The sequence below is a fragment of the Myotis daubentonii genome, chromosome 17 (assembly GCF_963259705.1).
Source record: "Myotis daubentonii chromosome 17, mMyoDau2.1, whole genome shotgun sequence".
NCBI lineage: Eukaryota > Metazoa > Chordata > Mammalia > Chiroptera > Vespertilionidae > Myotis > Myotis daubentonii.
Window position 1 is genome coordinate 31,456,013 of NC_081856.1, and position 72,089 is coordinate 31,528,101.

Consider the following 72,089-nt stretch of genomic DNA (forward strand, 5'->3'; position numbering starts at 1 on the left):
AGATAGCTTTGCAATTTTCTTTACTCCTCTTGATGAGGCACTGTACTTCTCAGAATTCGCTGTCGTTTACAAGGCAGCGTGAACCAATTTATATCTAATTATCTTTCTGTGTGTGTTTTTTTGCCCTCCCAAAGGAAAAAGAACTATAGCTCTTCCATTTCAGTAAATACAGGAAAGTAGACTTAGTCCTCCTCTTGAGACTTATCTAACCAGAAAAGTTTGGAAGTTTGTGTTTACCTGAATGCTTTGATAGGAAATGCTTGGGATAAACATTATTAGCAGACCTGGCAAGATATAATTGAATAGTACTTAGAAGCCCAGAGACTCTAAGAGGAAACAAATGTTTTGTACTGTTTTGCTTTGTGACTATTTTTAAAGTCTGAAATCATTTATTTTTTAAAATACAAAACAAGGATGAAAGAAATGAAGCAGGATTTCACCAGATGGCAAGGGTAAGAGAAAGTAAGTAGTGAGAGAGGGAATTCGAGGTGAAGGTAGAAAGACATGAATCCATGTGTTGTATCCAGGTAACTACAAGCATTTTAAGAGGCTGAAATAGGAGATATCTGAGGCAGAGGGCATAAGGAAGAGCATGGACAAGAATGGCACGAGAGACAAGATAATAGAGGAACTTCTATACCATGCTAAGGTTTCTCATTTGTGTTTTGTAAGGTACCAGAAGTCACTTGATTACACTTGCATTTTATAAAGATCAGTGATGTCAATCTGGAGAATAAATTGGAGAAAGGTGGAACGAAGCAAGAGGAAACCAATTTTTAGAAAAGACTATTTTCAATAGCCCAGTAAAAGATTATGTGGAAATGGGAAATCCTAAAACCACCCAATTTTATTTGATTAAAATTGCAGCTGAACCCACAGAGCACGTCTCACAATGTTATTTTATGAGAAATCTCAAAAGGAAGGAAAGTTGTTGGCATAAGAGCACTTGAGACTACAAAGAGCTAGGCTAAATATCATGGTTTGCCATAAAAATATGGAAGAACATTGAAAATTTGTGCAAACCCATTACCACCAAAGCATAATAAATAAAAAGAATTACTCAGGTGTAGTAAACAAAATTAAAACTAGAGCAGTGGTTCTCAACCTGTGAGTCGCGACCCCTTTGGGGGTCTCAGCATTAGGAAGGTTGAGAACCACTGAACTCGAGTATGCCCTGTATTACTATGGTCTTGAGATTCTGGCCAGTTTTCTAAAAGGGGGACAAGGATCTCCTGTAATACTTGGTTTTCTAACAGCTAAGATTTGTTATGTTCCCCTATGGAATATAATTCTTAATTGTCAGTGTATTAGCAATAGGAATACACTGAAATAGTAATCCTTTACATTTGTAGGTAAAGGATACACTTATGTATGCATAGCATGTGGCAATTTTCTAAGGATACTTACTAAATAAATAATGCCTCATCTGAGGTAGGTAGTTCAAAACCAGTTATTCCCATTTTACAGATGAATATTCTAAGGACCAGGCAGGTTGAAACTTGTCCAGATCCACAAGTCCACTCCAGAACTCAGATTCTCTGACTCCAGCAACAGTGTTTCTCCTACTGCTCCATGTTGGCTCACAAGGAAACCATTGTGTGCAAAAATATGGGACTAAATCCTGGGGCTAAATACTGTGCTTTCCAAGTTGGGTCACCCTGATCACTCAGAAACAGACGCCAAACTGTCCATCGCACTGAAAACCATAACCCCTTAAATGAACACAAACTTACACGTGCTTCATTCTGCAAGTTCTGTGGGTGGTTATTACCTTCCTCCCACAGTTGGCATTTGCCTCCTTCACATTATACTTTTAGAAAATTTCCACCTCCTGTCCCAGGGAACAAAGAGCCTCTCAGTCAGCCACGTGTTTTATTGCCCTCTACTTGTTCTCCTGTGGCAAGAATTCTGTTGTCCTGTGCCATTTACCTTAAATCACAAGTCACCCAGAGAGGACAGAATGAATAGACTGTCAGATCCCAATTATCATCCTCCTGGGCTATCTGTGGAGGGTTGACAGGGAACAAGTGGGCACAAAATCGCAGACCGGCAATGCCATCCTCTGTGCCATTTGGGGTCCATGAGCCAAGTGACTCAGGCCGGAATATTCTCCATCTAAACACATCTCTTATGAGAAACTTGTTAAGTCTCATAAGGAAAAGATTATTTTCCAGAGGGAAAGAGTTTTGAATATTTGAGGTAAAATGGTATTGAAAGGGATGAATAGGATTTCAGAAGAATTTTTTTTTTTAAAGAACCTGGCCTATATTCAGGCAAAAAGCAAGAACTATTTGTGGAATAGAACGAAGTAGTGAAAGAACCAGAGAAGGAAACAAAAGCAATACCACTAACAAAAGGGGCTAGTCTTGGAAGCAGTGCGAATGCACTCAACCGTGCAGAATTGCATCGACTTTAAAAAAGTGCAAAATGAACGTTTTCAAGTGGAGCCACAATGGTGGCTATTGACATGCAGCAAAATGATCCAGAAATCAAAAGAGAGAAAGCAGTCTCAGCAATGGAATAAAGCCCCTTTCACATCACACATAAATGTCGGGCGCCATATATTTTATACCCAAAGATGCCATTAAATTTAATGGGAATTTTGCATGCACAAAGACTCTGCACTTCGGATACGTGAAATGGGGATTTGAATTGCTAACACCAAAAATAGGTCAGAAGGGCCCCTATCTCCTTGGAAGAGTCAGATTTGGGATTTGAGCAAACTTTTTCTTTGGTGAGGGTGGATTGCTATTGGTTTATTAGGATGTTCTCTGTTGAGCTTCCCTTTTTATGTCCCTTTAATGTGGAGACTGACAAAAACAGCTGATATAGATGGGTCCATAAAACATCTAGGAGTGAGTGAGGCGAATTAAATCAAAGGTAGGGGATGAGAAAAAAATAAATACTGTGTAGAGATGAACAGGACATTGTAAGGGAGTGTCAGAGAAAGGACAGGAACATAAAGCATTGAAATTTGTCCTTGTTTAGATACATGCTAGGTATTAAGGAAGAAATACTATTTCTTACAACATAAGAAAAAGAAGTAACTATGAACATATTCTAATAGCAACATTAAGGACAGGCTTTCTTTTATCATGCATCCACAATATCTACTGTTTCCAAATAAGCGTGTTTATTTTTATCATGAGAAATGCCTTAGCTTAAGTATGTCTGATTAGTTTTAAGCAAAATCTTAAAGTTCAAGCATCATCAACTTTTATAATAATGTTATAGCCCACATCTTCGGCCTATACAACACCCACATTGTAAAAAAGAATTGATATGACTTAGAAGATCTAGCTTCCAGTTCTTGTTACTAACTGTGGAATTTGGGGAAACTACTTCATTCCCTAAGCTTCCATTTCCTAATAAATTAGGATGGTCTGGTTTCCCACTCACTGCCCAGAGATATGAAGAACAAATATGTTCAACCTCAGCGGCTTCTACAAAGTGTTAGTATGGTATAAACAATGCCAATATGCACATTAGCTCCATTTTGTCTAAAAGAGTTACTTTTGAGAAATGTTTATCTTGTTTTCTTTTTATAATGTGTTCTTATTTAAAATCTGAAGAAGTATGTGGAAGAAAAGTCCACCATAAATATGACCATCCAGAAAAACACACACCCATTAATATATTTAATACCACATTCTTTTAAAAACTTCTTCTGAAATACTATTCATCCATTCAATACCATTTCACCTCAAATATTCAAAACTCTTTCCGTCTGGAAAATAAATAACCCCTTACAAGTTGTAACCAATTTCTCATAGGAGATATATTTTAGGTTAGAGAATATTCTGAGTTGGTAGAAAAATGAATTCAAATAAAGATGGTTCAAGTAAAGAGACTTAACGAAGAGCCTGCTTTCAGAAGTGCGAGCAGGTTCAGGCTTAAACAGGATGGGGAGGCACACAGAATAGCAAAAGTAGGAAGCTACCCTTCCTCCTTTTTAGCCAAAGGCCACAGGGAGAAAAATATATAGCTTACTGGCAGGAGCTATAGTCACAGAGAGCCATCAAATTGGTACCAAACGGGGAAGAAATCAAACCAGTTCGCTTTCTTCTTCAGCCCTCCAGCCTTATGCTAGTGCTTTCCATTGGTCAAAACCAATTGGAATAGTCTAATTGGAAGCCAGTTGGAAGACCTCTGATGAAGAAGCTCCCCAAATACAGTCTGTTAGAGTCAGTCTCTCAGGGAACTCATCAAGGCAGACAAGAGCAGAGAATCAATCTGACAGGAGGCCAGCAAATAGAGAACAACTAACATGTATATTAAAATGAGAAATACAGTATTCAGTAAGTTTCGCATCTTAAACTTTTTGTTAATGTTACATCAATGACCATCTTTCCGTGTTATTAAAAGCTTTTTTTCCTAGTTAATAATTTTTATGACCTTGTAGCATTTCATCAGCAGAACATATTATAATATATTTGAGGTACATAAATTATTTGTCTCTCTTTCAAATATCCTTGTACATCACTATATTTGTAACAATCTCATAATTGTCTCATAAATTCATAGGGTTAGAATTACTATATTGGAATATTTAAACTGATGAAATTATTGGTACAGAAGAGGCCTGATGCACAAAATTTATGCAAGGGTAGTCCTTCCTTCCCCCAGCTGCCAGCACCGGCTTCCCTCTGACACCCAGGACCTAGGCTTCCCCGCGGCCACCAGCAGGCACCCAGGACCTGGGCTTCCCTTGCAGCCCCAGCTTCATCTGGAAGGTTGTCCAGGAGGTTGTCTGGTCTAATTAGCATATTATACTTTTATTAGTATAGATATGCCAAATTCTCCTCTAGGAAATAGACAAGAGTGCCTATTTCAGAGCAAACTCACCAGTACTGGGCATTTTTATATTTTTAATTTTGCCATTTCAGTCAGTGAAGAAAATCTAATCTATTTTAATCTGCATTTTTTTTTTATTAGTAGTAATGTTAAACATGTTTTCAATGTCACTCTTTACTTCTCTAGATAATTGAGTTCCTCTTTTCCTGGCTCTTTTATTGCAAGGAATCATTTACAAGGAATCTTTTGAGATAAGATGTTCTGATGTAAATTTATTTTCCAATTGTTTTAGGTACATATGTCTTATTGCCACTAATTATTTTCCACCATTATGGCTTTATAGAAAATTTGCAAAACATAAAGTTATCAGTGGCATTCCAATTTTAAAAATCTTAGAAGCTTAGGATTCCTTATTCCTTAAGTCATAATTTTGCTATATAATCTACCATGGACATCTGAAATGAATTAGTTTAAACTTAGGAAGACAGAAATATAGAATAAAGATGGGAAGGTGATTTGCTGAAACCATCTACATAATACTACTCAATAATTTACTCTTCATGTAAACAAAGAAAGAAACTAAGATCCTTTGGCAAGTTGGAGAAACAGGGCCACAGTATTTAGCAACTACTCCCATCTGAAGTTGGAGTGTATTTAAGGAGTGCATCCCTTGAGTATGGGCTAGCCCTGTTCCTGTTTTGATCAGTAATAGAATGTGACAGAAGTGACGCTATGGGGATCCTAGAGCCTGAGGTCCAGGCAAATTCATGGCTTCTGCTTTTGTGCTCTTGAATTGCCGTCCTGACCTCACCATAGAATGAAATTGTCTAGTGTACTGAAGATAAGAGGCCTTGCAGAGGGGACCTGGCTGCCTTGGTCTGCAGCCAGCACCAACAGCCAGGCATGGGAGTCAGGCCATACTGGACCTTCTAGTTGTTGACCCGCCACCCGAACAGCCACATGAACAAGCTCAGGCAAAACCAGACATGGAAGGACACAGCCAAACCACAGAATTGTGAGAAAAACTAAATTGTTGGAATCACTAGATTTTGGAGCAGGCTGTTTATCAACATCATTAACAGAGAGCTCTTGTAAGAGGACATGTCTCTGAACCACTGTTTAATTTCAGTTTAATCCTACAATAGGGATGCAGGAAGTAATAGAGCATGCACGTTTTCTCCCAGAAATAAATGAGGAAGCAGAATGAGAAAGAATCACATGCAAGATCATAAAAATCAACATGTGGTAGTTTTGAAGAGTTTCTAAGACATGATTAATAAAATTAGGTCATACGTGTAACCCGCACCACAACTAAAAGTAAACCCTCTTCCAGGGCATGTGTGGGTTTCTTTGGATCCATCCCCCCAAGGACAGGTTAGGCACTGTCAGTGTGCCAGCCCTGGGCAGCGAGGTGCCTCGGGGCACAGGACACAGACACTGGGGGACCCCATGGGTTTTCCCAGCAACATCATATTCCAGAACAGAAGACTGAAAAGTTCAATAATCCTAAATTCAAATCTAGTCTCCCAAGTTCTGATGAAGATATATTTACCAAGATATGAAGATAAAACATTTTAAGATTAACTTGATTAAAAAATAAAATATTTAGCCTTTTGCTATCCAGGCCTTCATTATACTCTTCTCTGGAACTCCCCAAATGTTAGAAATAGCCCCTGACCCTCTAAATTGGGGTCCATTAGTCCCTGAGAGCCCATCAACATATTCTTTCCCATAACATGTTCACTTTTGATGATAATATTTTTGTCATTTGAGTTTCAACTGAACAAGTATTGACTTAGCACTTGCTAGGATGATTATTGCAATAACTCTTTGGTTGAAAATGAATATTCCCAATATTTTTAATTTTGGAACACCATCTGAGATGGTTTTACAAAAGTTGGTGTAACTTTAAGCAATTTTGTTTTCTTTGTATAGTCTCATTTCTAATTCCTTTTTAATAAGAATATGAAATGTGGATGGGTATCCTTTATAGTTTTCTTTTACTGTGTATATATTTCTTGTGTTTTCTTGTAATTGGTTTGCCTAGCTCTGTAATAAAATAGAAAAGTAAAAAACATTCAAACAGAATACAAAACTATGAAAGTATGCTATGGCTAATTCCCTGAGCCAAGAAAGTAGCTGAATAAGTCGGGGGGGGGGGGGGAGGACTCAAGAGTTATTTAGAAGGAAAGTTAGACAGATCTTGGAGATAAAGTCAAAGGTAAGAGTGAAGAGGAGAGAGAGGAGGAACCAAGAAAGATGACCAGGCTTCTGTTTTAAGCAGTTGCCAGGAGGGTAATGTTGCCCAGTGCGATGGGAAACAACATGAGTAGGAAGGCAATTGAGAAGATAGAGACAATGCTTCAATGCCCAAATGCTGAATGTGGAGAATGAATATAGAGGCAGAAAATGCCATCACATATGACTCTTCTTGCAGTTAATTAAAGCCATGCTCGTCCTTGTTTTAGAGTAATCACCCCCTTTGCTCAGTGTTGGTCGGTCTGTTGTGGATCTGACTCCCATTTCTTGCTTTTATTTTGCCCAATAGTACCTTTTGCTAGTGAAGCCCTTCTCCTCCTCCTACAACTTCACCAACAGGCTCAGAGGAGTTAACTCCTAGAACCCCTAATGGAACCACTACAGGAATTGAAAACTGGGTTTGAGTCTGGCTGGCTGCAGTGCCTCCTGTTAATGGGTATAAATGTAATATTCATCAAAAAGAATTCAGACTTCAGCCATTCTAATGATCATGCAACTCCTTTCATCAATGCATAATAGAACAAAAAGATTGATTTTTATTAGGAATGACTTTCAACATTTTTTTTTTTTACTTCTTAGATAAAAAATGAATCTGTTCAGAGTCTTATAGGTCCAATATATTTCTCATCTGCTTGGAAATAGGTCAGTTTTTGTACAGTTGTCCTATTCTTCACCATGGTAGTCGATTTGAATATTCTGTTATCTGGTGAAGCATAGCACCGGTTGGCTCAATGGTTGAGCATCAGCCTATAAACTGCGAGGTCATGGTTCAATTCCCAGTCGGGGCACATGCCAGGGCTGCAGGCTCAATCCTCAGTGTGGGGCATGCAAGAGGTACCCAATCGATGATTCTCTCTCATAACTGATGTTTCTGTCTTTCCCTTCCTTTCCCTTCCTCTCTGAAATCAATAAAAATATATCTAAAAACCAACAAGAACAAAAAAACATAGCAGCCTAAAATTACCTTCACTTAAGAAGCCCCTCATTTCTCTCAGTAAAATATCATTTTTAAAAAGGACACATAGTAGTCCTAACCAGTTTGGCTCAGTCGATAGAGTGTCGGCCTGCGGTCTCAAGGGCCCCAGGTTTGATTCCGGTCAAGGGCATGTACCTTGGTTGCTGGCACATCCCCAGTGGGGGGTGTGCAGGAGGCAGCTGATCGATGTTTCTCTCTCATCGATGTTTCTAACTCTCTATCCCTCTCCCCTCCTCTCTGTAAAAAATCAATAAAACATATTTAAAAATTTTTTTAAAAAAAAATAAATAAATAAAAATAAAAAGGACGCATAGTATGACTAAAATATTGTGTAGCCTCTTGTCTTCCTGTGATGGTTTATGGGAGAAATGAGGAACAGGATATTGTCATTAGTAAAATTACTACACTGCCCATTACAGTCCTCAAAAGTTAGAAAATGGTTAGTTATCATTTTCTAAGTTTCCACAAAATACTGAATAGCTTAGAATGCGACCTTGTCTATAGGCATTGCATTTTCAGGTGTTGAAGAAATTTGAGTCCTCCAGAGTGCACGGCCACTTCAGATGGTAGAGACACCCCCTGTGCTGTTAAAATGGATTCTGCCTAAACTTGAAAGCCAATCTATTTACAGATCTGAGAGGGTAGAATTATAAGGTCCCATAGCAATCACACCATCTGACTTGGTCAATTAGAGCAGGGGTCCTCAAACTACAGCCCACGGGCCACATGCAAATACAAATATTGTATTTGTTCCCGTTTTGTTTTTTTACTTCAAAATAAGATATATGCAGTGTGCATAGGAATTTGTTCATAGTTTTTTTTTAAACTATAGTCCGGCCCTCCAACGGTCTGAGGGACAGTGAACTGGCCCCCTGTTTAAAAAGTTTGAGGACCCCTGACTTAGAGCATCACAGGCTCCTGTCCCCAGTGGTTGATGCAAGGATGGGCACGTGATCTAAATCAGTGAGACACTGAATCAGTGATACTGAAGCTGGGATTGCTGAGAAGGAATGATACATGCTGACCTCTTCAATCTAGATAGAGAATGAGTGATGCTTGTGGATGTGTGCTCAAGTTTTATGTATTGAATGAGTGAATGAATGAATGAATGAATGAATGAAAAAAATTGAGCCCTATGTAATTGAGAGATCACATAGTTTTTCCAAAGTCATAGAGAGTTGGTGAGGTGATAGTGAGGAAGACTCTGTAAAAGAGATAAGACAAAACCCCAGTTCTCCATCTGGCTGGAACATGAAAGTCGTCTATTTACTCATATGACTAAGATCCAGTAGAGGAGGCTTTCAGATCTTACTGAAGGACATATATACATACATTCTCCATACATGCATTCATTATATTAGTAGTAATTGAATTTTTCCCATTGTTTCACCACGTCATGAGGGATGCTCAAATAACCACAAGTTCTGTTGAATTGGGATTATGTGTCTGCAACAAGCAGAAGCCGAAGTAACCGCTTGAGCTAAAGCTGACCTGTTGAATTGGGATTATAATGATGATCACATTAGGGTGCGGATACATCCTATATAATAAAAGCCTAATATGCAAATTGTCCCCTCAGGCAGTCGTTCGACCAGAGTTCGACCAGGAATTGAACCCCTCGCTATGACATGCGCTGGCCACCAGGGGGCAACATGGAACATGGCGGGCATCAGCGATGGATGCTGGCAGCAGGTGGCAGTGAAAGTGCTGCCAGCGCTGTTGGGCCCTGACGACAGTGGGACCATGGCGGGATGGTAGAGCAGGTGAGTGGGTAGCACCAGGCCAAGGCCGGTCTGAGCAGGAGCCAAATCGCCCCACCAATTGCCCAGCAGATAGCAACCAGCTGCGGCAGCAGGGGTTGGGGCCACAGCCCTGTTCCCAGGCGCTGAGGGAGCCAGGCAGGGGGCTTGGCCCCAATGGATCACCTGCCGGTGGGATGGTGGAGCAGGCAAGAGGGCATTGCCAGGCCTCGGTGAGGTGCCAGGAGGCCTGTGGGGCTGCAGGGCTGGATGTAAGCTGGGGCTGTGAGCCTGGGGGCCTGAGCTGAGGCCTGATCCCTGCAGACCACCCAAAGGGACCCCACCCATGCATGAATTTGTGCACCGGACCTCTAGTAGAATATAGAAAAGAAATACTAATTGGAGAAATAGCAGACAAAGAATGTAGGTTAGAAGTGGCATTTGGAATCTAAATCAAATGACATCCTAAAAGGAGCTGGAGAGGGGACCTGCTGGTCCTGTGATGGCTGCTGCTGGTATTAGCAGTCATGCTATCTAGCCCAGACCTGCTGCTGTCTTTGGGGAACCAGTGTACTGTTTGCTTCAGTCGCTGTAACTTAAGAGGACAGGCGTGGAGGTTTAAAGCTGAGCATTCACAAGCGCATAACCAAGGAGATTTCTGTCTCCACTGCAGAACCCTTGGGCTCGCGCCACAGCTTTTCTATTCTCTATCACCTTTTTGCAATTAGAGAGCAGACCAAGTAGAAGTAAATGTGCACCCACCAGCCCTATCTAAAAACTGTCAGCTTTTCACTCCAGTGTTAGCTTTCTGAGCCCTGCTCCCTGAAGAGAGACTGGAAACCAGGCATTTCTCAGCACTGACTGAAGTTCATAGTTGCCAGCGTGGTTCTGAAGTTTGATTTTATCCAGCCCATTTCACAGATGACCAAATTAAGGCCCAGTGAGGCTACATAGCTGGCACAGTCTCATCGTGACGGAATGTCGAGGACCTTGAACTAGAGATCGAAGTCTGCCGTTTTTACACCAGAAGTCAAATATCAAAACACAGGGTGGGGCAAAAGTTGGTTTACCGTTGTGAGTACACGAAGCACAGAGTTCATTCTTATATTGTTATTTATTATTGTATTCTTTTTCCATACGAAAAACTGTAAGCCTACATTTGCCCCACCCTCTATTTTGAGAAAAATCAGAGTTAAGTAAAACATAGGTTCTAGGTCTAAGGGAGGTGAACAAAACACCCTTCAGAACCTGCATGAGATTGGTAGCTCACACTTTTTATCAAACTATTGAAAACAGACTCTTCTGACACTGGCTCGTTCTGGGATAAAACACCATTTTTCTTATCCTCTACAAGCTTTACTATTTTCCTGGAATACTTCATCTCTAAATAATATTTTATATAGCTCTGAAATTTTTAACCCTTCCCTTTCAATATATAATCTCACCGTGATAAACGGGGGACATTTTTTTCTTACCAGTCACAGCTAGAAATGTGTGCTATTCAGTGCAGTAAAGTTAGGGAATTTGGTGTTCTGCCCACCTGCACATTGATTATGACGAACTGAATACTATCAATAACTTCACATCAGCCCTGGCAGGTGTGGCTCAGTTGGTTAGGTATCATCCCATATACAAAAGGTTGCCAGTTCAATTCCCAGTCAGGGCACATGCCTGGGTTTCAGGCTCAATCCTGGTAGGGGACATGTGGGAGGTAGCCAATCAATGCTTTTCTCCCTCTTCCTCTCACTTCCTTTCTCTCTAAAAATCAATTTTTTTAAAGAAAAGAACTTCACATCATTTGCTCTTAACAGTTACCGCACCTACAAAATGAGATCAACCCTGCAAAGTTCTATATAGGTTAAACTTCATGGCATATGTAAATGATTTAGCAACACTGGCATATACTAAGCATCTGTTAAGTGTTAGCTATTATTTTTTATTAAAAAACATCCATAACAAATCTTTACTGCAACATGGTGGGGAAAGCATAAGGTTAGCGTGAATCCAGAGCTTTAGGTTCTCTTTGTGTATCTACCACAGCGTGATGGATAACTCTAAAAAGACCTCCTTCCTCTCTCTCCCATGGGCACCGACACTTGTTCAGTCTTCTCACGTTTATAGAAAGGATCAAATATGATGGTAGTTTTCAAGTAGAATTTAAAATACTAAAAGTCTGTACATGCAAGTGTGGGCGATTATTTCAGTCATTCTCATCATTAAGGCCCTGCAATGTGAGAGCAGTGAGTTCATTGCCTTCCTATCGGGGGTGTGAGTCCTGAGAGAGAGAACAGAGCAAATTTTAACTTCAGACAGAATGGAGCTCAATCCCAGTTTTTTCACTGATTTGCTTTGAGTCCTTGGGAAAGTCATTAACTTCTAAGAGCCTTGGTTCCCACATTCATTCAGTGGGGCTAATAGAGCCTTTTGTAGTAGAGGTTCCCATAACAGCTGAGTTAGGGTTAGAGCTCAGGCATCCCAGAATGTGGATATGGGCAACATGACCTCTGTTTTCTGTCTGCATCCTCCATTTGCATAAGACAGACAGAAAACTGAATGTAGTTTGTAACTGGGGTTTAAATATACTCAGACATGATTCTCTGACTAGATCAGTATGGCTGGGAGCCAGATTATAGGAAATAAATATAGAATCCTAAGAGAGAAGAGTCTTAGTAAGTAAGGAAAACCATTAATAAACACAACTAAGCACTCGGAAAAGGAGGCTTAATACACCTTCAATGATCTGAAATGAAATTCAGAGATAATAGAACAAATTTATTGATTTTTTAAAAAAAATCAATAAAATGGCTTAATTATAATATGACGGAGAAATAAAAAGGGAAATAATTTATAATAAAATCATTTTCTGTTCATAAAGTAATAGCTTGGAGGTGAGAACACTAGAAGGTTAAATGAAATAATCAGAAGAGTGCACCTCTATATTCCAGCTGACTCACAAGTATGCAATACTGGCCTCTCTCACATCATGAGAAGCATTGCCATTGGTGATGCAGTTTTCTGAAGTAAACAAATCCTGATGATGTCTGAAACAGAGGAAGTGTGATGTTCTCTCAACTTATACACTCACTGCATTCTTAGAATAATCATGATATTAAAACTGTACAAAAAATATGGATCATGATGATACAAACATATTTAGTTCCTAGGCTTAGATAATAATAAATAGGCTTTTTTCCCAGCTAATAAATGTCTAGGTAGACATTCAAAAGCTAGATATTTGCGGGACAATTCCTTTTTGGCAGTACCGTCCCACACATCACAGTATTTCTAGTATTCATGCCCCGTTCTCCTAATGACTATAATAACCAAAACAGTCCCATAAACTTCACAGGCACTCACTAGGGATGGTACTGTACCCACTGAGAACTATCATCCCAATGAGTCAATACAACCTTAACAAAACCATCAAACTATAGTAATCTGTCCCTTCTTCTTGTCTCCTGTTTCATCATAGAAATGCTCTCCCTCTCTCTGTCTTTACTTTTGAATCAGATTACTTTTTTAGATTATACTCTGACCACATTGAGATTTATATGTGGCAAGAACACTAGGCCTTTTGTCCACAATATTTTTAGTTCAGTATTTCTGTACTAAACAAGAGTGAAAATGTCAGGGCCTTGCACAAATTGTACTGACTTGACCCTTGGAAGGCAACAGCATGCTCTCTTCCAGACCATTACTTTTTATTACCCTCTCTGCCACGTCTCTGTGGGTATCAGAAGCTGATTCATCAATAATTTTAGTCCCATTTCATAGAGGAGAAGACTGAGCAAATGCATGCAGGGAACTCACCCAAGGTCATGCCACCACCTGTCCGTAGAAATGGACTAGAATCAGTATCCTGCAGTTCTAACCACTGGACCCCTTTTCCTCCCACTTCCCTGAGACCTGTGACTTCATTAGCCTTTTTAAGGAGTGGGTGGGAGGGTAAGGTAAAACCTCAGTCCCTCTATTTTGCTCTTTGCTAACTCCTCTGGTAAGAAATCAGTGGGGAGAAAGAGTTCCCAAAAATGCGTTTCCCTTCATCCAAGCTCTTGCCCTCTCTCATTTGCATGATTAATTGCAACCTGGCCATTAGAGAACTGCTGGCCACCACCACGGCTGCCACTCCATCGAGAACAAAGCTGTCGCTGAACCTGCTCAAGTGTCCGAGCGGATGATGAACACACCCGCCGAGAAGTGATAAAGCAGGGTCAGGCCACAGAGGCGTTCAGCCGGGGGACGAGCTGTGCACACGCTTCCACTCTCCCCCCTTTACAGAGACGTGGCAGAGAGGGTAATAAAAAGTAATGGTCTGGAAGAGAGCATGCTGTTGCCTTCCAAGGGTCAAGTCAGTACAATTTGTGCAAGGCCCTGACATTTTCACTCTTGTTTAGTACAGAAATACTGAACTAAAAATATACAGTACCAAAAAAAAAAAAAAAGACACAGACCAGGGTCCCTTCAAACACGTTAAAACAGATCCCATCCGAAGCTTCCAATATATCATGAAGATTGCTTTTCAGAGCAAGAAAGGCAGCTTGCGGGGACAGCCACACAGTGCGGCCTCTGTGAGTGACAACAGACGGGCTCTTCTTAATCACGGGGCCATCCTCCTGAGCAGCTATATGTCAACTCTCACTTTGGGGAAAGCCATTTTCTAATGGGGCAGGTGGGTTCTTGCTTATTCTGCTAAAGAGACCTATTGTTTTATGTAAGATTTAAAGCATCTATTGTGTGTTTTCAGGGGAGGAGGGAGCAGTGCCCACTTGGGAACACACATCACGCCATCGGGAAAGGAGAGGGCAGTTTGGCAAAAGCATGGTCAAACCTTGAAAGGACTGAAAATGGTAAGTGGAGCTTTGCAGTCTCCAAATTGCCGTGAATGTCACTAGAACCTCCCTGGGTAGAAAAAGAGTCATTTGGAAGGCTTGCCTGCCCATTTTATTCAAGTGTTGTTATCACCTAGGTGGTTACCTAGCACCTGAGAGCCAAGAGAACATTCTATTTGTGACCTTAGGGAAGTTAAAGAATCTCTTCACTTGTTTCCATAACTAGGTACATGGCTACTTCATAAGATTATTGGGAGAGTTTCATAAGTTACAAGTGGCTGACATGTGGGTAGCATTATGTAGTAACCAGCAGGAAAGCTAAGACACCATTAGAGGCTGATGTAGGGTAGACAGAATAGAAATATGGTTTTAGACATTTTCATCTGAGAAATACAAAGAAGCCCGACTCCCCCAAATCTCTCTAGTTGGGGTTGTCATTATCATTGATGTTGTTCATACTTTCCATTTCCTTAGTGACTCTAGTTTACAAAGCCCTCATTTTCATTTTACATATTCTGCCCTAAAATTCCATGACATTATCTACTATGATGCTAATAAGTAAAAATATCCAGTCTTATAAATTAAGGCACATGTTTCTAAAAGCCCCCTTTTAAATTTTTTGATAAGGCCAACATTGGTGATGAAGGCAGTGTGCTATATTCAAGATTTATTTCTCTTTTCTTTATGCTCACACTCAACCTGTAAAAGAAATTAACGAAGATCATCTTTTAATCCAATAGGGAATATTGCAAGGGTAATGATCTTAGAATAACAGTCTTATTTCTAGCAATGAGTATTATGTTTCTAGGCTGAAGATGCATTGCATTCATTCATTCAACAAATGTTAGTTGAACACCCATGCCAAGCACATTGCCAGGCAGTAGGGACATAATGGTCAGCATTTTTGTTCAAATATCTATAATATATTGAGTCATCCTTCTAAACCAGACAGCAAAAGAAAGTTAGGAAAAATAAAATCAGGCTGTTTTTAAGACACTGAATATAATCATAATCAGCAGGATCTAGTGATAGATGAGGCAATTCAACAGAAGGATGGGAAGCATAAAGTGTTACTACAATAGGCACATAAAGATGTATTTTTGAACAATTATGGCAATTAAAGCTCTTGAAATAAAATTTTAGGGATATAGAAGGAGAGCATGAGCAAAGAAAATATCTTGATGCCATTCTAGTCCTCTCTCCTCTCCCCACTACAACCCACAACCCAGCCATTCAACCCTTGTTTCAATTATCATCCATATACTGGCCTCCTGCTATAAATCTGATGAACATATTCAATCAATTCTTTCCAGATTGGTCAATGACACTGGATATATGCAGTATGACCATCCTTGGGAGAGAATGGTATGGTCTACCAAGGTCAAATGAGCCCTAAAGATCTGTGACCGGCAGATCTGCCCTCAAATTCTGATTCTTTTGACTTCTTAGCCATAAAGGTAGTATAGTACCTTCTAAGGTCATCCTACATGTTGGACTTGGAGTTGATGTCAATCACCCTAAAACTGTGCCAAGTCATACTCCTCAGAAGGGCTCTCAGCTTCTGAACCCCCTTCCTGGAGCATGTTGGACCCAAAATCATTTTTATAAATGTAATTTACATCTCATTCCCTCTAGTTTGGGGAGGAATTAGGGATAGAACTTGAGGTAGGGATCAAATCTAGGACCTATCACTTCATAACCTGTGGTCTCAAGCAGGTTACATTACCTCACTGAGGCTTGGCTTCCTCATCCATAGGCAAAGGATACCCTGCTACTCTCAAAAGATCACTGTGAAGATTAAATAGGAGATTGTGAAGATTACATGGGAGAGTACTTTCATCAGAACTTGGCACAAGAAGTTTGCCAGACATGCTTATAGTGCCCACCCTCCCACACCCCCTTCCCCAACCGTTAGTTCCTAATGTCTAATGTGTATATTAGTGATCTGGGATCCCACCTCCACTCATTCACATGGTCTGGCCCCAAAGCAAACAATGCATACATAGTCAGCAACCGTAATCAATTGGCCGGGCTCAAAAACAAACAAAATAAGCAAGTTGGGCTGATAAAATTCTTCTCTCTGAAATTTAGATTTTTTTTAAAAAAAAGGGGGAGGCTGCAATTGTTACAATGAAAGAGAAGGTAAAAGGAAGCAACATGGCAGCTTTGGTGGTGTGACAAGCCAAACTCATGGGTAGGCACAATGTATGAGCGAGCAGAAAGCACAGAGGGGAGACTGTAGAAGGCAGCTGCGGGAAGAGGAGAGCAAAGCAGGCCTGCAGAGAAAAAGAAAGACCTTGAGACAAGGACATAACTTCCTCTCAGTTCCTGAGCTTTCTGTTCTGATTCCATTTCCAATCTATGGGGATCCTTAAAATAGCCCTCTTTTTATTGAGTTAACTTGGGTGGAACAAAAGAAGCTTGACTGGGCACTCGATAAATGCTTGTCTCATTTACCAATCTATTCAATAATCATTTATCTGTGCATCCAGTCATTAATCTATGCATTAAGTTAAATAACTATTGACCACCTACTCTGTACCAGGTACATCTATTTACCATGCTTGTGCTGAGGGGTTAAATTGTATCCTTCCCAGGTAGTACATTTGCATTTGCCTGGGCATCAGAGAGAGAGATGACAAACAGACAGGGGTGACTGTAATGGTGAGGGAGCTATTTAGGGAAGTGGTGGAAGGCTCACCAAATGGCTCATAGAGGGGTCTTCCTTCTCTGATTCTGAGCAGCTCAGCTTGGTTAGGTTCTGCATCAGCTCCAGAGCCCGGAGTATATTATAAGGCTAAGGTCTGAAGTTACTCCTCCTTTTATGCCTCTCCCAACATGCCCAGCCTGGGAGAGGATGCCCAGGAGGACGCTTGACAACAACTCCCTCGGATCCTGCCCTCCCTGACTCAGGAAATGTTCATTCCCCTCCCCCTGCCCTTCCTCATATACCATCATCAGTCACAGGGATGTTGACAGCTCAGTAAACCAGCTTTAACTCTATGGATTCTTTTCCTCTGTCAGCTTTTTAAAAAGGGAAAGGGTTGAGGGAAGAGGGTTGCAGCTCAGGCTCTCCTTGAAGAAGGGTAACGAACCAGAGGCATAAAGAGACAGTATCAGCGATTTTAGGGAATAGGCTGGTCTGAAAAGTTCTCTAAGCTCAGGTTCACATCAATGTCCAAATGTTAAACAAGCTGTGGATATGTGTGTCTGTCACAGCTCTACACTGGCCATGTTTGAAAAGAGCCGCTGCTGAGAGCAGTGTCTGTCATGCTTCTACCCTGAAGATGCCTGGATCCAGCCCATTGAGGTCTCCTGGTTCTTCAAAGATGGGCATGGGAGTGGGTGCCTATTTTCAGTATTTCCAAGGCCTACCAGATACTGCCTATTAATCCACAATAAGGCCGCACAAGCTGCCAAAACACCAAACCTCTTCACTTTGGGCTGGAATGATATTAACCCAGGCTGGCTGTGTTGGTCATTTCCCAGTAACCAGAAACCTGGCATGGCAATCTGAGGCCTGTTTGAGTAACAGTACCAAGTAGGAAATATGTTAATTGTTTGATTATAAAGCTAATTTGTTGAGTAGGTGAAAATCTTTCAAGTATAGGACTGGCCGACAAAAGGTGAGCTTGGCGGGGAGGAAGATGGAAATATTCTCCTGAGACTCTATGGTGAGGGCATTTCAGCTTCCCGGCTCCGGCTATAGAAAGTACCCTCAGGGGCTTCCTCCAGTGCAAACACGAGGACCTTCCCGTAGGGAAAAAGTGAAGTTAATGGTAAAAAAAACAAAACAAAAAAAAAAACTTTCAGCTTCCAGCATGCTTGAAAAGGTCAACTTGTGGCTCAATCAAGGCTGTGCTGGCTCCCAGTCAGACTGAAAAAGTGAAATGCTGCTTCTCCAAAAACAAAAAGGATGGAGAAGGAAATACTGTCAGTGGGGAAGCTAATTCCCAGCAGGCCACAAAGCGTTAAATCCCCTGTTGGATTCTCTGCCTGGTATTTGCTTAGCATCTCCCTGATGGAGCATAAGGGGCACCACAGAGACAGGAGGCGCGCCGGCTGGTCCCCAGGCCCAAGGAGCCTTCCCAACACGAGATGGCAGCACGAGCCCGCGCCTGGAGCAAAGGCTCGCCTTCCCTGCTGCAATATTCCCTCCGCCCAGGAGGTTTTTATTCCTCTTGAATTTTAACCAATTGTGCTACATCTTTTGTCTCCAGAAGACAGAAATAGGTTCCCTCTTTTCCCTCTAATTGACTTTCAGTTTCCCTTTGTCTAAGCTCTGCTAAAAAGAGGAAAGAGCCCTTTTCCAGGGGTCGACCTGCTTGAGATTTCTATTAAATGAGCCCAATAATTCTACCCCAAAGACAAGCAAGCCTCTTCTCTGAGAAGCACACTCAGCCTCCTCGGGAGCGGGAGCGAGGCTGGTGCTGTGTTAACTGCTGGCAGGACGCAGGGGAGCAGTCATCTCCCCGGGGAGGTTTTGGCCTTCACTTCCAAGCCAGATTGCGTGCTTATTGAACAAGAACCCTCTGCTGTTACAGACCTCTCAGGGCTGGTTGGCATACGTGAAAGGTGATCAATTTGCCTGTTGGTTTCAAGGTCCCATGACTGGATTCTCAATTGCCTTTATTTTCCAGATCATAACAGCACCTAATGAGGACAGACAGCCTCAAATGTGTATTCAGTTGTTTGTTCATCAAACAATATAACTGCTTCCACGGCCTTCCTTCCATGAGGACTCCTCATTGCTATGACAGCAGCCCCCAACAAGGGTGACCCCTCGGCCATGAGGCTCTCTGGCTTGCAGACCACTGTGCCTGCAGTCACACTCGGCTTAAAGCACTCTTGCCCCACCTCTTCACTTGGCTCATGTTACCATGTTCTCCAGTTCTCAGTTTGGTATCACTTCCTTTGGTCAGTTAGTCAGTTGTTAAAGCCAAGTCCATATGAGATGCACTTTACGTGGCTCCCATGATACCCTAAGTTTTCATCATTACAGTCCTTCTAACATCATATAATAACGACCAGTTGATGAGTCATTTTCTCTCCTCCCCTTTCTCCCCCGCTAAGAATATAAGCTCCTTGGGAACAGTGTGCCCACCTGGTTTAGTCCATCCTACAGCCGATACATGAAGGTGCTCCGTCAATACTAAATAATTGTCAGCATACTGAAAAGTGTGAACCTACTTTTTCTTTTTAATTTTAAGAAATATTTTCTTTTGGCTACCTATGTGCAGCCCCTATACCTGTTCTCTTACTTCCTAATGCTTTTTTACTCTTTTGTTTGTGATGCACACCCTAACGTTGCCTACAACTACAAGCTTTAGGGGGACCCGCTATAACCTTTCTTCTGCGGTGAACTCAGATCAGTTTGTTTCTGGTGTGGGTTTTAATAGATCCAATCTGCTTTTCCCTAGACATCTGCGTAGCCATGACATCCTCTAACTTTGCCAGTTTAAACCACGGGCAGAGTTGTCAGATCACTTAAAAAAACAATAAACTTTGAAAATTAATCATAATGTGGCCAACTCCTAATTCTGAGAGTTAAAACATCTCAGTGTATGTGCTTTTTGCTCTGTTTTGCCAGCCTCGAGGGATCCATTGTTCACCTGCCTGAAGTGATTGCCCTTAAGAAGAATCACAAGGCTTACTTGTATCTAGCGGAAGCCTGGGCACTGGGAGGTGTGGTGGATTACTTTGGCCTGGATCCTGAGGACGCTGACACCCACATCCAATCTGGAGGTGCTTCTGGAGGGAACATTGGAGGCAAGAAGGTAAACGAGCCATGAGAATGGAGCCATTAAGGATAAAGGTACTGGCTACGAGATTTGGAAATTCACGTTCATCATATTGAGTCCCAAACAGGGACGGGACGGGACAGGAAGGTTCTGAATGTGTTTGTGGCTCCGGCTTATAGTGCTCACTTCTCCTGTCCACTGTGTGGTGAGTGACTCCGATGAACTGAAGGCTGGTTCATTGCTTGTTGTTTTCCTATTGAGCTTCGTTCTAAACTACATGCTGGTCTGCGACAGAATACTCTCTTGTAGAAAAGAATGCACTGTGATGCTGTCTGTACAGTAATGAACAGGCCGCATCACTGCGTGTTCCTTTCGTTTTGAGTTGTTGAGCTGAGTTGTGTTGAGTTGTTTGAGTTGTGTGTTTGTTTTGAGTTGTGCTCACAATTTCAAAAAGTAGTGGAGTTGTCATGGGAGCCATGAGAACAGAGCCATGATGGTTTCCTTTACTGTGAGGAGCTTTTTAGTTTACTGTAGTCTTAGTTGTTTATTTTTGCTTTCGTTACTTTTGCTTTAATGTCAGGTTCAAAAAAATCATCACCACGACCTATAGCAACAAGCTATGTTTTCTTCTAGTACTTTTATGTTTTGGGGTCTTACATTCAATTCTTTAACCCATTTTGAGTTCATTTTTGTGCAAAGTGTAAGATAGTGGTCCAGTTCCATTCTTTTGCATGTAGCTGTCCAGTTTTCCCAACACCATTTATTGAAGAGGTTGTCATTTCCTCATTGTATATTCTTGGCTCCTTTGTTATAAATTAATTGACCGTATATGTGTGGGTTTTATTTCTGGATGCTCTATTTTGTTCCGTTGATCAATGTGTCTGCTTTTATGCCAATACCGTTCTGTTTTGATTACTACAACTTTGTACTATAGTTTAAAATCAGGGAGCATTATGCCTACCACTATGTTCTTTTTACTCGACTGCTTTGGCTATTTAGGGTCTTTTGTGGTTCTTTACAAATTTCAGAATTGTTTGTTCTATTTCTATGAGAAATACCATTGGAGTTTTGATAAAGATTGCATTAAATCTGTAGATTACTTTAGGTGGTATGGACATTTTAACAATCTTAATTCTTTCAATCTATGAGCATGGATATCTTTCCATTTATCTGTGTATTCTTGAGTTTGTTTTCTTAATGTCTTATAGTTTTCAGTGTATATGTCTTTCACCTCCTTGGTTAAATTTATGCCTAGGTATTTTTTCTATTTGATGCAATTGTAAATAGATTGATTTCTTAATTTCTCAATCTGATAGCTAATTTTTAGTGTGTAAAAATACAACAGATTTTTGTATGTTGATTTTGTATTCTGTAACTTTACTGAATTTGTTTATTCATTCTAATAGTTTTTTTGGTAGAGCCTTTAGGATTTTCTATATATAACACCATGTCTTCTGCAAACAGTGACAGTTTTACTTCTCCCTTTCCAATTTAGATGCCTTTTATTTCTTTCTTAACTAATTGTTCTGGCTATGACTTCTGATACTATCTATAGTAATAAAAGCATAAAATGCTAATTTGACCAGACAGCTGAACAACCTTCCGGACGAAGCTGGGGCTGCGAGGGCCGAGGTAAGCCACCAAGGCTGTGAGGGCTGATCCCCTTGCATGAATTTCGTGCATCGGGCCTCTAGCGTTGAATAAAAGTGGTAAGAGTGGGCATCCTGGTCTTGTTCCTGATCTTAGATAAAAAGCTTTTAGCTTTTCATCAACAGATATGAGGTTAGTTCTAAGCTTATCATATTTGGCCTTTATTATATTAAGGTATGTTTACTCTATACCCACTTTGATGAGAGCTTTTTCATAAATGGGTATCGAAGAACTTACTTTTATCTAATTGTGGATCCAATCTATTATTTTTAAGATTTCTCACTCAGTTAAATTTCAATATATTGTTTTCAACCAGGGTAGGAAAAGAGAGTTATAATTAGAAAATATGGAGAACTGTGCAAATCTCTAGACAGCCCCGGGAATGTGTCGCAATATAATCTGTGTTACGTTTTTCTATCGGGGGAAAATGTCTGGGTACCATAGCTTACAGGATCAAGTTTAAATACTCCTGCTTGGCAGTCAAGTTACTCTAAAACCTAGTCCAGTGTTTACCGACCACCCTTATTACCCATCGGTACTCTTCTCCGTCAAAAGGCACGTCGCTCACTTTTCCAGGTATATGCCAGTGCCCTCTCACTTTTGTGACTTACTCTGACCACCTGATTCAGGATGGCTCCTGGTATCTCTCTATTCGTGCAATGCCAACTCAGCCTCACAAAGGCACTTAAGTCCTTCTCTGCCAAGAAGCTTCTCCCCACCATTGAAGCTCACACTGATTCCTCATCTCAGAAAGCCTCGCCCTGAAGGTCTGAATTCAGTGGTCATGACTTGTGAAATCAAAATCAGACCTAGATTAAAATGGGTTTTGCCACACCCTGCCGACATGGCTCAGGCTCAGACCCCAATGTAGGGTGTGCAGAAGGCAGCCAATCAATGATTCTCTCTCTCCCTCTACCATCCTCTCTGAAATCAATAAAAGTATATTAAATAAATAAATAAATAAATAAATAAATAAATAAATAAATAAATAAAATGAGTTGTGCCAGGATTCCAGAAAATAGGCTCTGTGCTAACTGGCAGTATCAAGTATACATTCTTCGTATTCTCCACTGATTTCCTGTCTGTAGGCATAGTCTCCCCAACCAAAAACTCAGCTCCTCCAAGAAAGCTTTGTATTATGTGTCTTTGATACCCTGCAAGGTTCCTGATATGGTCTCAGACATAAAATAAACCCTCCATAAGTTGATTTGTACACAGTCGGCCACTCTATAAATTGACTGATTAATAATACAAAATTAACAGCCCAAAGAATCTATTATTTAGCCATGTCTCAGCAGCCTTGTCACAAGAACATAGTAGGACCTAAAAATCCAAGAGGTCCCAGGCCTCTGTCTCTTCCTGATATCAGGAGAACTTTGGGCCAGCACTTTAACAGGGATTCTGTGTTTCCCTGTGGGTCACACGCAAAGCAGACCTTTAAAAGCAAGGGATGAAACAGCACTGCATTCTGTGGCTCCAGAAATATATCTTATTGGAAATGGAGAACACATTTCCCCGTCAACTATCCCACCTCATATGTACGTATGTGTGAGTTTGCAAAATCCTGTCTGATTTGGGTGTTGGCCAAATAACCCTGCCTGTTAGCAGGAGAGTCACTTAATTCTGCTCCATTTCCTGAGCAGTCAGCCAAAGAAAGATGTAAAGTGCTATGGCCGTGTTTCTAGATCGCTCACAAATTAAAAACCGTAAGGTTTCCTGGAGTTTCCAAAGCAAAACCAGAAAAGCTGAAAGATGACTGATACAATTAATACATTTCTTGGCATTGGGACATTGTTATTTTATTGCTGGTATCAGAGTGACATCGTTTTTCATAAAGACACCATAATTGTCTTTGAATGTCATAAAAGGTGAAATTCATTCTCATGGAAATAGCGAACATTGCAAAGCTTCAATCAGAAGGGAACTAAATAATACAGATGATAAAATGTGCTGCCTTTAAATTTCTGTCCATAAACCAGGAGTGTAACTATAGAGAATTAGGCTTGAAATGAATATTGTAATAACCTGGAATTAGTTTAAGCATCCCTTTAATCTCATTTTTTCATAGTGCAGAACTATTCATTGGGAAATCTGTTTTCCTTCATTGGCCAATATTTCAGCTGCCTAGTGCCCAAATGGAAATACTGAAAGAGGGCGGGGATGAAGATGCTAACGGATATATATCTCATTGGAGATGGCAGAAGCAACTCACTTCTCACTAAAGCACACAAGACAGAAAATATAAAGCAATCAATGTGGACAAGTCTTTTGCTCAAAATATTTAGGCTCTCACCTGCTAAAATGTCAGAAATCCTTAAGGAAAAGTCTTAAAATCCATCCCGAACAATTCCCTTTTTCAACCAGCTGAGTCAATGAAGTCTGGACAAGTGTTTAGAAATGCTTTGCTATCATGATATATGTCAAAGTTCCTTCCTTCTCCACCCCCATCTCAAAATGAGTCCCACTAGAAATTCTTACTGCTGCCAAGAGCCATAGAGCCTTTAAATTATTTTTTTAAATATGTTTTTATTGATTTCAGAGAGGAAGGGAGAGGGAGAGAGAGAGAGAAACATCAATGATGAGAGAGAATCATTGATCGGCTTCCTCCTGCACGGCCCACACTGGGATCGAGCCCGCAACCCAGGCATGTGCCATTGACCAGAATCGAACCTGGGACCCTTCAGTCCACAGGCTCTATCCACTGAGCCAAACCAGCTAGGGCGAGCCTTTACATTATTAATTTTTCCATGGAATCGTTGTGTTTTGGATGCCTCACAAAAAGCCGATTGCAGTGAGGACAATAAAACAGTCAGGGCAAATGGCAAATCTTTCAGCCTGGCACTGTGGAATGTAGGATGCATCTGCATGTTCCTCTCTGTGTAGCTGGAAATTTCTCAGCTCTGGTCCTCAGTTGATGTTACTCCGGTAAGTGGCCCTTTAGTTACTCTGTAGGAGAAAGCCCTTACGGATAAAAGCAACAGTGTGAGGGCTAGTGATTCCCAGTCTTCATGTGCCTGCATAGCACCTTGCTAGATGCATATTCCAATCCAGTAGGTCTGTGTGCAGGGCCGAAGACTCTGCATTTCTAGTGAACTCCCAGATGATGCTGATGATGCCGGTCCATGAACCACACTTCTGTATCAGAGTTAAGTCAGCGCTTGCCCTTGACTTTATTAAAACAAATTTGAAATGAGTCCTATTCACAGTTTTTGTGAAAAGGCCAGTGTCATTTCCATTTGGGGCCAGTGTTGACAAGGAAGTGAACTAGGTATTAATTAACCCAGGGGATGAGGTGGTTGGGCAGGAAAGAATTCTTTGATCTTTTACTTAAGCATTTTTCATTCTCACTTTCCAACTGTATACTTTGCTTCCTTGTTCAAAGTAGCTAATGCCAATTCTCTCTTGCGGTTTGATTAAAAGGCTCATCTTTGCTAAGGACCAGTCAGTCCCAGAAATGTCACTGTCGCCCGCGTGCATCAGGCACAAGGATTAGACAGAGCCGAGCTTTGCGTGGCCTGTTTTATTTTGCTCACCCAAAAGGAATCCCATGTTCAGTTCCAACCCCGATGTCATCTGGGGTGATATTTTATAGAAATTCCAGTAATTAAACTCACTAAACTATGACCAGCTGCTGTTAACCCTCGTGTATGTCACAAATTGCTTCCTTCTCTTGTGGGAGCAGATATCCAAGAGCTCCTCTGTGTTCTGCATTAGTTACAAGCTCTCAGGAAAATGACCTCGGAAGGCATGAGCTCAGGAAGCAGCAGCGCCCAGAAAGGGATGTGGGCGTCTGTGTGAATACTGTCCGTGGCGTGAGCACATGCGCAGGCTACGCAATGCAGGGAGGAAAAAGCAGTCAAACCTGAATGTCAGATATTAGCGCAGAAATATTAACATCATTACCTAAAGGAAGCATCTTCGCCAGGGAGGATTAGAAAGTAGATTACCAAAAGGCCTAGGAAGGTCCAGAAAAGGTCAAAAGAAATCCAAAATCCATTTTTAAAAAATGGCATTAGAGACTCTCTCCTGCATTCTAGACAGCACTTAAGAAGTTTGTGTTTACTAAGCACCTGCCATATGCATACTAGTCATGCACATGCCAAGAGCATCGCAAAGTCAGTGTCTTCATTCACCCAATGGGTACTGGTGCCTCACTAAGAACACAGCCATTGCCATAGAGCAGTGACGGTGAACCTTTTGAGCTCGGCAGGTCAGCATTTTGAAAAACCCAAACTTAACTCTGGTGCCGTGTCACATATAGAAATTTTTTGATATTTGCAACCATAGTAAAACAAAGATTTATATTTTTGATATTTATTTTACATATTTAAATGCCATTTAACAAAGAAAAGTCAACCAAAAAAATGAGTTCACGTGTCACCTCTGACACGCGTGTCATAGGTCCGCCATCACTGCCATAGAGGGACCTCTTGGGTGGAGACTGTTACTGAAACCTGCACGTGTCTTCTTCTGTCCTCGTAGATTAAAGGCCTGGGAGGCCCGCATTCAGGGCAGGTGCGTTTTGTATCTGTAGACACACGGGGAAGACTTCAATGTGGCTATAGGTGTCAAAAGGGATTCTTGAGTGAATTGGAACTTGAATTTCATAGAATGTGTGGACATAAGGAAGTATTGGAGCTGATAAGAAATATTTGCCCATTGGGATTTTTTATCTAATAAGAAAGACAAAAGGTAAAAGTAAAATGCACTCTCACTCTTTCCCTTTATCTGTCTATAATAATAAATAATAATATGCTAATTAGGCCAGACAGCCGGACGACCTTCTGGACGAAGCCGGGCTGCGAGGGCCGAGCCCCTTGCACGATTGTCATGCATTGGGCCTTTAGTAAAGAAATATATATTTATTAGGGGATACTTAGCAGCAAAACAAGAACCTTAAATTATCACGTAGGCCTTTCTGTACTGTTTCACCAGGTATTCACATTGGTTTTTAAGGTAAATTTTATAAAGTTACTCTTTGGAAAAGTAGAGTGATCCACAACACTCCGATCACTACTTCCCAGCATTCGGCCTCATGATGGCAGTCTAGTTCTTCCGTTTTTTCATCACTCCAGTGAAAATTTAATTTGGATTTCCTCCAATGTTCTCTGACTTCACCTGCAACATCTGAGTCCACAGTGAATTCAATTATTGAGGAGCTACTTCCCCAGAAGGAAGACTTTGATTTTTTTCTACTTAATCCACCTGATCATTTTCTTTTCTAACTTTCTGTTTTAAGCCCTCACAACACAACCCTGCCTCTCCCCTCCACAGAATGCACATGTTAAAGGCATGTTTTACCCCTACCAGCTTGATGGGTGGTCAATTTCCAGAATCTTCCCATGGCTAAGGAATATCATTTAGATATCTTCCTTAGGTGTACACACCTTGTTTTCTCATTATTCTAAGTGGGTAAATTTTTTAATTCCCCTTTTAACCTCACTCCTCCAGTTCTACATATGTATTCTATACCTACTGTGTATTTTTTTTCTCAATAGAATATTTTCTCACAACAGAATTTTGTGGAAATATCCATAGGGTCAATGTTGGCTTCTGTGGGTTAAGTGGGGGTGATGGTGGGGGGAGCTGACCCACCTGCATGCCTTTTTTTCCTACTGCCCACTAAGCTCTTACTCTCCACTCGCCCCACCCCCACCGCCATGGACAGTTTTGAAGTACCACCAAAGGATGCCTTAATTTCCACAGTAGAGTTTGAAAACCTCTGTTGTGTCATCTAGAGTAAGGAAAGCCAACAGTAAGCAGAATTCAAGCTCAAGACAATATTTTCAGAAAGAGGCAAAGTTCCTAAGGTGAGATAGGGGAAAATATAGCTTCAGGATTCAGGTCTTTTAGTCTGAGCTACCGAGAATGCCTGAAAACACCATGGGCACCAGCCTCCCAGGAAACCACAGCATGTTAGTCAAAGGGAGCTCAACAAATTTCTGCCAAAAACCTACTTTTAAGTGAGAATAAAGGGGATTTTAATATTTTTTATTTTAATTTTTAATACTCCAAGACAATGTATTATCAGAAGATTTATGATATCTCCAAAATCTGTTTTCCTGATATTTTTTCTAAAATAAGAAAAAATTGGTGTGCTAAAAAGCTCTGTTCCTCTCAACCAGCTCTCCTCTAGTCCCAGGGAGTTCTAGTCCTTCCGTGGACAGCTCCCTTCTGCGGCAGAAAGATTTAACAGAAAGCACCAGAGCCTTGAGCCCAGCTAGAGTCAAATCCCAGGTTGGCCATGAACTTGAGAGTACTGTTAGCCACAGGGAGCCCAGTTCCTCCTGTATAAAATGAGGCTACCGTTTGTAAGCAGTGTCATGTCTTGATCAAGGGCATAGAATCCAAAGCCAGACTGTCCCAACTCCCAGCTCCAGCACCTGCTAAGTGTGTTGTTTGTCAAGTCTTAATCAGTCCATGCCTCAGTTTCCTCATCTATAAGGAGGGCAAATTCTAGTACCTACCTCCTAGGACTGCTATAAAGATTCAATGAGTTATTTTTGTAAAGCACTTAATAAATAGTATATAAGTATTTGTTCAATATCAATGCATAGTAGTACCAAAACATGATGCGGGCATTGGCAAAAGTAGGTTTACAGTTGTGAGTATGGGAAATAGTTTATTGTTGTATTACTATTTATTAATGTATTATTTATTTGTATTTCAGCTGTAAACCTACTTTTGCCCACCCCTGTATTTACGTTGTACCAGGAGCAGAGGAGGAAATGGTAAGGGCAGTAGATCAGGACTCAGTCTGATGGGTATTAGAAACAGAGAGTTTTCATCAAAAGCCTTTCTTCTCCCCTCTATGAGGTGCTTTTCTTTATTTATCATTTATGTACATGCATTGCTTTGATATTTTTAAATACTTAAAAAAGTAAACCCCACAGTATGAGTGAGCTATGAGATATTGGTCAAGCTATTTAATCCTCCTGAGCCCATTCCTTCTCTCTTAAAATTAGGACAATAACCTCACTCATTGTCCCCTTCCTAGCTGCTTGCTTCTGGAAGGAAACTATTTCTGCAGTTTACAGGACCACTAGCTGTGTGACCTTGGAGGTCACATCCTCGTTCTTGCCTGACTCTCATCAGGATTGCACTACAGTGGTCGGCAAACTGCGGGTCAGCAAACCACGGCTCACGAGCCGCATGCGGCTCTTTGGCCTCTTGAGTGTGGCTCTTCCACAAAATACTGACTTCTGCATATGGGCCACGAAGTTTCAATTGCACTGTATGTGCACGCCCCCACATGGTATTTTGTGGAAGAGCCATACTCAAGGGGCCAAAGAGCCGCATGTGGCTTGTGAGCCACATTTTGGGACCACGGCACTATGAGGTCTCTGATGATCTGGCAGCAGGAGCCAGGGTGTGACATTTTGTTGCCTTTTTCAGCTCAGAAAAATACAAGTATATTATCTTACAGTTCCGTCCAACACAGGTTTCCTGGGCTCAAATCAAGGTGATGGCGGAGTGTGTTCCCTCCTGGAGGCTCCTGGGGCGAATTCATTTTCTCTTTACCAGCTTCTAGAAGTTGCCCTCATTCCTTGCTTCTGACCTTCCTCCATCTTCAAAGCCAGCATTAGCTGGCCAGCCCTTCTCACATCATATCACTCTCACCTCCCTTTCTACTTTTTTTTCTTACACCCCTCCACCTTATGTATTGTAATTGGAGTGAAATTTATGTAATGTAAAATTAACCATTATAAAGTGAACAATTCCATGGCATTCACTGTATTCACAATGATGTGTGATCACCACCTCTTGTCTAATTCCAAAATATTCCATCACCCAAAAGGAAATCCGTGCCTGTGAAGCAGTTGCTCCCCACTGCTCCCCATTGCCTTCTCTCCCTGACTCCTGTCTGCCATCGGTCTGGTTTCTGCCTCTATCGATTTGCCTATTCTAGATACTTAATATAAATGGAATCATGTAGCACAAGCATGTCAAACTCACGGCCCACAGGCCACATGCCTCGTTTATTTGGCCCGTGTTAGCCTTTGAGTTTGACATGCTTGACCTTTTGTGTCTGGCTTCTTTTAGTTCATGTTTTTGAGGTTCACCCATGTTTTGGCATGTACCAGTACTTAATTCTTTTTTGTGGTTGAATAATATTCCATTATATGGATATACCACCATTTGTTTACCCACTCACCCACTGATGGACATTTGGGCTGTTTCCACCATTTGGCTATGGAGAACAGTGCTGTTATCACCATGCATGTGCATGTATACCTGTTTCCAATGCTTTTAGACAGAGACTAGATGTAGAATTGCTGGGCTACGTAGTAATACTTCGTTTGTTTAAGGAACCACCTAACTGTTTTCCACGGAAGCTGAACCAAGTTACCCCCAATTTGAATACATCTCCCGAGAGCTACAGTCTCTCCCTTTCGTGCGGCCTCTCCTGCCAATATCCCCCAGGGTGGCAGGGGCTCCTCTGCCATTTGCAAGCAGGAACCCGCCTGCAGGGTGTCCTCCACGAGCAAGACACTCAGAAATCCATAGGAGATTGCTCAGGCTTTGTACTGAGCGTTAGGCCTTTGGAAACTTGCCTGAAGCTGCTCTATGACAGACAGATGCTCAAAATATGTGTCGGGTGTTTTGTAAAAGTGAGAAACAGTGCAAGGTCAGACGAGCCAGCTGGCTTTTTGAAGTTGAAAACAACTACAAGTTCACAGGCTTCATAAAGTATTTCTTTATATCCAACCTTTTATTCGTCGGGCAAATATATTATTGTCTGCTATGTACCGAGCATTCTGCCCTGATTAAAAAAATATAATCCATGTTGTCGGAGAACACAGGATCTAGCTAAGGCCTTGGTCGGCAAACTGCGGTTCACAAGCCACATGTGGCTCTTTGGCCCCTTGAGTGTGGCTCTTCCTAAGCCTTAGGAGTACCCTAATTAAATTAATAACAATGTACCTACCTATATAGTTTAAGTTTAAAAATTTTGGCTCTCAAAAGAAATTTCAATCGTTGTACTGTTGATACTTGGCTCTGTTGACTAATGAGTTTGCCGACCACTGACTAGGGAAAGAGACGGTGAGCCAATGATCATGTTAGGATGTGACAAGTGCTGAGAATAGGGTATGGACAACGGGCTAAGGGGGTGCCCTAGTTGGAGGAGTTTATTATGCCTAAGAAGCTGGAGGAGAGGCTTGACTGGAAATGAGGTTCTCAGCTAGATTGCAGAGCATGAGTAGGAATGTGGTCATCAGAGATGGGCTGAGGGCGAGGGTGCTATGATCAAGGGCTTGAGTGTACAGACTAGTAGGACATATTTAGGGAATCCTTAAAGAATCAAGAAATAATAGGTGTTTAAAGGTGGGTATGGGAGAGTGGAACTGGCGAGTAAATGAAGGGGCCCCTGCAGCAGGCTGCTGTCCCCTTGGAAAGCAGCCCAGGCCTGACAGTGGGTGCCCTCTGGGATCACAGGGCCTCACCCGGCCTGAGCATTGGCATCAGGCACATGCAGAAATGTGTGACTTACTTCCGGGGGCAGCATTTAGAAGATTTCAACACATCAGACTGGTGTTTCTCTGAATTCCTAAATGCATTTTGTCAAAATCCTACAGAGCTCTATAGTATCTAAGTTTTAGAATAGTTGACTGCTTTTTCTCTCTAAGCATCAGGTTTTTTTACCTATAAAATGGGCCTCATGAAGAAAATATCTGTTCTGTACGGTTTTGAGAGGATTCAATGACCAAAAATATGCATACAGTTCTTAATATAGTACTAAGCACATAGTAAGCGTTCATAAATGTGGCCTAATGTTAATCTTTTCTTTTTTTTTATAAATATATTTTATTGATTTTTTACAGAGAGGAAGGGAGAGAGATAGAGAGTTAGAAACATCGATGAGAGAGAAACATCGATCAGCTGCCTCCTGCACATCTCCCACTGGGGATGTGCCCGCAACCCAGGTACATGCCCTTGACCGGAATCGAACCTGGGACCTTTCAGTCCGCAAGCCGACGCTCTGTCCACTGAGCCAAACCGGTTTTGGCCCTAATGTTAATCTTAATAAGAGGCTTTAGGGATTCAAACTGTTTGATACCTGGGGGAAAACTATCTGTATATTTCAACCTGCTCTTATGAAACATTTGAGTGAGTCAATTATAGGCTCAAAATCTTTATCACCAAAATCCTGAGAGCTGGATTTTTTGTTGGTAGTTTGGGGAAGAAAAAAAAAGTCTATGGTTTCTGGTTCTTTGTAGAGCCCCAAGTACACTGTTTCTCTTGAAAGTTTTCCAAGAAGTGTGGTGATGGTATTCCCTATTCTTCTTGAGCATGTTCCTGAGAAAAGGTCCAGAGTGATGAAGGGAGGGAACTTACGGTTTTAATAATAGTCATCTCCGATTGGCTAACACAATTTCAAGTATATTGCATGAGTGTTTTCTATTCAAGTCCTTGCAGCTTTTCAAAGTTTTACATTCCAAACCATCTAAATAACTCAGCAAAAGCTAAACCTACCCTGGCAGAGCTCTGTCCTCAAGTAAATTCACTTTCAGAAAAATGGAGATTATACTGACATGGCTTAAAGACTTCTCTTCGAAATCTGTCACATTTAACAACTGTGTCCAGGCAGAAGTTTGTTTTTTTTCCCCAGTATGACAAAGAGGAGTACAGTCCAAAGAGATCAAGTTCAGACATTGAGCAAGCCTTGGCTTTATTCAAACTGGTAAGAAAATTGGAAATATTATTAAATTTACATAAAGGGGCATATGGGAGGCAATATAAGCAGATCGTGAGAATCATCACTGGGAAGCTAGAAACATGTCTGGCCAATAATCACTAAGTTAAGGAGAACAGAAAACACTGTATATATATTTTTACATACAGAACATCTTTTCCTAATGAAAGTGTTGTCTTTTGTTTGTTTTCTGTTTGAGGGGTATTTTTTGCTAAAGCAAGAATGCCCACCATAGGGCAATGTATGGCTGATTTGCCTAAAATCTGACAACTGATTAGCCATTTATTGATGCTTACCTACCTTTCCTCTGATAAACCAAACAGTGATTCAGAATCACTCCCTCTTTTGCTCTACTGCTGCTTCTAGGCTATTCTTAGGACTGTAACCTGCAGGGAATTTCCTGTGCTCTGAAAATGTCCCAGATCTGCTCTCATTAAATGCAGCATTTTCCTCACATTTAAAAATGAGGCGTGCGTTCTTCAGTTTAAAAATCAAACAAACATTGCAGCCTTTTGGAGCCTCTATACTTTAAATCTTTCATTGTATTTGGAAAATCATCCCCTTCATCTTATTTAATCATTGGTTTCCAAGTGACTGCTCAAAGAGTGATGGTCTTTTCTTCAAATGTCAAATACTCTGATATTGGACTGGGTCATTTTGAATCTGTTCACAGTGTTAGATGACTCCAAACAAACAAGAAAACTTTGTACAGAAGAAAAACTGTGTCCTCACATCGGTTTTCCGTTCAATTTCAATAATTTACTTGTTTGTAATTATCTTTCCATCTCATCGGCTGTTTGTCTTTATGGAAGAGACTGAGCTTCATTAGTCATCACAGTGAGCAAAGGAAATGAAGAACTATTGATCCATGAGCCAAGCACTGGGTGATGGAGGGTGTTATGATTGTGGTGTCGATGAAGTTGAGGCTTTCACTTTAGTTTTCAAAGCAAGTCCAAATTATTTAAACAAAATGGTTTCTGTGATTGTCCTAACCTTGAAAATTAGGGCATAGATAAGCTCTGATGTCCTAACCTTGAAAATTTATCTCTGAAATTCAATTTTTGATTATAGTATAATTTTTAAAAAATAGTCTATGCACTATAAGCACTAAAATCTCACAACTGGGAACAGATCACTAGAATATAGTGTTGAATTTCCTATGACAATCACAAGGACATGATATCAAAAGCAGTATGTCCACCCTTTAACCAACACAAAGGTTCACATCTTATCTTGCCTTATAATTCTTACCTATCTTACAAAGGTTCACAGCTTAGCTGATCATTAAGATAATTAAATCACCAGAATGATACTACCTGTGAATAAATGGAGAAAACAGTGAGCAATCCTGGCAAAACCAATGCAGCTTACCTTAGAAAAAAATGAATAAACTCAATACCATGGGCAATGGACACAAGCCCATTTAGGAAATGTTGCAAATAGCAGTTGTGCCCTTACGTGGCCTTGTATGTGGTATGTCTTTCCTAAATGCATCTCCCCCCATCATCATTGATTTTTTTTCCCCCAGAAGGTTATATAGGATAAAATAAAATAACACTGATATTATTTGCTCACTAGGGCAAATGAAAACTAATTCTGATTATCTTTCTGATTAGCTGAGACTATCTTAACTTGTTTTGAACAATATCCTTTGATATTACCTTAGAATCAGTGGTTCTCAACCTTCTGGCCCTTTAAATACAGTTCCTCATGTCGTGACCCAACCATAAAATTATTTTCGTTGCTACTTCATAACTGTAATGTTGCTACTGTTATGAATTGTAATGTAAATATCTGATATGCAGGATGGTCTCAGGCGACCCCTGTGAAAGGGTCGTTCAACCGCCAAAGGGGTCGCAACCCACAGGTTGAGAACCGCTGCCTTAGATAAAGATATCAATAATTTGATAACCTTTATGGATTAATTATATTTGTTATTTATTATTTATAAACACATAGATCATATACATGTTTCTTTGTACATGACTATGACTATGACTATAGTAGACATGCATATTTATAATATGTGTATCATATGTAATCTTTCCACCATCTGATTTAAGCCAAAAGGAAGGATTCAGAGGCTCAGAGAGTTTAGGTTTTCATAGGTTCAATGTTGGATGAATTATCTTTTCTACTTCAACAAAAAGAATATCCCTCCCCCCCCCTTATAATAGTCTTTCTAATTTAGTAGCAGTTACAAAAATAAGAAACTGAACGTGTTGAGAAGAGGCAGAGGCCTACATATCTCAGAAAACCCCAGGCAAGCATTAAAGCTGTTCAGTTTTCCCTTTTTTTAGCTTTATTGAGGCATAATCTTTATATATAAAAGCCTAATATTGTGCAAATTGTCCCCTCGGGAGTTTGGCCAGGAGACCAGGAGTTCGATCACTGGCTATCATGTGTGCTGACCACCAGGGGGTGGCAAGGAACAAAGGAAGGCCCTGGCTGGCAGCTGGCAGCTGAGGAAGGAAGGCCCCGGCTGGCAGCCAGAAGGCCCTGATCGGCCCTGATCACCAGCCAGGCCTAGGGACCCTACCCATGCACGAATGTCGTGCACCAGGCCTCTAGTTGACATATAAAATGTACATATTTAATGCAAGCATCTTGATGAATTTGGACATATGCATGCTTCCGTGACAAGGTTGTCAGCAGCTCTTTGGGATCAGAGACTATAACCAAGCTGAGGCAGTGGTGCTGTGTTTGTAGTCCTTAAGCTTTCTTTTTTTTATTTTTATTTTTTTAATCATTTCATGAAATTTTTGTTGCATTTATCTTCAGGGCAATGGTTTAAGTGGTTTCTTACATAAAGGGTTTGAAAATTTCTGTAGTTTTTTGGTATCACTATCTAAAGTTTTCATTTTAATTTTATTTTTTGTGCCTACTAGTAGCCTAGCAAGTATCAATGACTTTGATACCAGATAAGACAAAAATTCTTGCATTCCAGGAAATCGCAATATCACCTAAAATTCTTCTTTTTCCTCTTTTCCTCCAACATCAACAAATCAAATTATAGCCAACTAACAGACAGCATCCTTCAAGACCAAAATTTATTTCCAAAAAAGTTAAATTCCTTGGGAAGAAGAGAAAAATAAAAACACAACTTACCAGACACTGCTATGAATTTTTTGAGAACATCTCATCTCAGTATAAAGATAATCCTTTGAAGTATTTCATACACAATGAAAACTTGGGGTCAGAGAGGTTGAGTCACATACCCACAGTCACACTGTAAATGATGGAATTAGGATTTAACCCCAGTTCTATGTAACTCCAAAGACCCTGCTCTTTCCCATAACTTACACTTTCTCCAAAGGCAGTGGCAGGAAGCAAGCAGGTGAACATTAGAACGAGTGGAAAAAACCTATTCAGAGATGAAGAAATGAGAACTTCATCATCTTGTTCTTCAAATAGAAATAATTAGTAGGAATCAAATTGAGACTAAAGACGATAGGTTAGCATCTGAGTCAGGACCCTACCCAGGTTTTTGTCCTCTGAAGCACTGTCATTAATTTCTTCCTCAACCTTAATTTAATAAATAAATAAATTTATTTATTACCAGTGACTAGTAAGAGCCTAGTGCTGTGTGAGTCACCAATATAGCACAGTGAGCAAGAGTACCTATTCAGAAGAGCCAAACAATTAACAAGCAAACAAAAACTATATATAAGCAATTAATTGGGTGGTCGGGATTTCTCTTAGAAGTTGGCATTTGGTTTGAGACTTAAAGAGTGGGAAGGAAACAGCTGTAGGAAGAATTTCCTACGCAGTGAGAAGAGCAAGTACAAAGTCCCTTTGGCCGGAATGACCTTGGCCAGCAGGAATGACCTGAAAAGCAGATTATGAATACAGCTTTGTGAGCACCAGGGTGGATGCTAGGAGATGGGGGCTGACCAAGCAGGTTTTTTGGTCAAGGTGAGTCTTTCCTCTCCTTATATTCTTTCTTCCTTTTGTCAACAGACAAGTCCAAGCATGTTTATTTGGGGCAATGCCCCTAATCAGGAAATGCACTGTACTTTTGTTCTCAGTACCTCCTGCAGGACCAAGCCCTCAATAACCACTATGGGTGATGTTGAGTGATAATGCCTCACGTTTTTATGGGATTGCATCGTGCTTTGAGGCACCTTTTTCCTCCTCACAACAACCAGAACATTAGCGTAGTCTGGTAACTACATGCCTGGGCTGCAGAGTCACATCTGGACATGAAGACAAATCTCATCCTTCAAGATCCCAGGTTCTTCATTTCAAAAAGTGAACACCTATGTCTTCCTGCATTTATTCTATGAGGGTTGAGCAAGATCAAATATCTAGATTGCACAGTATAGGGCCTGGCATGTAGGAAGTGTACAATACACGTGCATAGTATTGTAACCGACCCCCTGTCCTGCAGTTAGGCAAACAGACACAAAGAGATAAAGTGGCGTGTCTAAGATTTCACATTGAGGGGAGGCTAGAACCAAAACTTTGGATACTTCATCTAAGTGGTTTTCCCCCTCCACCACAGTGAATCACTGCAAAGTGAAAATTGGTTAATAAACCTGTTTCCGCCCTAGGGGAGAAGGTGCCATGTTCAGCGAGAGGAAGGTCAATTTCTGGGAGCATGAGATGAGTTTGAGCATTGATCTGAGAACTCTTACACAGGAATTTCTTAAGGGCATACTTGCTTTCCATTAAGCATTTCCCTTTGCAGTTTCTGCTGAGCAAAAGAAAAGAAAACAAAAAGTCTTGTGCTCTGCTTTCTCAAACGGAGAAAAACAAACGGAAGTTTGATGAAATCGTAGGGGTACTCTCCTCTTTATCCATCACCCTAAACTGTGCCCCATGGAAGAACCATAGTGTTATTACACCCAGGGCTCAGTATTGAGTTCCAAAAAACGCTGACAAGTCACTAATCCCAATAAAACGTATAGGAGTTAATTATAACCGAAACACGCAGAAGTCAGCTGGGCGGTTGCCATCAGCAGGACTCGCAGAATGAACACTTCTCGGTGAAGGAGACGTACAGTTTCCTCTCCTCCGTCCCCCGTGTGCATCTCCCGTCTGCCTTGACCACGGAACTCTTCAAGTGCAAGTCCACACTATGCACAAATGTGCTGTAACCCTCAGAAGGAAAGGAAACAGGCTCAGCTCATGCCCAAGGGGCATGTTGAAAACCCAGAGACTGGAGGTAGCCTGGTGCTATCTCTATAACCTTGAGCTTGAGGCCATTCCCTGCCATTTTCTTCTCCCCGGCAGAGCATCCATCAAGCACTCCGCAGAGCAGCAGCTTCCCCTGAAATGGAATTAGCCGCAAGGCCACAGGAAGTTCAGGCAGGTACCAGTGCTATTAGGAAGGCTGGTCACATTTCAAGAGGGGTGGTTCTTGTGAAAATGCAGCCAGGTTTTCTGCCCTAGAGAGATAGGATCAATCAGCCCTGAATCAAAGGAAGGTGTGGGCCAGAGAGTGTGATGGAACTGGAAATAGGTCTTTGGGCTTTTGCTGCCCATTCCCTCTGGCCATCTGGAGAGAGACTAGTGCTGCCGTTGTCCCTAACTCACTATTGATTTATTCATTCACTCGCCCAAAATATAGTCTGTTACATGCTTCACTGTGCAAGGGATGCAATCTTCTCATCATGTATGTCAAAGAACATTTAGTCATTTAAGAAATTCACTGAGAAATGGATTTGTGTACTTTTGAAAATAAATCTGGAAATATTGAGAACGCTCATCTCCTCCAGAAAACACAATGCATAGAAGTCCTAAGTTCTGCATTCCAACAAATACTAATCTGGTTTATCCCAGCATTCTCAAACTCACAGCCCCACTTCCCCCTCAGCTAAACCTATGAACAAGCCCTGGTGGCTTCCCAGTTTTGGCCCTGGGACCACGGTTTACCTGTGTCATGCCCAGTGGCCACGGAGCCCTGGAAAAGGGATGAGTCCAAATTGAGACGTGCCGTGTCAATGCATGCTGAACTCTAAAGACTTAGTACGCAAAACAAGGAGGTAAAATATTCCAATATGATTATGTGTTGAAATAATAGTTTAGATGTGTTGTTTTAAAATATATTATTAAAATTAACCTCACCTCTTTCTTCTTACTTTTTTAAAAAAAATATGGGTGCAAGAAACATTAAAGTCATATAAGGGACTCACATTATTTTTCTGTTGGACACCACTGACCTAGATAATATCTCTACGGGGCAGGAATCCATCGTCCGCAATGAACTCATCAAAAAAAAAAACAAAAAGCCCTGATCTTTTCTGCACCCTCCTCTTTCCACCAAGCATCTTCTTAGCAAAGTCTGGGGAGCCGATCAAATGTAGACTTCTCTCTGTCATGTCACTTCATGCTGCTTTATTTTCTTCACGGGTGTTTTGGGAATTTTCATAATCATTGGTTTCCTTATTCATTCTCCACTGCCCTGAAGTAGAATGCATTTCCCCCAGACAAGACCCCTTTCCAATCTTCTCCACTGTGGCTCCAGGTCAGGTTGGCCTTCTGGTATTGCCCTTTGCCTTGCTTCCAGGGGGTCTAAAACTATGTCAGAGTAATTGTTTAGTAAACATTTTAATGGAATGAAATGGCTATAAGCCTAGCAAATACAGAAACGGGATGCTATTTTGAGGAGAATGAGATAATGAGTTGGAGAGGGGAGAAAACCTTGCATTCTGGTATCATGTAGCAGCTCCAGAAACTGAAGCAAAGAGTTTGCAAGAGCTGCGTTAGAACACAGACAGGTCTGACCCAAACCACTGCCCCTACAACCATGGTTTTAAATAATTATAGTAGCAGCCACAATAACCTCAGTAATCTATTGTATTTACTTTGTGCCAGGCACAGTTCTAAGTGCTTTTCTTATATTAACAAATGTAATCCCTAAGCAACCCTGTAAGAGAAACACTACCATTACCTTCCTTTTACCGATGACGTAGCTGAAGCAGAGAAAATGAAGTGACTTCCCCGAGGTTATACAGCTAGTAAGTGTCAGAGCCAGGCTTTATCTGTTCAGCCTGAGGTGTATTTGTACACTTTAATCTCTTGCCTTGTCCACTCAGCAGAGCCATTTTTGTGTTGGTTGTAAACTTCCTATGTAAATGTATGTAAAACATGTGCTATCTACAGATATCCCCTATTAAAATGATAAGTATATCTGTTTCCAGTGACAAGACAGGCAATGCAACGTGGAAATTAAACTAGCAGCTGCTGAGGCACATTTCATCTGGATTGATGAGAGACTCAGAGGTTTATTTACCTGACATTTGTCTGAGAGCTGCCTTGCTCCCTGCCCCGTCTCCCCCTACTCGGTCCAGGTAGCCTGATTTTCCTCCTCCTGGAGAGCCCACCCATCGTCTGCTGTCACATCTGATTCCCAGTGGAGAGAATGTACAACACCCCCTAACTCAAAACGCCTTCAGTTGGGTTAAATATCAACTTACCATTAGCACTGATATCTGTTCATTCAATGAATATTTATTGAGCCTGTGTTGTGCACAAGACTAGATCCATTGCCTAGTTTCTTATTCCCCAAGCCATTTTCCTATACGCCTATTCCTTTGTCTTCTTCAATACACCAGCTTGGATTTCTGGTTGGTTCTACCAGGTCAGGGCCGACAGCCATGGGTGACTTCTCCATAAGTTTACCTGATTTAAGATTGTCTGTACTCCAGGACTATCTCCTTTCTCCTGCTAATGTTTGCTCCTGGTCCTTCTTATTTGGGTGCAGTCTACGGCTACTTCCCCTTGCTCTTCTTCCAAATCATTATGCACTCATCACTTGTGCCTAAAGGTGATCTCCTAAATCATAAGAGGAAGGGCATGCAATAAGAGGAGGACCACAGTTGTTTATGATTATTCACCTTACTAACTATAGAGAAGAGGTTGTCCTACAAACCCTGGGAAACTGGAGGATGTGCTGCAAGAAAAAAAAAACAGGGCTGTAAAAAGATGAGACCCCTCGGAGCCCAGTAGGGGGTGTGCTGGAGACAGCCAATCAATGATTTTCTCTCTTCATTGATGTTTCTATCTCTCTCTCCCTCTCCCTTCCTCTCTGAAATCAATAAAAATATATTAAAGAAAGGAAAATACATTTTGAGAACAAACCAAGGACAGGACACGCTTTGATTTGGTTGCTATGCTTGGACCCTGCCCCCCTCTGGGAGTTTGCCTCAGGAGTGCTGACCATTCTCCAGTCTCAGGAACGGGCTGAGCTTGGTTTTAACATCATAGAAAATTAACCACCTTGTTATCAGACTTCAAATTCCTGGAAGGGGACACATGAGCCACAGACCCTGCAGCCCTTATCCTGTTCCTTTCCCCCTTGCATGTAGCCTTTCTTCCTTGTTCATATATAATCAGCCAGCTAGTAGGGGAGGATAGGGCAGAATCTACAGGATGACCTGCTGCTCTCTGCATACTGCCGGCATTATTGGAATAAACACTCATATATGATTCAACCCTGTCTCTGCTTAATTTGGCTCAAGTCATGACTGGCAGCCTGGACTCATTTTGCGCCTAGTTTCATACACAAATACTTCTACACACTGTTTTAAATTTTCAATAAATTACCCTATGGATATCCCACGTGTACCAGTTTCTAGAACACCAGTGAAATCAAACATAATACCAACTAGGACCACTGGAAGAGAAAACTGTGGCTTATAGCCATCTTTTGTATTTAATATTTCTACTTAATGCAAAGTATTCTACGTTAGGCATGTAACCCACAGAGCATTCCCAAGAAATAGCAATCCTAAGAGAGGCACTCTGAGAAAAAAGTGTTCTGTGCAGAAAACCCTGTATTCTACACACCAGCTTAACACAGACCCCCCCCCCCCCAATGTCCCACTGAACCCATCCAAAATTGCGGTTCTCACTGTCTCTCATTCGCTCTCACTCTCGCTCTTATTTCTCCTCTCACAGCTCTTCTTTGAGTTGCCCTCGTTCTCTTGGGCTGTAGCCTAAGGATGGCGTAAAGAGCTGAGTACAGGAGAGTAGAGTCTGGAGAAACTGAGGCACACCCAGGTATAAGAATTCTGTCAGCAATTAGATATGTGATTATAAAGCTCAGAACAGCAGACTCGATAAGTGTCGTAGAGTACAACAAAATAATAATAGCGACATTTATTGAGCATCACTTATCAAGCAGTAGACCTCGTTGAACCTCCAAACTTCTGGGAGGTAGTCGCAGAGTTCAGTGGCTTGCCCAGATTCCCACAACAACTAGAGCATCCAGATTCTATCCCAGGCCAGTACAACTCCTGTACTGGTCACTGGCCACCAGAAAAGTGTTGGCTACTGAGGACTCAAAACTGCTAGCTCCCTGAATTTCCCTTCACAATAGAGCTTTTCCGCAAAGGGAGGTACCTTACCCAAGGTTATGCGCCCCCTGATGAAGGTACCAAGTCCAACCACCTTGCCCTAGTTGGGGAGACTGCAAAGAATTTCCCATGAGCTCTTTGGAGGCCTCTGTTGCAACTGCATCAATTAAACTTGGCTTTCTACCCAATTTTACTTCCCCCACTTCCTCACATGTATTATTCCCAAGCATACCCCTCAGTAAACTCGCATACACAAAACTACACCTCAGATTGTTTCCAGGGAACCAACCTAAAACGGGTGCGATGCCCGCGCTGTTGACCTTTATCATAAACTGCCTCCTCGGAGCCAGTGTGCTGACTTTGCCTGCTGAACTCCAAAGGGATGTTGTGAGATGAATCATGAAGTTTTGAAAATGAGCAAATTTCCAGAGAGAGGACAAAAAGAATATCCCCGTGCCATACTCAGAAACGTAGCATAATTTTATGTGAATTGTGGACCCAGTCAAACAATTTCTCAAGGTGGATATTTTATGTTCTCTATTACAAGCTAAGCAGAAGGCCTTCATCATATTGCTTTACTCTTTCCTGTCTTCTGGGTAAATTAAACTGTTTGATGAACAGCCTGAATTTAGCAGCTTCTCCTTTATCGGGTTGTACAACATCTAGCTCCCTTGCATATCAGGAACCGTTTCGATACAAATTGTTTCCTTGAGGAGTAAACATGGAGTCCTGCACGCTTAGGTCAAGGGGATTTGGTTACTGTTGTGATGTGATAAAGAAGTCTCCAGTCCCCAATTTTAACCTGAGTTGCCACAAAAATCACATAAGAAAATCAGGAAGCAAAAAGCATGTTGTCCATCTAATTCTTGGAAGGCCACTTCAACTTTGTCTTGTCTTTATAGAATTTTCAGAAAACAATGGTTGCTTTTCCTCCCTTCTCTGTCAATATATGTCAGTAGGAAAGAGTGAGCCCCATGTTGTGATTTCTGGAATTCCAGAAAGGTCCCCATGATCCCCCAAATCTCCTGTCATTGGTATTAGGATGTTTGCAATTCCCTTATAAATTTTTACTGTCAGTCAAAGGTGGCCAAGTCAGTAGCCACCCTTTAAGCCTTTGTATTCTATTCTATTGCAGTTCAATATAAGCATGATTGGGTTTACCAGCAACTTTACAGACAGGGGATTTTAATGACTAAGCTGTTGCAGAGGGAGATGGGGTAGGAAACCAACATTGGTAGAGCAGTTATTTGTTCAAGATACTTTACAGACATTTTCTCATTTGAGCCTCAGCTAACTCTGTATTATTCTTCCTTTATTGGCGAAGAAACTCAGTTTTAGGAAAGTGGTAAATTATCCCATGTCACATAGCTAGACATTACCTCTAAGACCATGTGCTATAGCATTGACTTTAGAATTCGAACTCCCTGCCTCAGATCTCAGCTTTACCACTAACTAGCTGTATAATGTTACTTAGCATCTCTGAGCCTCAGGAAACTCACCTTCAAACTAGGGATAGTGATTCCCAACAGCAGCAGCCATGGTGACTGCTGACTCTGTGGCCACTCTTACACACTCTCCAAGCTAGAAGAGCTCTTCACACAACTTAGAGGCTAAAACTGCCAAGCACTCGTTTTCCCAGCTTCTCTTATAATTAGCAGTGGGCATGCAACTCCTCTCTGACCAAGGAATCATCAGAGGAAGTCTGTGAGGGTCTTCTGGAAAAAAGGTTTCCTCCCTAATAAAATGAAAGGAACAGAATGAAAATAAAGAAACACCTTCCCTCCCTCGCTGGCATGGGAATAGGCAGGATGGAGGCATGCTGTTTGGAGTTGGTGCAGCCATCTTGCAACCATGAGGGAGAAGTAGCAAATAGAACCACATTGAAATTGACTCAGAAGCCCTCACAATGTTGAACTCCTGAACCAACTCTGCAACTGTCTTTTCTGGGAATTCATATTATGTAAAAATAATTAAATAATAATAAGTCAAAAGGCATAAGCCTCATTTGGTAACATTTTCTGTTATTTGCAGCACACACATCCTAACTTCTATACCAGGGTCCTCAAACTACGGCCCACGGGCCACATGCAAATACTGTATTTGTTCCCATTTTGTTTTTTTACTTCAAAATAAGATATGTGTAGTGTGCATAGGAATTTGTTCATAGTTTTTTTTTAAACTATAGTCCAGCCCTCCAAAGGTCTGAGAGACAGTGAACTGGCCCCCTGTTTAAAAAGTTTGAGGACCCCTGTCCTATACTATTCTCTTAGTGTTCCTTGGAGAAATTAGTGAGGTAGCATAAATGGAAGCTCAGAGAAGTTTAGTAGTGCCTCTAGGTAACACTGTCCTCTAACCTATTATTTTTCCTGTGAAGCCAATTCCATTCTTCACAATAATTCAGCTGCTGTTTCATCTACCTACTATCTAATTCTTTAATGTGCCTGAGCCTAAGTTTTCTCACCTTTAAGTTGAAGTTAATGCTTAATGGAGTTGTTTCCAGAAATATGCAAATTAGATGCAAGCCTCTATTACAGAGAATAAATCTATGGCAAAGTGAAATGGCAAATCCTGATAAAGGTCCAGAATTTCATGGAGTTGGTGAGATTAGGTTGGAAAACTACTCAGAGTCTTTGTCAAACCATCCATAAGTGAGGATCTGGGAGAATTAGACAAGTTAGCCATGGAAGAAAAAAATGATGATGGTAAATCAGTGCTTCAAAAGAGAATGACTCTGGGTGAAAATGTAAAATGGCGTGGCTGCTTTTGAAAAACAGTTTAGTTCCTCAAAAGATTAAACATAGAGTTACTATGTGACTTAGCAATTCCACTTCCAGATATATAGCCAAAAGAATTGAAATCATGCATTCAAACAAAGATTTGTAAATACATATCATAGCAGCTCTACTCACAATGGTTAAAAGGTAGAAACAACCTACATTTTCATCAATTGATGAGTGGATAAACACTTAGTATAGCCATACAATGGAATATTATACATTAGAATGAAGTACTGACACATGCTAAGTGAAAGAACTCCATCACACATAAACACACACACACACACACACACACACACACAGACACACAGCATATTGTATGATTCTGTTTATTGGAAATGTCCAGAATAAGCAGAACTATAGCCACAGAATATCGATTAGTGGTTGCCTGGGGCTGGGAGTATGAGAGATAGGGAACAGGGAGAGAAAGCTAATGAGTACAGGTTTTATTTTTTTATTTAAAAAAAAGTTCTAAAATTGATTGCAGTAATGTTTGCACTACTCTGAATACACTAAAAACCATTGAATTTGTACACTGTAAATGGGTGAATTATATAATATGCTATTTATTTCTCAGTAAAACTGTTATTTGTTTTTTTAAAAAGGGGGGGGGAATAACCCCAACATCAGAGGATTGGGGGAGGCCCTCAGAAAAATAGATAAGCCTTTGAATATTTTTTTAAAATGTTCCCGTTTATAACCAAGATGCTAAAATCAAATGGTCACTGAAAGATGGTATTTGTTGCTATTATATAATTTACTCAGAAAAAAACCACAGCAAAAAGAAAACTAAAAACAGTCAACACATGGTACATTCTTATTCTAATTAGTGCAGAGATTCATAACCTTCACTGTATTAAATGTAAGAGAAAGCACCCTTATTCACATAATATTTGTTCTCCTTTTAAAGAAAGCAAACCTTTTGATGACTGAATGATTGATCAACGACTTGCTGTGGAATGTTGGTACCTTGAGAAGTGGATTCGCTATGAGCTTTCCTTTCCTGGTACCAATTATCCTTGAATAAGGAGTTTCTGTCCACTGAGAGGGGGACTTGCTTGTGGATGCTGTCACAAGCTCTTTCACTTTGGATGGCTCACGTCAGAGAACTCAAGGATCCTGGGAGGAATGACTTTCTACCAAGCATCATATGCACTCAGCCGAGTATACATTTCCCAGGACTTTCTTCAAAGACCAAACATGATGAAAGGTCTATTTTTGAAGAGGACTGAAAAAGAGCCATTCAAAAATCTACCTCCCAGATCCTTGTCTACTTCAGTTTATTCTGTAGTACCTTTGTGACATGCTAAATAACCCATCCTTTAGCTGTGATAGGGATTTTTATGATGCAGTCTCTTGAAGAACAAAAATGAGAATATGTGCAGATTGGAAAGGCAATTGAAAGGGCCTTTATTGTAACCATTAATATCCCCTTGAACTGGACAGGCTTATACTGTAAGCCAGGAGGTAGTGTAAACAGGGATTTGATAATGAGGTACTGCTGAGTTTGGCTAGAGTTCAGATCCCACAAGTCAGTTTTAATTTTCAATATTACCCACCATATCTCTCACTTAAATTAGATATATAGTCCCTTCAAAAACACTTGTGTAAAGCCAGAGTGGGTAAAGTGGGTCTTTTGGCATGCAACATCCAAAATTTGGGCTTTAATGGAGGCATTCTTCTAAGGATCAAAAATTATGAAGAAAAACAAACTTGCAGAGAATAGTAAGCAAAGGCAGAGATGCCTAAATGTCCCCCACTGGCCCTCTAATCAATGACAGCACTCTTCTAAGGAATGATTGTAAATAAATTAATAGGGAAACCTATTTGTCATCATTGTGTATGCCACTGAGATTCGAAAGAGCCTGGAGGATAAAGTGCTAATTATTTTCACTTACCCAAATCTTACTCATCCTTGAAGACACAGATTAGTTATCATCCCTTCCATGAAGCCCTGAATGTCCATGCCCACGAATGTGTTTCCCTTGTTCCCAAGTCCCATCAAGCCAGTTTTCTCTGTCATACATAAGAGTATCAGCAGAATACAAAGGAATCCTGGCTCTGCCACTCAAAGCTAAATGACCTTCGTCAAGTGATTTTCCCTTTAAATAATGGCAGCAATGATGACATATTGAAACCTTACCGTGTGCAAAGCCTTCGATGCAATACAATATTTTTAGTTCTCACAACAACCTACAAGGTAGTTATTATTATTCTCCACTGTAAAGCAGAGGAAACTGGGTAACTAACTTAGGTAGCACATTTAGTAAGCTAGCCTTCAAACTTCAGCAAATATGCATAACCCAGTTTGTTATCCTACCTTTCTCACTTCACCTACCACTTAGGAGGCACTCAATAAATAGTAGTTACTATTCACCCTTTGTACGCCATAAGCATCTATAGACGCAAGCGGTTGATTTTTTTTTTAATTAAATTCAAAATATCATGGCATGTGGGGATGGTTTCATTTTGAGTATGTGGCAGTTAACTGGTTAAAATAGATGCTGACAATATCAATTTGTTTACTGATTAACCAAGTAGGTCCTAATGGGCAATTTAAAAGACTGTATTAACCACTGTGTTCTCAGAGGACTGGGGTTTTACACTTACCATTGGCAACCTGGACCTTGAATTTTATATGAGCAGCAAAAGAGCTACAACAGGAAGTAGCAGAAGCTATAAAATACAAGATTAGATACCTGCCGTTTGCCTTTTTTTTCTTGATCAAAATAAGACAATTCTTCATGAACACAGAGCACTTTTGACTATCATTTACTGCATGAGATCCAAGTTGACTGATCTGAAAAACTATTTTCAAATATTGCCATTTCACAATTACTGGATTCGAAAAAATAGCATCGATTAATATCAACATTTACTAAAACCTCACTATAAACTGCATACTTTTATTCTAGATTTTTTTAAAAGAAAAATGTGAAGGAAATGTATTTTTATAGTCACTTCAAGGTTGGGCAAGAATTCCAAAACTTTATTTAGAATAACCACTCTTAGGTGTGGAATGCAAGTTTTCAGCTCTTCTTAAGTACTTGGGGCAACATTTGAATGTCAACCTAAGGCATGCAATTTGTAACAGGAAGAATTCCTTTGAGAGCTACAAACTACTTGAGTTTAGCAACCTTAGCAAGCTTATATATCTTTTTTTTTTATTTAATTAAATCTTTATTGTTCAGATTATTACATTTGTTCCTTTTTTTCCCCCCCATAACTCCCCTCCTCCCAGTTCCCGCCCCACCCTCCGCCCTCACTCCCCACCCACTGTCCTCATCCATAGGTGCATGATTTTTGTCCAGTCTCTTCCCACATCTCCCACACCCCTTTACCCCCCAAGAATAGTCAGTCCATTCCCTTTCTATGTCCCTGATTCTATTATAATCAACAGTTCATTCTGTTCATCAGATTATTTATTCACTTGATTCTTAGATTCACTTGTTGATAGATGCATATTTGTTGTTCATAATTTGTATCTTTACCTTTTTCTTCCTCTTCCTCTTCTTAAAGGATACCTTTCAGCATTTCATATAATCCTGGTTTGGTGGTGATGAACTCCTTTAGCTTTTCCTTATCTGTGAAGCTCTTTATCTGACCTTCAATTCTGAATGATAGCTTTGCTGGATAAAGTAATCTTGGTTGTAGGTTCTTGGTATTCATCACTTTGAATATTTCTTGCCACTCCCTTCTGGCCTGCAAAGTTTCTGTTGAGAAATCAGCTGACAGTCGTATGGGTATTCCCTTGTAGGTAACTGAGTTTCTTTCTCTTGCTGTTTTTAAGATTCTCTCTTTATCTTTTGCTCTTGGCATTTTAATTATGATGTGTCTTGGTGTGGTCCTCTTTGGATTCCTTTTGTTTGGGGTTCTCCGAGCTTCTTGGACCTGTAAGTCCATTTCTTTCACCAGGTGGGGGAAGTTTTCTGTCATTATTTCTTCAAATAGGTTTTCAATATCTTGCTCTCTCTCATCTTCTGGCACCCCTATAATTCTGATGTTGGTACGCTTGAAGCGGTCCCAGAGGCTCCTTACACTATCCTCGCATTTTTGGATTCTTTTTTCATTTTGCTTTTCCAGTTGGATGTTTTTTGCTTCCTCGCATTTCAAATCATTGACTTGATTCTTGCGCTCCTCTGGTCTGCTGTCGGGCGTCTGTATAATATTCGTTATTTCAGTCTGTGTGTGCTTAATTTCTAGTTGGTTCCCCAATATAAGATCGAGGGTCTTATTAGTTTTCGTGTAGAGCTCATTAAGTTTATCGGCAGCTTCTAAACAGTTCTTGAGAGACCTTAAAAGTGTGGTTCTGAATTCTATTTCTTCCATTGACAATTTTGTCCTGTTTCTTTGTCTCCGCATTTTGTTATGCTTCCTTGGTGCACCCCCTAGTGGTCTTTGTTCGCAGTCTTATAGATAAATCTTGATTGTTGTAGCTAATTCCAGGGAGGGTTTGACCTCCAGGCCAAGTGGCTATGAGAATCAGCTGTGTCAGCAGTGAGAGAACTTCTGTCCTCTAGGGAGGTGCTAATCTAGCCTTTGCCTGAGGCTATCCGGCAAATGCCTCTGTGCAGGGCTTGGGCGGGGCGGGTCGCACAGGATCAACAGGGTGGGCCGGAGAGAGCAGTTATGGCGGCTCTCAGTCCTGTCCCAAGGAGCTCTGCCTCTCTGAGTCCCAGCACCCGCTGCAAAGCTGGGAGAGAAAGCTGCACTCGCTCCGACCGAAGCCAGACACTCCCGCTTCTCCCGTTCGAGTCTGGGTCCCTAAAGACTCGCCCGGATCTGGTGCCCAGAGTCCGCGACTCCCTCCCGATTGAAAACAACAACCGCGCCCTCCGCCGCCAGCCCGCTCCGCGCACTCCGCACCTCAGAATTTGACTTCAGCACTGCGCCTCCTCTGAGTGTCCGTATGCGTTTCTCTTTCCTCCTAGTTGTAGGACTTCCACTCAGCCAGCGTTCCTGTGGTTCTGGGTGATGTCCCTTCCGTTTTTTGGTTTCACTTTTGAAGTAGTTGTTCAAAGCAGCAAACTCCGGCGTTAACCTATGCCGCCATCTTGGTTCTCCAGCAAGCTTATATATCTTATCTTGCTCTCAACAATGATCTAAGAAGCCTCACTTCTGAAAAAAAAATGGTAACTCGGATTCAATTAGAAATTGACTTTGATGGCACTGAACTTTCTCAATTGACAGCTACTGGCCTTAGATAACAATCCAGTAAATCAGACCAGAGGACAGACTTTCACACTTTCCTATGGCCATACCACCTTGCATGGGAGCAAAGACTTGGAAGAAAAGATGATGGGTCTGCACCCTGGTTTGGTATGTACTTGGGCAGTAATTAACATGCAATAATTATTTAGTGAGAGCTCAGCCTGTGCTGGGTACTGTTTTAGGTATGAGACCCTAAACCCACTCTCTGAGCTTCAGTTTCTTCCTAGTAATAACTGTAAAATAGAAGTAAGGAAAATGTAAGCAGAGCACCTAGCACAGAACCTGGAGTAGCAGTAAGTGGCTGGTCAATAGGAACTGACATGCTATTGTTTTATATGCCATTGAGGTTGTCTAGAAGAATCTGACCTTTACAGTTTGATTTTCTTGCTTCTCCATCTCCCAGTCAGTGTGGCTAAAGCGCAATTTTATTCTGGAAGTATGATCTTAGCCCAGTTTTTAAACAAATGTTCACATGAAGAAGGAAAAATTAGTCATCAGAATATTTTTCCAATAATATTAATATGAAATAGTATTTTTCCAATAATTAACCCTCATTTTAGAATGAGTTGGTTATTTGGCATGTTGCAATAATATTCACATCAAGATGCTTTCCGTTGCAATTAAGAGAAAAATTCCATTCACATAGCATTACCATTAAAGGAAATTTATTAGCTCATGTAATTCAGAAGCAGAGACTAGATACTATGTATTATCATATACAATCATTAAAATGTATCCATTATCATCCCATTTTATGTGGAATAGAGGAAGCCCAGCCAGTGTAAGTAACTTAGGGAAGTTCACACAGCCACTGTGGGGGGTCAGCATTTGAACCCAGGCCATGAGACTCCAAAGCCCATTCTGCTTTTTAAACCATGTAGAACAATTCCTGGCACAGAGCACCCACACAATATCAGCTTTTCATAATAATCACTAGGCTATTTTACTTTCCAAAATATGGCGATTATTGCTCCATATTTTTCATTTTCTACCTTAACATACTAGAGCGTTGTGTCTATATAACCAAAAACTTTGTATTAGCATAGTACATTACAATTAGTTTCGTTTTTTCAAGTCAACAAATGCCTAGATCCAGGCACAAAGCTAAGCACATTGGAGGAGATAAAATATTTGCTCTTCGCTCTACGTGTACAATTTCTATACTTCCAAAGCTCTTCAGAGTTGGCAAAGGAGTAGTGCTCAAATTCACTCATTTTATACTTAAAACAAACCTGGTCAGAATTTCTTATATGTCTGACCCAGCCTGGCAAGGTTCAGGGTCCTGAGCAAGGGTGGACTGGCTAGAAATCCTTACGCAAGATTTGAATATATGCCCTAGTCCCGGGCCAGCCCACTGGGTCAGTAATTGGTACCCACTTCCCCCATCGCCCATCCCCACATCATCAGCCCCACTCCTGACTCTAAGGCCAGTGCTAATTTCAAGAAATTATGACGACTGTCCATGACACAGGAGTCAGAGCTAACCCCGCTTGGGTCTGAGTCAGACCACTTAGAGAGAACAGCAAGCAGCTTGAAATGAAAGAGGAAATATTTGGTCCTCTCCTGCTTCTGTCTTCAGGAAGTGTGTGCATGTCTCTGAAAAGATCAGGTTTCCCATCAACAATCCCCCAAAAAACAGAAAAATGTCTAGGGCCATCTCAGCTCATAGGCAAACATCTTCCCAGGACCTTCTTTCTCATGGACAGAAACCTTTCAGGAAAATAGTTCTACTGTTGTTCTCTCTGCAGCTAACAAAGTTGGATGCAGCTAATAATTTTCACATACCTCTATTATTTTTTTTAATTTCTGCTTGGGTTTGTTTCATAATTTATTTTCCTTTATGTGGATATAAAACCTTAATTTATCTTTGGGGGCATCCTAACATAATGATTTTAGAGCCTGTATCAATATAAACCAACAGAATTTATAGTGTAAAATAATAAATGTGGCAAACCTCATTAATGAAACAAATAAGTGAAGTCTCTGTCAGGCCCTGCTGCAGAATGAACTACATCGGTCGTATATTTATGTTCCAGGAGCTGATTCTTGTTGACTGTTTTTCTGAAAGCGAGTTTTCTGCATGTGTTTGTGAATTCATGTTTGCAGGCTTCTTTGGAGGGAACTCCTTTGACTTGGGTTTGGATGTGGGGTTTATGTCTCTCACATCTGCATTCCTCACCTGCTGTCTGTGCCTCTCTTGCTCTTGCTCTCTGTCCTCACTTGTCTTCGTGACCCTACAGATTCCCTCTATAGCTGCTTCAACAGCCCCCTATACCCTGCGCCCTGTCCAGAAGCAGGTCTTTTATTTTATTTTTATTTTTTTTCAATTACAGTTGATATTCAATATTACATTAGTTTTAAGTGTACGGCATAGTCGTCAGACATTTATATCACCTATGAAGAGATCACCCCCAGAACCAAGCCTTTTGACGAAGGTTTGGAACATAGCTTCGTTTCCTACGGCTGCCGTCATAAATTTCCACAAGCTTGGTGGCATCAAACGACACGAATTGATTCTGTTCCAGGTCTGGAGGCCAAAAGCCCTGAACCAAGGTGTCAGGAAGCCTATGCTCTCTGGGAGGCTCCTTGCCTCTCTCCCTGGCTGCTGGTGGCTCCCCGCATGCCTTCACTGGCAGCTCGCTGCATAACTCCAAGCTCTGTCTCCATCTTCACGTGGCTTTCTCCTCTGACTGTCTTTATGTGTCCTCCTCCTCCTCTTCTTCTTCTTTTTAAATATATTTTTATTGATTTCAGAGAGAGGAAGGAAGGGGGAGAGAGAGATAGAAACATCAATGAGAGAGAATAATTAATCGGCTGCCTCCTGCATGTCACCTATTGGTGATGGAGCCCGCAACCTGGGCGTGTGCCCTGAGCAGGAATCAAACCCTGACCTCCGGTTCATGGGTCGATGCACAACCATTGAGCCACACCAGTGGGCCCTCCTCTTCTTATAAGGACAGCTCAGTCATTGGGTTTAGGGCCCACCCTGAATCCAGGGTGATTCCCTCTCAAGATTCTTCAAAGGCTGTATTTCCAAACAAGGTCCCATTCTGAAGTCCTGGATGGCCGTGACTTTGGGGCAGGGGGACACTATTCAACCCACTGCAGGTCCTAAGTCATAAGGCGATATTGAGAAGAACACAGAAGCAGGCATCAAGCCAGCAGGAAGCTAAACCACTGCCAGTGAGGACACAGTAGATCTTCACTCTGGCCCTACCACCTGTTCATGTTTCTGTTCATTCCTAGTTCTTGAATATACTAGCATTTGCCTGGTTTTCTAACCTGATTATCTCTGCTAAGTTCTCTTTTTTACATTTTATTTCTCCTTGCTTTGTTTGGGTACATCAAAGCGCCAGTTAACTCCATCACCTTGATGGGTTTCCCTTGCAATTTTTTAATACATGCTATGTAAGTCAAGCAAGATAAGCACCTGTCGCTTTGCAACATCTGTCCAGTTGCAGTATTCCCAGCTTTTTTGGTGAGTCTTTCCAGGCACCACAGACAGATCAGCGTCCACTCTGCTCCTTTGCAGCTATGCCCAGTGATAGCATCGTTTCCTTGAGCTTGTCTTTGGATTGATTCCCCAGAGAGCAGAGACCCTATTTCTTCATCTTTATATCCCCAGTATCTACTACAATACATGGTTCCCAGCAGGCTCTTATGCACTCACTGATTGAATGAACAAACAGAGCAACACCAGTAAGTCATGAGACTTGGGTCTCATTTCATCACATTTCTTTTTCCTCATTCCAAAGAAATGCCTCCAATGAGCAGGCCTCATTTTCAAAACATCGCCTGGGGTGTTTTGCTCTGTGTACCCTGACTAAAATGAAATTTCAAAGACATAGTTTTCAGATCAATTTCACTTGGCAATTAGGTTTTCGTAAATACATTTCATTCCCCTGTTTTGATTTTCATTCAATGCCGCACCATCTCAGAAACAGTTTGCCCTTTTTTAACTGCTGTAATTTTCTAATGGCTAAATCATTATAATGGTTCATCAAGCTCCCTGTAAATAATCTAGCAGCTGGGAACATTCTACACATCTAAGCAAGACATATTTTTTAATAGGAGGACAGGGAAAATACCATAAATAATGCGAGCTGCTGTAAAAATTAATGTTTTTGCATTTTATGGTTCATGTGCAATGAATTATAGATTACATTTAAAAACGTGCTCCGGGCTCCCATCTCATAAAAACTATCAGCAGAATAACAGGCGAACTGTTCAATTCGTCATTTTGTAACCCCTGCTCTCTGGATGGTGACTGTTCTGGAGGTGGATGGCGAGAGAGGGTGAGGTGTTGTGAGGCCTGTTTCACACGTGTAGCCTTCTCTTCCTGGAAGTTCAATTGTGCAAACACGTTTTGAGAAACTGTGTCTCAAGTATCATGCTGGTCATCAGCTCTTTTTGAGACACAAACACTACACATATTTTCTTGGCTGTAAATTGGACTTTGAATGGATGCTTAAGGACACCCCCACCTTGCAGCACTCCAGGCTTCTATGTTGAAATCATTTTCTCTTTAGGAAACATCAAAAACGATAGAGATTTGGAATTGGGCCAAGTTTCCTGTTGCTTTTGCACTTTTTTCCTGACGGGAATGTATTGTGTATCTTTCCAAATGTCTAAATACCACCAAATAGGAGCCATGGATGTATGTAAAACGCCAAGCTCTCAAAGTTTCGTGGCTACCAAATAAATGTTCTGTTACCGGTGTGTCTCTCAAGTCTCTACAGCTCACAGAACAGCCTGTGTACAAATGTGTGTGTGGGGGGGGGGGGGGGGGGGGGCGCTGGGTCCCTCACAGGAGAAGGGAGAGATTGTCCTCTCTGATTGGGGAGGGAGAAGAGTCAAAGACAAAGAAAGAGAGTTAGGGGAGGGAAGGGGTCATAGGAAGGTTGTGGGAACTTAGATAAAGATAAATTTGAAACAATATTTTCCAAGTAGCTGGGACTGAATCCTTATCTGGCTCAGACAAGAGGCTTCGGTTTCCTCATATAAAATGAGAACTTGGGGGAAGACAATTTCTAACATTTTATGAATCTAAAAATAAAAATATTTACAATCCATTTTTAATTGACCCTAATGTTTTAATCTTTTTTATCTTTATTGTTGAAAGTATCACAGATGTCCCCTTTTACCTCCATCGGCCCCCTCCACCACGTTCCCCCCTTCTTCCCGGCCTTCACCACACTATTTTATTGTCTGTGACCATGGGTTATGTGTATATGCATACAAGTTCTTTGCTTTCCTCACATAAAATGAGAGCTTTGGGAAAGACAGTTTCTAAGATTCTTTTCAGCACTAATATTTCCTGAGTCTAAAAATAAAAATATTTTCAATCCATTTTACATATTAGAAACTTTTCTATTTTGAGGGGATGCACACTTGGACATAGCGGCTGTTTCAAGGCCACCCCCCGCCCCTCATACCTTGGGTACATCCAGTGCCTGTGCCATCAGCCTCCCTCCAGGCTCCGGTCACAGTGTCTTAGCCAGGGAGGCACAGCACAGTCACCAGAGGAGCTTTCCAAGGCGGCACCATGGCCTGTACCTCCACAAACAAATGGCATAGCCAGGGACGTGGACAGAGCTGTCCTATTCATAAATGCGACTCTGCCATGAGCTGCCAGCGCAATCAGATCTAGTGGGAAACAAGTCTGCGCCTTCGAGGTGGTGCTGCCGTGACTTGACTGACTACATTTAGAAGTTGGCCCTACGAGGCCCATTTGGGCAGCTTGTCTAGCTGAAGAGCCCTCAGGTCTAAAGCCCGCAGCTCTTTCAAATGAATTCTTGGCATTGTAAGAGCTTCCCGTGCCCAAACATCTCCCAGTGCTTTACAAATATGAATTTCTTCATTTTATGGGAAAAAAAATGTCATTATAAACATTGCTGGGTAGGGCAGAATCAGGGCCTGAGATTTCTCCTGGGTTGTACTTACCTCTATGGGCACCCTCCACCAGCTCCCCCCGCCCCTCCAGGCCTTCACCGCACTATTTGTCAGCGGTACTCCGGGATGCTTTGATTTTAACATGTGAACGGGCATTAGTGTGACCTTCCACGCACTTACTAATTACAAATGGGAACACACACACACACACATACACACACACACCAGAAAAAGGAGAAAAAGATAAAAAACCACAACATCTCACATTAGTCATACTACATTTTTGCAATCTTCTTCCATAATCAAGTTCATAGTTCATTTAAAGAGATTCATTCTTATACCAGCTAAGATATACATGTCACTTTTCCATGGCCTCAAGTAGTAGGGATTATGCCTGTTATAATTTTGAGGATCTACTTTGCTTTGGGGAAGCAGAGGGGAAGAGGACTTTGAATGGAAGCAAACTTGTCCTTGGGGGAGGATTTAAAAAATTGATAATAAGCTAACTTAATTCCAAGACAGACAAAGAATATGTACTGCTGATATAAATTATTTGAAATTTGATGAGACTTGTTGTATGCCCCCCGAGTATGATGTTTTTCTATATACCCCATGTATATACTGCAGTTTTAGCTATAGCCTTAGAGGTAGTATTTTATACACATTTTTATTTGCTTTGACCCATCTGTACATTCTAACAGTTAGTGAGAGAAATGTCCTAAGGTCTGCAACTAGTTATAGAGTTGCCTCTCTCTTTCATTTGGTTAATTTTTGACTGTGCATTTTGAAGCCATCATACATTCACACTTACATTGTTTCATCTTCCTGTTGAGTCTACCCTTTATCATTACAAAATATCTTTCATTATCTCTACCACTGCTCTGCCTGAAAGTCTACTTTGAATAATATAAATATAAACATACCAGCTTTCTTTTGGTTAATGTAGTATATGTTTTTCCATGCTTTTAAACTCTATTATGTCTTAATTTTATCAATGGTCCTTGTAAAATTGCATGTAGTTTAGCTTTTTCTAATGTTTCTCAAATGTGACAGTTTTCATTTTTTACATTGGTGTGTTTAGTCCATATACATTTAATATAGTTACTGATAGAGTTGAATTTATGTCTATTGTTTTGCTATATTTTCTCTGTTCCATCTGTTCTTTGTTCCTATAGTTCTTCTTTTTACATTCTGTGTATTAATCAACTCTTTTATTCTATTGTATCCTATCTATTAGCTATTTTATTATACCTTCTGGTATAATCCTTATGGGCTAAGACTAAAATTGCAATATACTTTCTATTCTCTTATCATATACTTTGTTTTTTCACATTTACCACTGCCCAAACAACACAAGAAATGTAAAGAACTTATCTTCATTTTTCTCTTCTCATGTCTCTTGTGCTGTTGTCATACATATTACTTTTATTGATGTTATGAATTGCAAAAGACTTTATTGTTTGAAGTTAATATTCATTGATGCCTACTCACATATTGCCTTTTACAGTAGACTTCATTCCTTTCTTCATCTGGGTCATTTTCCCTCGGCAGGAAGAACTCTCATGGTGTTTCTTGCAGTGTGAGCTGTTGCCGACAAAGTCTTTCATTTTGTCTGAAAATATATTTATTTTGCTTTCATTTTTTTTTCAGAATTATTTTGCTAGGCATGGCATTTTAGGTTGACTTTTACAGATGTCGTTCTATTTTTTTGTAGCTTACATTGTTTCCAGTAGAATTTGGCTGTTAATTGTAATCTACTTTTTTCTCTCTGACTGCTTTAAAGATTTTTCTCTTTGGATTTTGGCAGTTTGTCTATTTGGTTCTTTTTTTATAGATTCTGATTGTTTATGTTGTCATACATTTTCCTCTTTTCTTCTATTTTTAACAATATTTATAGATGTTTGACATGCTTAAATGCTAACTCCAACATCTGGATTATCTCTGGGTCTGGCTCTTTTATCTTGATTATTGATCACTTTTCATGCTTTTTTGCATACCAGACATTTTTAAGACACTGTAGGCACTTTGACTTGTTTTCTTCCTCTCAGGAATGTTAAGTGTGTCCTGGTAGACAGTTAAATGATAAGCCAATCACCTTGATCTTGTCAAGCCTTAGTTCTCGGCTTTGTCAATGATGTAGGGCTTAGGTTTTAGTTTTACCCACACTCTTGGGGCATTGTCCTGACAACTAAAGCGATGCCTTCCTGCTGTTTCCACTAAAATGTCAGTGTGGGGTTTTTTTAAGGACTCTCCAATCTGTCTGAATTTTGACCCCAAATTCTGTTTTTCCAGCACCGGGCAGCCTCTGAATCTTTGCTCAGCTCCCAAGCCTCACAGCTGTTCTCTGCTAAGCCTCTCGTAGCTGCACCCTATGCCTGAAGTTGAAGATTAGGCCAAGGATTCAAGGGGATTATATACTAAAAATTGGAGTGGCTTCTCCCTAGTAAATTGGCTGACTTTTCTCTGGGACCATGCTCTCTAATCCCTAATCACATTAGCAGCTTAACATTTCAATCTTTGTCTTCTTCCCTTAACAAGACCAAAATTCTCTGCTTCTGCAACATGTCCTTGCTCTGCAGATTGGAAACTACTGTGAGGGAGAAAACATCATGAATATGAGGGTCACCTCTTGTGCTCTCCTTCTCACAAGGATTACAGCTATCCATTGGCTGCAAATAGGTATTTTACGTATTTCCTTCAGCTTTTTTCATGTTTATAACAATAGGGTAAGTTCGAGACCAGCTAAGAGGAGTCTCCTCTCTTTAGGTGTTAGCCTCTCAGCCTCCACTCTCTGCTTCGTTTCTGAGCTGCTTGCCTTGTGCATGTAGTCCTTTGGAACTGGTAGATGCCTCGTGGGGAAGACTGCACTCAAACTCTCAGGCTCACCTTTTTTAAAAATATATTTGTATTGGAATGACTCGGGGACAGTGATTTAAGTCACAAGGCAAGGTGTAGCAGGGGTCCTCAAACTTTTTAAACAGGGGGCCAGTTCACTGTCCCTCAGACCATTGGAGGGCCGGACTATAGTTTTAAAAAAAACTAGTCGACTGCTAAGCAACAGGCAGCAGCGGCAAAAACACCGGTGGGCCGGATAAATGTTTTCGGCGGGCCGCATGTGGCCCGCGGGCCATAGTTTGAGGACTCTGGTGTAAAGCGAACTAGTCCCACAGGGACAAAATTGGGGGCTCCATTCCTGTGCATTCCCTAGACTTGGGTCCGCTCCCCAGACACAGAGGCGATAACGGTGGCAGATGGTCTGCAGTGAGTCTAAGAGGAAGAAAGAATTTTCACAGAATCCGAGCTTCAGTTGGAAACGTGAGGAGTTCTGGAGGTGGAGGAGGTCGTTGGCTGCACACACTGCGGGTGGACTTCATGCCAAAGAACTCTCCGCTCTGTATATGACCAGTCGACTTATCTCACATGCGTGTCATCGCATCAAACAAGGCAAAGCGCAGAAGGGAGCGGCAGGAGTAAGGGAAAATGTCGGTCTTTCTTATAGAAGCCACATCTTCCTAAGAGTAAGAAAATGGATCTCTGTAATGTGTAACTGACTGAAAACGCTAAAGAACCCAGAGCAGTGCGACCCGCCCAGTCCTGTATCCCTCCGCGAGATTATGCTCATTTGAGAGTCACCGCCTACGTGTGACGTCAACTTGAACCCTCATAAAAGTCAAGGAGGACCGGAAGCCCTGCCAGGGGCCCTTGGACAGGCACCGTGGAAGCTGCAGCGAGCCCAGTGCAGCTGGTCCAGCGCCCACTGTTCTGAGGGTCTGCGCACGGACTGAGCACAGCGGGTTGCAGGGGATTTGCAAGTCCATAGCTGAGAGAGGAAGACGTGAAGGTCTCAGGCGGTATAGCAGAAGGCAGGTCGCGACCCAGAAAGAGCGCCCCGCATACCCTTATGGCCCAAAAAGGGAAGCAGCCACAGAGGGCCCCAGTGGCATGCAAGGCTCCCCCACCAGAGGAGGAGAATCCCCGGGTGAGATGTTGGAAATGTGGGACCTTTGGGCACAAGGCAAGCAGCCTCCGGTGTCCCATGAAGCGTTAGAGTGGGGCCCTAAGCCCCCCTGCCCTGGACTCCAATAAGAAGGAGAGCCAAAATCCTTGGACTCCCAGGGACCTGAGGAACCGAGGGCCCTTCAACAAGGCTGCTAGGTTGACCCAGCAGAGAGATCGCAGGCATGAAGAACAGAGACAGGCTCTGCGCCAGAGAGGACCCGGCAGAGCCCCGGAAGGGCACTAGCAAAACTGGAAGGACAAGCCAGAATCCTGTGACTACATGAGGGTGAGATGCTGGAACTGCAGGGTCTTTGGGCACAAGGCAAGCAGGTGTCCAAGGAATCATTGGAATAGGTCCCCAGCCGCCCAGGCCGTGGGCCCCAAAAAGGCGAAGGAGAACCTGAAACCATGGAACCCCCAGGTCCAACGGAACCCAGGACCCTTTCAAGGGCTGACAGGGTGAATGAGCAGAGAGCATGGCATGAGGAACAGAGAGAGGCTCCTTGCTGCAGACTTCCCTGGAGAACCACATGCAGGCCCCAGCAAAACGGGAAGGAAGAGACAGAAACCTGTGACTATGTAAGGGATCCACACGTGCAGAGACCCGATCACAACACCAAGAGGAAATACGTAAGAGACCCTGATCTCACCCCTTGGTCACCGAAAAGGAAATGTGTCATGACATCGTCAGCACCTCCCGTCGAAGGTGTTGTGAGAAGTGCCTGCTTACCTCCTGTACCAAAGAATGGACAGGAAGGGCCTGTCACAGACTCCCCTCATGCAGGAGGCACACACTTGGTCCAGGATCCCACCCACAGTGTCCATGAGGGGGACAAGAGACCCCATTCTGCCTTCAGCAACCAGGGCCTGGACCAAGCCCTCATCCACCAGCCACAGGCCAAGTTCCCTGATGGGAACTCACACAGCATCCAACATGCTGCTGCACGCAGTGTGGGCCAGGACTCTGATCTCATCATCAAGGTACCTGGCAAGAGAGCTGCCCAGACCTCCAGCCAAACCTGCCAGAAGCCCACAAAGATACCCAGACTCAGCCCTAGCCTGAATAGCACCCAGAGACCAGACCTCCAACCTCAGCACCAGGGCCCTCCCATCAAGACTCTCCAGCCCTGCCAGTTCCCACCAATTCTTGAGGTTCTAGGCCAGCCCCTCAGAAATGTCTTCACGACATTAGACGAAGGCCAGTGGGGCTCCATGTGCCTGACACCTCCATCCCTCCCTCCTGCTGAGATGCTCACGGCTCCTGCTCAGATCCCTCCCACCACTGAGAAGTCAGAGGGACTCTGTCCCTGTGTCCCCTTGAGCATCCTCCTTGAGGCCCTTCAGCTTTCCTCTTCCTCTGAATGTGCTGGCCAGTGAGACACTCCATGTTAGGGAGGACATGTTCTTCAGTCCCAGGCCACCTGGAGGTGCCTGAGGAACTGGAGAAGGAAGATCGCCTGGAGCAAATGTTTCTGGGGGATCAGAGCTTCCCTTCTGTGCTGTGTGGGCAGATGGTGGGAACGCTGAGCCTGCGTGGGGCACACAGGCCCAGTTATTGCACTTTTAATGTACGTAGGTGTAGTGATATTTCAAGTGGTGCTTTTATAATAAACTGTAGTTTGTGCTTATCAAACTGGTAAGGGAAGTAGAGTTTTAGAAATTTTTAGCCATTGTATGTAAAATTAAGTTAAGTTGCAATAATTGCCCTTAAAGTCTAATGGAAAGGGGAAGCTCTGTAATGATTCTGTATCAGGTGTGCACCTGTCTGCTTTGGGAAACCTGGGGCAGGGCCCCCTGTGTGGTCTGTAGATTTGAAGCCGTGCCTGTGGTCCTGAAGTGAGACGGTCTCACTGTGCTCTGTTATTTTAATGGAAATCAGGATGGGGACCCTTCCCATGACTTTGCACCTTTTGTTTATGGAATGTCATATTAAAGTTCTGTTTTATGTATAGTTTGTGTTTGATATCAATAAATTCTGCAAAATAGGTCAAAAAAATAAAATATATTTGTATTGATTTCAGAGAGGAAGAGAGAGGGAAGAAGAGATAGAAACATCAATGTTGAGAGAGAACCATTGATTGGCTGCCTCCTACGGGCCCCCACTGAGGATAGAGCCCACAACCGGGGCATGTGCCCTGACTGGGAATTGAACAGTGACCTCCTGGTTCACGGGCCTATGCTTAACCACGGAGCCACACTGGCCAGGCTCAGGCTTACTTTTTTGAGAGTGCCTTCATTGTCTTGTTCTCCAGTTTTTGTCTTCCCCACCCAACAGACTGCCCCAAGCTCCATGACACCACTTTTTCTTGGTTTCTACGCCTCCTATAGGCAAATGCTCTTAGGAGATAAAATTGTGATACATTGAGGGCTTATGATGTATGTTCATTTTCTATTGGATCTTAGCCCCATACTTGTGGTAACTCTGGTTGCTTTCCAATACTTTCAGAGAGCTGCTTTTTGCTTCCTTTTGTGCTTTAATTCAACTTTTATCATTCTCAGCAGAAGAGCTAGTCGGATATATTACTTTGTCATTGAAAAAAATCCCTCATTTTCACTTTAACTTTCTACCAGAACCATTTTCTAGTTCTGGCCAGAAAGTTAAACAAAGCTAAAAATCAAATCAAGGGAAGAGATGATGCGGTAGGTTTTCTAAGCTTTGTCACCTTGTTATTTCTGAATCCCCTCCTACATCATTTATACCAAGTTCCACCTATAATATAGTTCATTGGTGCAAGTAATTTCAAAGCATTTTAGTCAAATTAATCTCCCCGGTGAAATAGTCTTAGTTAATAAAAAGCAATCGGTATTTGCCAGAACCATAAATTTTAAGTTAATTTTATGGCTGTTGAAGAGCAGAATGTTACTCTAGGTCAGGGGTGGGCAAACTTTTTGACTTGAGGGCCACAATGGGTTCTTAAACTGGACCGGAGGGCCGGAACAAAAGCATGGATGGAGTGTTTGTGTGAACTAATATAAATTCAAAGTAAACATCATTACATAAAAGTGTACGGTCTTTTTTTTTTCAATAGTTTTATTCATTTCAAATGGGCCGGATCCGGCCCGCGGGCCGTAGTTTGCCCACGGCTGCTCTAGGTAGTAGACTCCACACTGCCAGTCTTCAGGGCCACAGCCACCTCCTGTGGAATTAAATGGACCTGGATAAGCCTCATCAAACGTGGCTCTTGCGTTCTTCTTTCTCTACATTAGCGGGCAGACCCTTGTGTGGTTCCTTGGGCTGCAAGACAGAGGGAATATGCTTTTCTAGTCAGGAAAAACCATTTAAACTCAAATATTAGAAATGTGTGCAAACTAAATATCAGCAGGAAAAAAGACGATAAGCAGGCTGAATTTTCATAGTGTTACACCAAATTGTCTATTTGGTTTAAAGATTAAAGGTCACAACCGATGGCACAAATGATGAAAGTGTGCCTGAGTTTTGCGAGTATACTGGGAGAAAATAGAAAGTAAAGCAATTCAGGATATCACATGAAAATGCAGGTAGACATCAAAAAAGGGGAGACTCTTGAGAGAAGGTGGTGAAATTAGTATTTGAAAGTGGAAGTGTAAGGAAAATGCCAACTATGTTTCTAATCATTTATGAAGAGAAAATGAAGGGGGGAAGTTCTTCTAAATGAGGGGGGAGACTCAAAATCCAATGATAAGTAATAACTAAAAAAGTCACCAATAGCACTCCTCTCACAAAACTCTCCCCCAGATAAAGCCTTATTCTTCGACCTAGAATTCAGGTCTGTATTATTTGAACAAAGTGTTAGTACACACATACACACGCATATACACATAACACATTTTTAATATATATTTATTGATTTCAGAGAGGGTGGGAAAGGGAGAGAAAGATAGGAACATCAATGATGAGAGAGAATCACTGATCAACTGCCTCTTGCACACCCCACACTGGGGATCAAGCCCGCAACCCAGGCATGTGCCCTGACCAGGAATCCAACCTTGACTTCCTGGTTCATAGGTCGACTCTCAACCACTGAGCCACGCTGGCTGGGCTCAGCAATTTTTAAAAATTGTGTCTGAGACTTTTGAATCATGTGCTGCCACGAGTAGGAAGAGGGTTGCATAATATTTCTAATGCATAAATGTATAATTGGACAAGTTTCACGGGAAGAAAAAAGTAAAAACTTTTGAAGAAAGGGAAATGATTCTTTTCTCAATCAGCAGTGCTTCTGAAGTCACTGAAGTGAGCAGTTCTGGGATTTGAGCAAGTTTTTCACTAGGTTGCTTGCCTTATGATAGGAAAAAAAGCATCATTGTTGAAATATTTATTTGCATGTAAATCTTGGTTTATAGATGTCTCTCCTGACTTAGTACATTTCAGTGATGCCATTGAAAGGAAATTAAGACTAAATTTTCAAGCAGACTCTGTGGCATAGGTAGAAGAAATAAACCATGCATATTTTGCACGATAGAACCTCCATTTTTCTGGCAGTGAGGCTGTGCGCATTATTCCTGTTACAGTGCTATTCGGGAAATTGCCTATTTGATTATTTCTCGAAATAGGGTATTAAAGTTGTGGAAGGAGACAGTGCTCATTGACTAAGAAAATAAGCCCATGGGGAGAAGGGCTAATGTTCATTACCAGAAACATCTTTCTGAATTTGATTCTTGGAAAACACAGAAAAAGATTCAAAAAAACCAAATTGCTTTTGTGTAAAAGCTGTTGAATATGAGAATATCAAATACTCTCAAAAAAAAAGAAACCAAGTTAGTGGCTCATGCTAAAATGTTAGCTACCATATCTTCCTTCTTACCTTTTCTTCCAGTCCCCTCCAAACGCTGATGACTGCAAGACAAAAGAAGCAAGTGGTAGAGAATCAGTGACAAGGACCAACTGAATTGTGTAGAGAAGGTCACTTCATTGAGAGATGTAGGAAATTTACATAACATTCCACCACAGCTACTTAAATTTAATTGATTTGTCTTTCTACAGGGAATATGTCTGTAAATCTACTATCCCCTCAGTATAACCACTGATGAAAATGATAATGATAGTTAACACATAGTACTTGTATGTGTGTCAGCTTTTGTTCTAAGTCAGGGGTCCTCAAACTTTTTAAACAGGGGGCCAGTTCACTCTCCCTCAGACTGTTGGAGGGCCGGACTATAGTTTAAAAAAAAACTATGAACAAATTCCTATGCACACTGCACATATCTTATTTTGAAGGAAAAAAACAAAACAGGAACAAATACAATATTTGTATTTGCATTTGGCCCACGGGCCGTAGTTTGAGGACCCCTGTAAGTTATACAGGTTGGGGCAAAAGTAGGTTTCCAGTTGCGTGTATGTGTAACACAGTACTATTCATTAATTATTGTATTATTTTCTATATGAACAACTGTAAACCTACTTTTACTCCACCCTGTGTAAATGTTATGTGCACATATACTGTATAATCTTTATATTATGTATACATATATGTACATACACACACATGAACTCATTTCATTTTCTTAGTAATTCTACGAAAGGGAATAGATATTATTATCCCAATTTTCCAGTTGTGCAAACAAGCACACAAAGAGTAAGTAATTTGCCTGAGTTCTTACAGAAAGTAGCTCTGTAAGACTCAGTCTAGGCTTTTACCCTCATCCAACGCAGTCTCTCTGATAACAGCAATAGTTATTGTAGGAAATTGTATCATTGTTCCAATTATTCACTCCCCCTTCCTATAAGAGAGTTAAATATACTCATTCATTGCCATGAGACCTGCAGTGCCTTTGGTCATGTGACTTACTTTGGCCAATGGAATGTGTCAGTCTACCAAGTTCCCACGAAGTTTAAAGAGGCATCATGTACTTGCTCCAATTCTCTCATCTCTCTCTCTCTTCTATGAATAAAATAGGTTCCATACAGATGCTGACTTGCAGCTATTGACATGTAACAGGGGACAGAATAAAGGTTTGTTGTCCCAACCCACTGAAATGTAGGGGTTACTTCTTACTATAGCACAGCTGATTAATACTGTCACCACCTCCTCAGTGCACTGTGAGTTTAAATGATTTCTTGGATCTTGCAAGTGTAATACATTGCTCTTTAGAATTCAGAAGGGTAATTTGAATGTATCTAAATAAACCAAGAATCTTCACGTTTTATCAGGAAAATATCATTACCCTCACTTTATATTTTTTTCATTACCCTCACTTTCAGATTAAGTGACTTAGCTAAAATCGCACAATTAGTATTGCAAACCCATTCCCAACCCTTGTCTGTTGGTGTGATTGCAAGGCACAGGTCTTTCTCATGATAGTTTATTGCATCCTCTTTCAGAAGAGAGAATATCTCAAAGACCCACGTAACCTACATAGAGTTTTTGACACTGAAGTTTGGAAACTGAGGCTTGGAAATACCCCTAACTTGCTAGATGTGTCACAGCATTTGTTCCCTTTACTAATCTAAGACACTATAATTGTGAGTTATATTACACTGTTTAGAAAGAACTGTCATTTCTAGCTGTACCTGGTTATGCTTTATAGACCCATATGCATAGACCATGAGAAAACTACTCTATATTTGATCAATATTAATCATTTTTATTTATGGAGTTGGTTTATTCAGGTACACACTCATTACCCCTGTGAATTCTGAAAGGCAAAGTATGACACTTTGAAGATTGCAAACTCCAATTCCACTTGATGTTTCAAAGTTATGGAGGTGTAATGTAGCTTGATGGGCATAGAAATCAGAACACATCACACTCTTGTTAACCATCAATGTCCTGTGTGGACAGTCTCCATGGCAACATGGAGAAAAATACATGATTGGACAACTTGCTTCAAGGAGTATATATATACTAGGATAAATTAAATTTAAATCCCCAGGCAATTTAAAAATCATATGAAAAACATGTTTGGTTGTTCTTCAAATTTTTATGCTAACTTTTCACTACCTTCTCACTTCTCTTCCGTCTCCTCTTTCATATAAGCTAAATTGGAGTTACCAAGGTTTTGTAGGTTTTGTTTGTGTTTTTAAAGTTTGAACTACCAGTTAACACAGAGAGATCTTAAAATTTTTCATTTATAAACTCCATTCCTGGCCCTGGGGGACTTTAATATCTGAGTCCTGGTACTATCTTGGATGATATCATAATGCACACCATTACTTTTCTCTTGTGACAATGGCAAGACAGAGATGTTTATTACTTTTCAGGGTTTAAGAGAAGCAGTTGAAGAGAAACATTCAGAGAATGATAATAGATTACTGCAAATTGTCCTGAATCTCCCTCTGGCAAATGAGTCAGACACTCATTTCATTCAACTCTTGGGTCCTTGTGTTTAGGCTCCTATATCTGTGGGTAGCAAAGTGCAGTCGGGAATAAAAGTCATATTTATCTAACTAGCCATTGAACTTGAATGAAACAGGGTCCACTCTGATCTGCTGTGTTCGCCACTGTAAAACACAGATGTTCAAGTTGCACACCTCTCAAGTCTTTTCCATCCTGTGCACCCACTCTCTCCATGGACTCCCAGTGATTTGTATCAAGCCATCAGCTGTACCCCTCATTTACTTCACTTTACTAAGAATTTTAAATATTCTTTAGGAACAACCCCTAGTAAGGGGATTTCATGGCAGTAAAAAGCTGGTTAGTGATAAGAATGATTCAGGGGTCTTTCTCCCCAACGCTCACCTAAAGGAAGAATAAAATGCGATTTAAGCCAAAATTGACTTGAGCCCGTCAGTTTTTTTCTTTATTCCACCAGCAGATTCTTCTAGGAAAAAGAAAAGGGGACACTCTATAAACTGAACTAATTCAGAAGAGGCTGGAGCGCAGAATCAGAGTTAATAGGTGAAAGTAAGCCCCTCACAATCCTATAAAGACATGGAACTCCCACCACAACTGAGATTGAGGTACAGTCAAGATCATGGGAATCTCAAAGAACAGAATGACTCCAGCTGGCATCTAGGTAGTGGGCAGATAAATGCAATCTATTTTTTAAATAGTCTAATTATGTTACATCTTGGCTTGAAGAAGCATATTTTTAAATTTTCAATATTTATTATGTGCATATCTGCTTCTTACTTACTAGAAGGTAACTGGCATAGTAGTAGGAGCTCAGACCTTATCATAAGCTGTCATTTGTTTTTGACCAGCTTTGCTGATTTTTCATCCTTTGGAAACCCAGTTTCTTCATTTCTAAAATGAACATGAAAGCACCCTCTACTTCGCATGGTTGTTATGAGACCTAAAATAGGGACTATAAAATGCTTCATATACACTAGGTACTGAGCAACGTGATACTTTTAAGATTTGTTCAGAAGTGTTTACTGGGTTAAAGTCGATAACGTATGCAAAGCACCTTACCCTATGAGGTGCTTGAAGAGATTAGCATAGCAACAGGCAATTTGGAAATGATAAAGAAAAACAAAGACCAAGCTCTTATTATCTTATTTTGGCTTCTGCGACTGCTGTGTGTGAGCTCTGGCCTAGGAAGTGGCTTTCTCTCAGAAAGCCTGGCACCCAGGAAGCCAGGTGCTATGGGGAGGGGTAAGTGCTGCCTAAATACGTTGCTAGGTTGATGAGCTTCCCTAAAGCACCGCATGAGCAGAATATGTAATAGGAGCTGTCTGTCTCCCATAACAAAAGTTTTTAAAACACTATCTAGAGCTAAAAAAAAAATCGTTCTCATTTGTTTTCCTCTTGGTTATTTCAAAAGCATTTTTAAAGTCTGAGAAAGCACAGTGAATATCATCTGTTCAGCCACGCTTTTGCTTCTGCATTGGATTAACGGCAATCTTGGGTTTCAGTTCATTAGAATGTCCTGAACAGAGATAAATTAATTAACGGATTTAACAACTGGAGTCAGCCTGCCCATACTTCAAAAAGATTGCACTTTCTAAAATGCCTCCAATATATCATTTTTTTAAAAGGGTCAAGTGGAGGCAAACTAATTCAACTCAATTTGTCTCCTTTCAGCTTCGGGTGTTCTAAGACTGTAAAAGCTCACACCTATACAGATAGAATTTAATGTAAATTTATTGAACTATCCAGCTCCTTGCAGAACACTGTAATGAATGCCTGAGTGCATAATACGTTTAATTTATATAAAAGCTGCTTTCAAAAGGCCTTTAGGTTTCACAAAGACTATTAGCCCTCCGGACAATCTTTTGAAGTTGGGAGGGAGAATAAATTATCAAGGCACAGGGTAGCCTTGAAAGAAATACTTTCTCGTTGAAATTAAGTTTGGTAAAATAGTGCAGCTGCTGTGGCAAGCAATTTGTGATTCCATAATAAACTAAATATAAAATTACCATGTGACCCAGTAATCCCATTCCTTGTATATGCCCCAAAGAACTAAAAACTAGCGTTTGAACAAAAACTGGTACAGAGTTGCTTCTAGAAGCACCAATTCAATAGCAAAAAAAAAAAAACAACAAAAAAAAAAGTAGAGCCAAATGCCCATCAGATGATGAGTAGACAAAATGTGGTATATCCACACAATGAAATATTATTCAGCCCAAAAAGGAATGACTTTAGTCTATGCTAATCTATGCCACAGTGTGATGAGCCTTGAAATTATTAGGCTAAGCGAATGAAGCCACAACCAAAAAACCACAGATTGTATGATTTCATTTACATGAAATGTCCGGAATTGGCAAACCCATAGATATAGAAAGCAGATTAATGGTTGCCAGGGCCTGTGGAGATGGGGGAAAGGGATGTGAACTGCTTGATGGCTATGGGTTCCATTTTGAGCTGATGAAAATGTTCTGGAACTAGATAGTCATGATGGTTGCACAACATTATGAATGTACTACATGTCACTCATGGTAAATTTTATAAATAATTTTTATAAATAATCTTTTTAGTAAGTTTGATTCTCATGTTTCTAAAAGGGTATAACTACAAACCTGCCTTAAATGTAAGGGGGAAACTATAGATAACCTCGTGGTTTCCTTTAGACCCAGTGTTTCAGAGAAATAAATGAAGCCCAATTTAAGTAATTGCCCCAATTCCATGAGTGAGCTTTTTCCTTCTAGGCTTGAAGCTCTCCTAAGTTTTCCTGACTTCTCCCCTCCTGGTCGAAGTTAGGTGCTTATATCATACCTGTATAGGTAGTATTGCACAATACCTGTATTAGTACCACCATGTTATATCATATCTGTTCACTGGCTGATTGCCCTCCCCCACCAGACTCTAAGTTCCTTGAGTCTTGCAAGTTTTTCTGTGGTCCTTGCACTCAGCCTTGGCACATGGGAAGGATTTTCTCGTGTATTAAAGAAACAACCATACCCTGCTCCCAAATTATTATCCTATTAATGCACCAAATAGTCCTTCATAAAACAGGATATTCATTTTCCTTCAATTAACTGAAACAAGATCTTTGCAGGTCAATGTCATACAAGAAAACAGGACTGTGGTTATACTACTTCTTATCTGGTGAATAAATATCTTAAGAACATGTGTTAAGTCATGAGATTTTTATGAGTTTTATTGGTCTTTAATTTTTAATTCTGTAAAAATGAATTAACTATTGACTAAACTGCATGAACTTTGACTACTCCAAGGCTATAGATGCTCATAAAATGTCATGACTTTAATACCTTGAGTAGAGCAAGCATCAGTAAGAACAGTTTTGTGATTGATGGGAAAATAAAAACTATGATGGGGTAAAATCTATGTCAATGTCTTTACATCAATGTAGAATAAGAAGGTTAAGATGGAAGTGGCAAAAAGGGAGATTACTTAGAGGAATTAAAGTAACCATTTTTATTATTTTTTTAAAATATATTTTACTGAGTTTTTACAGAGGGAGAGGGATAGAGAGTTAGAAACATCGATGAGAGAGAAACATCGATCAGCTGCCTCCTGCACACTCCCTACTGGGGACGTGCCCGCAACCAAGGTACATGCCCTTGACTGGAATCGAACCTGGGACCTTCAGTCTGCAGGCCGGTGCTCTGTCCACTGAGCCAAACTGGTTAGGGCAAAGTAACCATTTTTAAAAATATGGAGGTGGCATGGCTTTTATTGGTGTAACTGAAGATTGCCCTACACAAAATATTGGTCCTTATTTTTAGTTACTGCTCTTATAAGACTTACTGCTCAACTATCCTAAAGCCAGAAGCCATCATTTCTGGCAGCTTTCATTGGACCTAATTGCCTGGCAGTTAATGAGCCAGTAAAATGAGTTAGCTTATTCAGTTCTTAGGCACCTATTATTACAAACAATTTATCTTTGATGGCATACCAGATAAATAGATTAAATTATCTTTTTGTTGTTGTTGTTAGCTCATAGAAAGCTTAGGGCTCATTACTCAACCCGTTGCTTGCAAATATTCAAGATAATATTTCAAGTACTGATCTTACCATGGCGTCAACTATTCTGTCCTGTTTTATTTCTCTTTGTCCCACTTTTATTCATATGTTTCTTCTGCCTTTACTTTGCACATATTTTTGTAGGTTGACATAAATGCTTTTAAAACAAGGAAATATATGTGTATATATATATATATATATATATAGAGAGAGAGAGAGAGAGAGAGAGAGAGAGAGAGAGAAAGTGAAAGCATAAAACAAGTCACAACAGTATGCAAGCATTAATATCTGCTACATTCTTTAAGACAAAAATCAAAAAGGAGATTCCCCTAATATTAAAATCTCATTAAATATGTGGAACATGCATTTCCCTCAGTTACTCAAATGTGATTGCTTCCATTTCTGTAGAATTCCTCTAGATTCTATCCATTTGAGTTTCTTAAACAAGGAAACAGAAAGTACATATTATCCCAAAATACTTAGCCAATATCTAAAGAGCTTATAAAGTTGCCTTAAAAACACCTGTCATATGACTAAATTCAACCATTTTCTGCCCCCATGAATATGTTGCATGTGTGTAGAGAAGTATCTGTGGACTTCTAGTTGAAGGAATCTTTTCCCCTCATTCTAGTATTAGAAAAAGTAAAGGGATTGGAAAGAGGGGGCATAAGAGAGCCAAAATTATCCTTTGTCATAGCAGGAAAGCATAAGAAAGAAGCCTAATCACATTATTTAGAAGGTAAAGAATTGAGAGCTGTTTCCTTTGGGTGGGTGTGGGTAGAGGGTGGGAGATGCCATTAGAGCACTGACGGTTTTTGTGTAAGACTTTTGGGCTTTATTATTTTGTAGCTATTACATGCATGTATTCGTGTAATGAAGTTAAACTTAAATATTCTTTAATGGCCACCTTGCTCTTTTAAGGATGACACCTGAAATCCA